General features: G+C 33.4%; 5 protein-coding genes across 6 annotated transcripts in view; 2 read left to right on the top strand and 3 right to left on the bottom strand.

The window, feature by feature from the left end:
* LOC130966830 (uncharacterized) overlaps positions 1-945 on the top strand; it is a 12,147-nt gene extending 11,202 nt beyond the window's left edge. Inside the window, exons 5-7 of the mRNA XM_057891653.1 lie at positions 139-291; positions 422-734; positions 777-945. Of these exons, the coding sequence (XP_057747636.1) occupies positions 139-291; positions 422-734; positions 777-945 (635 nt within the window). The remainder of the gene's footprint in view (positions 1-138; positions 292-421; positions 735-776) is intronic.
* Positions 946-22,997: 22,052 nt separating this feature from the next.
* On the top strand, positions 22,998-24,530 carry LOC130966829 (uncharacterized). Its single transcript, XM_057891652.1, has 3 exons — positions 22,998-23,557; positions 23,606-23,816; positions 24,216-24,530. The coding sequence occupies exons 1-3, from the start codon at positions 22,998-23,000 to the stop codon at positions 24,528-24,530; spliced, it is 1,086 nt and encodes a 361-aa protein (XP_057747635.1).
* Positions 24,531-37,389: 12,859 nt separating this feature from the next.
* LOC130966828 (cation/H(+) antiporter 15-like) lies at positions 37,390-40,181 on the bottom strand. The gene is made up of 3 exons (XM_057891651.1): positions 39,975-40,181; positions 38,854-39,849; positions 37,390-38,787 (listed from the first exon to the last, which is right to left on the bottom strand). Exons 1-3 carry the CDS (start codon positions 40,179-40,181, stop codon positions 37,435-37,437), a joined length of 2,556 nt encoding a protein of 851 aa, XP_057747634.1. The 3' UTR covers positions 37,390-37,434.
* A 2,496-nt stretch (positions 40,182-42,677) lies between these two features.
* On the bottom strand, positions 42,678-44,009 carry LOC130970387 (NAC domain-containing protein 104-like). The gene is made up of 3 exons (XM_057896460.1): positions 43,760-44,009; positions 43,352-43,635; positions 42,678-43,224 (listed from the first exon to the last, which is right to left on the bottom strand). Exons 1-3 carry the CDS (start codon positions 43,905-43,907, stop codon positions 43,036-43,038), a joined length of 621 nt encoding a protein of 206 aa, XP_057752443.1. The 5' UTR covers positions 43,908-44,009; the 3' UTR covers positions 42,678-43,035.
* A 4,524-nt stretch (positions 44,010-48,533) lies between these two features.
* LOC130966965 (histone deacetylase 14, chloroplastic) lies at positions 48,534-52,879 on the bottom strand. Of its 2 annotated transcripts, none has more exons than XM_057891785.1 (9): positions 52,643-52,879; positions 52,318-52,499; positions 52,130-52,204; positions 51,691-51,792; positions 51,276-51,347; positions 51,067-51,123; positions 50,355-50,606; positions 49,748-49,929; positions 48,534-49,256 (listed from the first exon to the last, which is right to left on the bottom strand). In XM_057891785.1, the coding sequence occupies exons 1-9, from the start codon at positions 52,677-52,679 to the stop codon at positions 48,956-48,958; spliced, it is 1,260 nt and encodes a 419-aa protein (XP_057747768.1). In that variant the 5' UTR covers positions 52,680-52,879; the 3' UTR covers positions 48,534-48,955. The 2 variants fall into 2 exon arrangements, with proteins under 2 accessions (XP_057747768.1, XP_057747770.1); XM_057891787.1 differs by having other exon boundaries at positions 48,535-49,256; positions 52,318-52,531; positions 52,643-52,833.
* Positions 52,880-72,089: the final 19,210 nt, after the last annotated feature.

Raw genomic sequence — 72,089 nt, 5'->3', positions numbered from 1 at the left:
AAAACATACTAAAAATAATGCCAAAAAGCGTACAAATTATCCGCTCATCACAAGGCACACCTCTCGCACATCTTATTTCATCTGCAAAATTAATTATATGGGACGAGGCACCTATGTTAAACAAATTTTGCTTTGAAGTGCTCGACAAGTGCCTTAAGGATGTTCTTCGTTTTGATCATGGATATAATCCTAATGCTCCATTTGGTGAAAAATTTGTTGTTCTGGGAGGTGATTTCTGTCAGATATTGCCTGTGATTCCTCGTGGTTCCCGGGAAGAGATTGTTCATGCGTGTATTAATGCTTCGTACTTGTGGTAATCTTGCCATGTGTTGCAATTGACCGAAAACATGAGACTGGGTCGTGGTCCGCAAGATATCCAATGTACAGTTAGAGGAATTTGCTGACTGGATGCTTCAAATAGGCGACGAGTTATTCGGAGACAGTACTGATGGCGAATCGGTGATTAGAATACAAGACAACTTGCTATTGGATATTGAGTCTCTGGGTCTCCACGATTTGGTGTTGTTTGTTTATCCTGACATTTTACTCCGTACCTCTAGTGTGGATTATTTTAAGGACATGAGTATATTGGCACCAACACTTGATGTTGTGACTGAAGTTAATAATCATGTGATGTCTTTGATCCCTGGCAATGAAAAGGTTTACCTGGGCTCTAACACACTGCTTAATGAAGATGGTCACTTAGAATCTGAATTATACACAATGAGCACAGAGTCGTTGAATGCGTTGAATTGTTCTGGAATTCCTTAATACAGGTTAGTTCTTAAAATTGATGTTCCTGTCATGCTTCTTCGCAATATTGACCAATCTAATGGACTATGCAACGATACGCGAATGCAAGTTAGGCGATTTGGTGATCATGTCATTGAGTGCGTCATATTAGCAGGTCGTAATATTGGTGAAGTTGCCTTTATCCCAGGATAAATATGGTCCCTAATAATGAAACATTACCGACCAGGTTTACCTGGAGACAGTTTTTGATTGCGCTTTGCTTTAAAATGAGCATAAACAAGTCCGAGGGACAAACACTAACTGTTGGTGTGTATCTTCCAAGACCTGTTTTCACTCATGGTCAGTTTTATGTTGCATTCTCTAGTGTCAACAGTTATTCTGGTTTGAAGATATTAGTTGTTGGCTCTAATGGCACAGTCTCAAATCATACTATTAATGTTGTCTACAAAGAGGTTTTTGTCAACTTACTACAATCTATTCCGCTTTGAATGGTACGTTTGTTGTTTGGCTCTTTGGTCATCTTTTCAGGGTGTTGTTTGTATTCTGTCTCCTTAAAACTATAGTTACTGTTTGCGAATATACTATTGTTGAATATTGCCACAACGGGATTCCGTTATTTATGCTTAGAAGCTATTGCTTTTATGTCCCCATACCTGATACGAGTCTTAAAACTAGTAAAGTTTAAACCTCAGTCTTAACAAAATGAAGCAAGAGCAGTTGACATGGAACCAATGAATATCCATCCATTCCTCTTTCATTTTAATAGAATAAAAAATAAAAAGAGATATTCCTTACCGATACATGAATAAATGTGAATCCTGGGAAAATAAAATAGCTCATCTGAAGGCAACACAGTGCTTTCCCAACTGAACATGTTGCATCAATATCTTCAACAAGTTTAAATGATTATTTGGGGGAGCCAATAATAGATTCAACATTTGAGTTTTCAATCCCTTCATTGAACAGAACAACACAATAGCTCCTTGGCATTCATGTCATTAAACAACCATGATATAAGTTAGCCTAAGAAGGGTTCAGACATAAAAATCCCAGCAAGACCACCTGCTCAAGTCAGACCCTTCAATTTCATTTTTTGCTGTACAGTTTCTGAGCTTGTTTTCTGGATCATCTGCGACTTATCTGTGGTTATCTCATACAAATTATCTCTATTGAAGTGGTGAGCTGCAGTTTCCATATATTTCATTATCGATGTCAAAATAGGTTGAAATTTTTCTAACAACACAAAATGTCAGAGAAGTGTTGCAAGGATTGCTCAAACAAAAGTAAGGAGGGAAAAGTTGATAAATCTAACAGTTGATATTGATGCCCCTATTAATGAATCACAGAGAAAAAAACATTAGCAAAGCTGCGCAACAATGGTCCCGGTCCTAATATTTCAAATTCATCAACGCCTTCATTCCTACATATTGCCATTTTCAAATCATACAAAGCAATGCACAAAAGCATTTGTCTACACAGCAAAACAAAACATGGTGGATTTTTTTTTACGGACATAGAAACGTATTTGAATCATAATAACTTGCAGCATTTTCATTTTAACATATAACCTATTAATTCTCTACTGTGATTTTTACTTTTCAAAAACCTTTTGTGAAAAATATGCATTGCCTTCAAAACCCCTATTCATTCACTATGCAAGGTAACCTGCCATGCCACCTGAACAAGAGTTTGAAAGACCCAATATCATTTTATTTCTTTTTCACATTAAAAAAAGTTATATGCAAACGGCCAAAAGGACCGAAAAATTGAGGCCACATAATGATACATCGTCACTCCTCTGTAAAAAGTAAAAACCATATCTCTTCCTATAATATACAGGGAAAAAGAAAATTAGATTGTCATAAATAAAAAGCTATAGTGCCGATAATTTTACAACAAAACGCTAGAAAGTCTTTGCCTTGTCATGTTCTTCATTCCCTCTAGCTCCTTCTCATCGCAGGAAACACGGAAAAAGAAAAGGCAAAAGAAATTAAATAATAAGCAAACATAAAAATAAAGAAATTATCCAAATCAGTTAGTTCCAAATATTTTAAAAGCAAATATTTTAATTTCTAAAAAAAATTAATACACAAATCAATTTCTAATATTTTTCTCTGTCATAACAGTTTTTTATTTATTTTTTAACTAATTCACTTACGAAAAATATAAATTTGACACATTTTTTTTTGTTAATATGGCTTTTGCACACATTATAAATTAAAGAAAAATAATATATATGTGCCACATGGATGTATATATTAAGTTGGTCTAATTATGAAGCAGAAATTCAATTAGTTTTTTGAGTTAATTGATAATTTAATGATCAAGTTGAGATTCAATTGAAAATAGAAAAATAACTTTAATTATACTTAATTCTTAACTATCATACAAGTTAACTTAAATTAAATACAAAAAATATTAAATAACTTCAATTTTAATTTTTTTATAAAATAATCTCTAATAATTTTATTGAACAATATTATTATTATTATTATTATTATTATTATTATTATTATTATTATTATTATTATTGAATAACATATAATATATATATATACTTTTTAATTTTATTTGTATATTAAATTTACTATTTATTTTATATTTCAATAACTCAATAATTGATTAATTTATATATATATATATATATATATATATATATATATATATATTATATTTTTAAGTATTTATTTAAAAATATTAATAAATATGATATAATTATGGACAGAAAAAACATATTAGGATTAATAAAATATTGTTTTTTTAATTTATATTATTCAATAAAATTTAATATTCATTTTAATAATTGCGTACAATTAAGAAAAATATTAATTTGAGAAAGTATATATAAAATTAAAAATAAAAACAAAATACATATAAAAAGTAATATTTTTTTATGTTAGAAAATAGACGGAACACTGTTATGTCTGACAAAAAAAATTAAAAATTAATTTGTATCTTAATTTTTTTTGTTAAAATGGCTTTTGCACACATTATAAATTAAAGAGAAATAATATATATGTCCCACATGGATGTATATATTAAGTTGGTCTAATTATGAAGCAGAAATTCAATTAGTTTTTTGAGTTAATTGATAATTTAGTGATCAAGTTGAGATTCAATTGAAAATAGAAAAATAACTTTAATTATACTTAATTCTTAACTATCATACAAGTTAACTTAAATTAAATACAAAAAATATTAAATAACTTCAATTTTATTTTTTTTATAAAATAATCTCTAATAATTTTATTGAACAATATTATTATTATTATTATTATTATTATTATTATTATTATTATTATTATTATTATTATTATTATTATTATTATTATTATTGAATAACATATAATATATATATATATATATATATATATATATATACTTTTTTAATTTTATTTGTATATTAAATTTACTATTTATTTTATATTTCAATAACTCAATAATTGATTAATTTATATATATATATATATATTATATTTTTTAAGTATTTATTTAAAAATATTAATAAATATGATATAATTATGGACAGAAAAAACATATTAGGATTAATAAAATATTGTTTTTTTAATTTATATTATTCAATAAAATTTAATATTCATTTTAATAATTGCGTACAATTAAGAAAAATATTAATTTGAGAAAGTATATATAAAATTAAAAATAAAAACAAATACATATAAAAAATAATATTTTTTATGTTAGAAAATAGACGGAACACTGTTTTTATGTCTGACAAAAAAAATTAAAAATTAATTTGTATTTTAATTTTTTTGGAACTAAAATATCTGCTTTTAAAATTTTTAGAGATTAATTTAAATAATTATTCTATCGAAAAATTAAACTAAAAAATGATTTGTCTGTCAAAATAAAATTTTAAAAATATTTTTGTATATTATTTTTCTTGAAAATTAAAATATCTACTTTTTAAATTTTTAGAAATTAATTTGGCTAACACACAAACACACACGAGAGACATGGGGTGTATGGTTCAAGAATTAATTTTTATGCCTAAGAATATCATTACTAGGAATATGATTCCTTGGAATAATATTACCAAGTATATAGTATTCTTATCTTTGGTTTATAAAAATAAAATCTATAAAATATTAATAATATGTCTAGGAATGTTTTAGTTTTTGTTTGGTTCATATTTAATATATTTGGGAATTGTGAATACTTTATCCAAAATGTCCTTATAATTTTTAATTAGAATATTAATGATTAAATTTAGTAAATATATATAATAAAATATAAATATAATAAAATAAAATATTTTTAATTAATTTTTTTTAGACTCTAATTTTTAAAATAAATATAAATATAATAAAATAATATTTTTATTTTATTTTTAAATTTATAAAATATCTCTAATATCAAATATTTTTAATTAAAATTATTATTGATTCTAATTTTTTTAAATTTATTAAAATATCCCTAATAACAAATATCTTTAATTAAATTATTTTTTACTCTAAATTTTTTTAAATTTATTAAAATACCCCTAATATCAAATATCTTTAATTAAAATTATTATTGATTCTAATTTTTTTTAATTTACTAAAATATTTCTAATAACAAATATCTTTAGTTAAATTATTTTTTACTCTAATTTTTTTAAATTTACTAAAATACTCCTAATATCAAATATCTTTAATTAAAATTATTATTGATTTTAAATTTTTTTAAATTTACTAAAATATCCCTAATAACAAATATCCTTAGTTAAATTATATTGACTCTAAATTTTTTTAAATTTACTAAGATATCCCTAATAAAAAATATCTTTAGTTAAATTATTATTGACTCTAAATTATTTAAATTTACTAAAATATCCCTAATAACAAAATCTTTAATTAAAATTATTATTGACTCTAATTTTTTTAAATTTATTAAAATAACCCTAGTATTAAATATGTTTAATTAAAATTGACACAAAATACGTATTTAAATTTTCAAAAATTCCATAATTCATAATTCATCTCATAATCAATAATTGAACTTATATAAAATAAATCTCAACAGTTCTAACCATATATGTATTAAAAAGCTTTACTCTTATCCAAATTAAAGTTACAAAGAAGTCTCAAAATTAAAATTTATATGCACAATTCTATTAAAAATTGATCAATGTTACAATAGACAACCTCATACATAGAAAAATCAAGCAGGCAATAACTCTCATCTTCTGTTTAGGATCCATTCTATTAAAAAAAGAACAAAACATTAAAATATTTAGCTAGAAGACATTCAAATTTTGTAAATCAATTCAAGTATGCAATACATATTATTAATCAAAACCAAGCTAGTAGATATAAACAATCAACCATATAAATAACATAGTATTTAATGATACTTATCAAAAGAAACAGAGTATCTAACGCACCTAAAACTTGAGATTCACCTTAATAATAACATGGTATGATTTCAATGAATGGGTGAATTCAATATTTTAAAGTAGATTCTTTTTGTGCTATATAAACAAATTAGGATAGAAAATTACGTTGAAGCTATGTGTATAATTGCTGTCCTTGTAGATTTGGAGAGATGAGATGCAACAGGTTTATCTGGGCAAAGCCGTCATTCTTGAAGTAGTGGACAGATAGATAATATACCAGAGGCACATAGCATTTGTCTTTGGCTCTTTCTCACTTGCTCCATAGAATGATTAAACCTGTTGCCCTTAGCCCACATTACCCATCCAGCAATCCAGCATAAGGTTTTAGGCTTTTGGCACGCACAAACTTAGGCCGAAGGCATTTTGGTTCGAAGAGTTTGGACCTGAGACAGAGTATATATGTATCCCACATGATGTCCTAGCTGCGCCATGGATCAAATCAATTTGGTGCTGTAAAAGTGCTTTTACTTTTGTTCATTTGGGGGCTAGAGTGGAAAGAGTGGGGTTGCCAATAATTGCAGGTGCATTGACCAGTGATGCTTATTGCAGATAGTAATATATGTGACATAACATACGCAGTTGAAAGAGGGGCATCCAGTCTCAAATTTTGATTTCAATTTGTTTATAGGGTGTTCTTTCATTGTTGGTGTATGACTATAAGAGGGCCTCAGTTTTGGCATTGTGAAGTACTGAAGTGTATCAAAATTGCTTAACAATATAACTAGATACCCCAATGAAACCTAAAATCACAACAAAACTTTGTTTTTCCTACTCAATCCTTCCCTTCAAATTCAAATTGGTTCTCATCTAATTCAATCCAATTAAAAATTGATTAAAATTATACTAATTTAGGTGCCCTATAAATTAAATTCCAAGTTATTTGGCCTTGGCCATAAAGATAGCAGTGCAGTGCAACAAGAACATTATGCCGGTGCTAATATCATAAGTTTCTAAGCTACAACTACTTCATTTCAACCAACATAAAATCGAACAAGATTCTTAATATGCAACAAGACAAGAAATGAAATTAAATGCTTTGCAAGTTATATAAGAAGCTTCTAAATGAGAAAAGAGGTGAACTCAATCCTCCATTGACATCAAAAGTAATAAATGCAAAATTCAGAACTTCAATATTTATATAACATAAAATGTAACAGATCAAGTTATATTATACACAAGAAAACAGATTAATATTTGTTATAGTTATAAAGAAAAACGAACCAGGAAAGATGAAGCCTTAAACAGAGGAGGCAGCAGAGCAGCAAACCCAGTGGAGATGAGGAAGATTGAGCAGTCTTTTCAAGCCAAATTAATCATGTAAAAATATGTTTTTGTCCGATTCAAACCAAATTAAGCATGTAAAAATATGTTATAAGCTAAACTCTTTATTGAGGCAAATCATCAAACACGTTGTTTGCATGCAACATAGTCACAGACAGTATATAAGAAATCAAGCAAAATAAAAAATAACTAATCAAATTAGCAGTCTATTTTAGAAAAATAGTGTAATATGATGTAGAAAGCATAAAAAATCCAAAAGAAGTATTAGCCCTAATCAACATGTCTTTTGCACTAGTCAATCACAAAAGAAGAAAGACTATAATCAATGAGGTCAGAGCTCTTGTTCTGTGTTTGTTATTCAAGGGACTTCACTTCAACTATATGGTTGGCAATTCAGTTAAGTTCATACAAACTCAGGAAAAAAAATCAATGATCACCATTTCATCTCAAAGACTATTATTGCATGATATCAATTTCTGATTTGGTTACTCTCATGCAAATCAGTCCGATTTCTACTTATCAGTAACTAATCATAGGACAACTAGAAAGCCATACAGTGCTAACAGTTTAAAATCCTTACCTAAAGAAGAAGATTCTGTGCTTGAAAAAGATGAACAAGGTTGCACAACTCGAACAGACGCGAGGAGGGAGATGACACGAACAGGAAGCACAACTCGAACAGACGCGGAGGCAGAGACGCGCGAGCAACGGATCTCAGACGGAGGAGAGAGGCCAGACGCGACCACACAATGCGAAGGATCCAAACAGAGTCGCGACGATGGCGGCAAAAATGCAGTAGCGGTGAACCGAGGTGAGCTGTGATGATGATACGAATGCAAACGATTTCCTTCTAGAATAAGGAGCGCGGTGGTCGTGCAAATCGAAATCGGCGGCGAGGCGGCACCGACGCCGGTGGAGCTCCGTGAATTTGAAGAAAAGCCTCGCTAGGGAGTGGTTTTCATGGAGGAGGGTTTCTAATAGGGTTTTGTTTTGTTTGAAATAAGTTGGGAAAATTTTGAAAAGAAGGGTTGGACTGAATTAACAAGGGTAATTTGGTTTTTTTACTTTATTATACACATTCCATTTTTATTGAAATTAAAGATAAGCAGGGAGAAGATGAGAATGAAATGGGTGGGATTTTGATTTCAGAAAATAAAACATATCCAGGAATAATTTTTTAAATCTTGAACCAAATATGAGAATAAGATATTCCTATCTCAAAATTTCTGACTTGTATTCCCTCCAACCACACACACTTAGGCTGTGTTTGTTTACAGAGACAGGACACTGAGACACAAAATCGTTTTTGACAGAGGAGACATGGACAAAGACAATGTGTCTAGAGACACTGAATTGTGTATTTTGTGTCCATCCTGACATGAAGGACACGGAAATACTAACAAGAGACACAACTTATTTTTTATTTTTTCTTTCATTATTCTTGTTAATTTTTCATAATTATAATTTTTATTGTTATATTTTTCATCTCAAATTTTTTGAATGAAAAAAAAATGAGAATAAATTGAATTTTCATAATTTGTTCTAGTTTGTCATCAAACAGAATACAAGAACACAAAATTTTGTGTCTCTGTCCATCAGTGTCTTGTCCTATCCTGTTCTCAGTGTGTTGTCCTATCCTATTCTTAGAAACAAACACAGCCCTAGAGTTTTCTTCCTCGGCTTGGAATGCGCGTATATTCCACAAAAGAAAACCAAAGGAAGTGTGATCAATATAATAAGCCCTTTATGTACTATACTATTGGTTTTTTTTTTTGGGTACCGAAACAGGCTAATGTCCGTCACTATTAGCGCTAAGTCAAAAGATTAGCGTCAAATTAACTTAAGCTCACTAATTGTTGTCTAGCGTGAAATATAAGCTGAATTTGATCCAAGAATTTGAACATTTTCAAAAAGACCTTCAAATTGTCATATCATTCGATATTGATTCAACTACTGGTTACAGTCATAACAAAAAAAATAGTTACTGTTAAACTAGCTGACCAGTTGTATTTTCATAGTTTAACTGGTTGTGTTTCCAAAAAAAACTAACTAACCGATTGTTTCTCGTTATTTTTTTGTCAAAACTCAGATCTTTCTTTTAGTCATAAACTATTGATGATCCGTACTCCTTTTTTTTTGGATTTTTTTATATTTAAACTAAATAAATATTCTGACAAAAAAACTAAATAAATATAATATTTACAAGAATACGTCAGCAGAATATTTATCGATATGCATAATATATTATATTTTAGATAGAATTTTAAAAATTACATTAAAGACATATTTCGAGACTGAATATTTGTATTCTAACAATAAAATTTAAACAACATTCTAGTTGCACTCGGGATAAAAATAAAAACAAAAAACGGGTACTAAGTATTCGAGATACACTCTCAGATAATTTTAGGCTCAATATCCGGGATATATGTATAGTCTCGATATTCGGAGATACATGTATTATTATAACGATTTAACTATAATATTACGTATTTATATTATTGTACTGGTTAATTAAAAAAGTTTGTTTTGAAAAAAAATCACAATTTAAATTTTTTAATTAAAAAATTAACAATTTAAAATTTTAAAATTATCCAAGATATGTGCAAAACATCTTCATACGTCGATATAATGTTTTAGACAATATTTTTTTTCAAAGAAAGTGATAATTCATTTATTTGAATAAATGGAATACATGTCTAAGGTAGATTAGGCACAGTAAAAGAAAGAGATAAACCCAAATATCTTAAACACAACATTAAGAGAAAGAAGAAATGAACTACACGGTGAGACGTCATTGAAACTCCTCTGTTATGGCCTTAGCTTCCGTCGCTACTTGATATGGTAAGATGATGATGTTCTCGAAGACCCTAGCATTTTTTGCTCTATCTCCAAATCTTCCATAGTAGTATTGATGCAAGTGCAACCTTTTTCTTCCAACTCACTTTCTTCTTCAATTCATTTAAGAGCCAAGACTACCATTTCCAAAATTGATTTGGGAGAATTGGTGAAATCCAGTTTCTGAAACTGATTTCAGACCAAGAAAGTTGAGCTGCAGAACATGATAAAAGACAATGAAAGGTAGATTTTCTTGGTTGTTGATAGTTAGGGCAATAGTCTTCAATGGACGGGAATCATTGCTTGAGTTTACTTCTGAGGTAGACCACTGTGGAGTACTTTTTAAAGGAATATTTTAACCTTTTTCGGGAATGGTATCTTCCATGTTGCCTCCCATATTTCTTTTTTGTTGCAGATTTCTGGGAGTTGATATAATTGGAATGGTAAAAGTGAAATACAATTCGGTACCCCGAAGAAACAAAATAGTGACCATTGTTCTCCAACTTTCAGGTAATTTTATGAGAATTTGTCTCTGATTAATTGCTCATTTCATTGTCTATTGCTAGCATATAATTGGTTAACCCAGAATAGATTTGAGTATGTGTTAGGCTAGTAGTGCACTGTAATAAGATTAACATTCTCCAACCACGGGTCTTCAAATATTCTCACTGAACTTCCCCTTCCCAGAGACCAAAACACCCCTTTCTCAAGAAACTTCCTCCTTCTAATAGACTTCTCCAAGCCCAGGAAGGATTATGACTGATGTCTGCCTTTAGAAAAGACAAGTACCCAAAATACTTGTCCTTATAAATTTTGTACACTAAAAAGTGTGTCTTTGTCATTAATCTCCAGCCCTGTTTTGCAAGCATCACAAAATTAAACACCTTTAAATCTTTGAATCCCATTCTTTCTTGCTCTTTGTGTCGACAAACAATGTCCCATCTAACCTAGTGTTGTCTCCTTTCATCATTTTTTTAGCCCCACCAAAATTACATGACTTTTTTCTAAATGACTTCTATTAGAAAATCTGAAAGTTTAAAGCAACTCAGCGTATAAATTGGAATGGTAATAGCCACTGCCTTAATGAGGAGCTCTCTTCCGCTCACTAATAATAAATTCCTTTTTCAAACCTGCAGTTTCTTCACAACCTTGTCCCGAATGTAGTTAAAAGACGCCTTCTTAGATCTCTGAATCACAGACGGTAGCCCTAAGTATTTGTCCTTCCTTCCCACATGAGGAACTTATAGGATGTGAGCTAGATAATTCCGGATCTGTTCTGCGGTGTTCCCACTGAAAAATACTACTGACTTGGACAAATTAACAACCTGATCGCTTAAGTTACCATAGGTCTGTAAGCTATGCATAAGGTGTTGGCATGCTGTATCTATTGTTTTATAAAACATAATAGAGTCATCTGCAAAAAATACTTGGCTAAGAGAAGGGTATCTACTATTAAGCTTTTGACCTGAAATCTCTTGTCTCTATTCTCCTCTATGGAGCGAATGGAATAGTCTCTCTGCACAAATTATAAAAAGATAGGGAGAGAGGATCACCTTGTCGTAACCTCCTACATGGTTTAAAGAAACCATGAGCTTGTCCTTCTATAGTAACAGAATAGAATACAATAGTCACACATTCTTTCATCCAATCAACCCATTTTTTATAAAAACCCAGTTGTTCCATAACTTCCCACACAAAACTCCATTCCACCCTATCATACGCCTTGCTCATATCAAACTTGAGGGCTAAATTATAATCACCAAATCTCTTATTCTTTAGGAAATGCATGTATTCATGGGCAATAAGAATGTTATCACTAATCAACCTTTCCTTAATAAATGCACTCTGATTATCACTAATTATCTTATTCATAATATTTTGCATGCGATATACTAGGACTTTAGAGATTACCTTATAGAAGACACTACTGAGACTTATTGGCCTTATCTGGGTCATCGTCTCTGCCATAGAAACTTTTGGAATGAGACAAATATGAGTATGATTTAGGACTCTCAGCATTTTGCCATGAATCCATATTTGCTAGGGGCCGAGAAAGGATTAATAGAAAAAAAAGCAGCCTTGATTTCACTTTTTGTTACTCTTATGAGAATCCGATTAGTTTTATCATCTACCTTCTTTCGAATAGAACAAATGTCATCCTTTGCTAACTGAGGGTTAGAGAATGAAAACAGCTCATGAAAGTAGTCTTGAGCAATTTGAGCTATGCCTTCTAGATCCCTTTTGAATGAACTGAAGTTGTCTTATAGTCTGTGGATCTTGTTTTTTCGATTTTATGCTGAAATTTAGAGTGAAAAAAGTTAGTATTCCGATCTCTCCACTTCAGCCACTGAATTCTTGATTTTTCTTTTCAATACCTCTCTTCCATCTCATATGCATCTGCCAAATCCTCCTCCAGAGTATGAATTACTTATCTATCTGCATTGTTGCCTTTAGCTTTCTCTGTCACCAGCTTCACCTTAAGATCAACAATAGTTTTTTTTGTGAGTTACTGGGACTGGTCTTTTGCCAATCAACAAGATAGTATCTGCATTGTTTTAGTTTGCTAAGTAGTTTGTACATTGGAGAACCTGAAACTCCATATCTCCACACATCTTTCACAATATCCAACACCTCTTTCTTCCCACACCATCACTCTAGAAAGCCGAATCTCCTTTTAGTCTTCTTTCCTTCCATGTCTGAGTTAAAAAAAAATAAGGCAGTGGTCCGAACCCATATCTTCTAAATACATAATGGAAGCTCTTGGATAATCATTTCTGAGTTCTTGAGAAACCAAACATTTGTCTAATCTTTCTTGAATAAAATTGCCCCCATACTGTTTGTTACACCAAGTGAATTTTATTTTCAAGTAGCCCAAATCCATCAAACTACTAGCATTAATGAATTCATTAAAGGCTGCTATTGACGTTGCAGACTTCATTCTCCCTCCTTTTATTTTGGGATAAGCTGCTATTGCATTAAAATCACCAATTACTGCATAATAACTCATGGCTTGGTTTAACAGTTCAAGGACTTTATCGTATTGTATCAACCTCTGATTTTTCTCACTATGTAAATGCACTGCAACCACTTCTAACTCCCTTTGCATCTGTTGATCTCTCTATTTAAAATGAATAAAATACACCTCTTCATTTCGAATATGTATATCTACATTATCTCTCCACATCAACGCCAAACCACCGGCTAGACCATTAGGATTAACACAATGAAGTTTGATAAACCTGCCTTACCACCCTGAGCCCGCACCATCGAGGTAATGTTTTTGGTTTCACATAAAAACATTACTTTAGGGGAATGGGGTTTACTAATCCCTTGCATGTTGTGAACTGTCAAGTGATTCCTCAGACCCCGACAGTTTCACATCACCATCTTCATGGATCTTTGGGTGCCATTTTTGGGTTGGCACCTTCCTCCCTCTCAGTAGGTTCCTATTGCATCTGACACTATTTCTTCTACATCAAATCACTATCTTCGACCATTACAGTTCTTTTCAACCCAGCAACATGATTACCTCCTCTTCTAGCTAAATTTTTTATCTTTATCTTTCTACCTCTAGACTGCTCTGATTTGCTACCTCCATCCCCAATTAAAAAAGGTCCAAATTCAAATTGTCCAATTTTTTTTAGAACAACAGAATCTAAAACTTCTTCATTATCTTGGCGAGAAGTTTTATTTTCTAATGTCTTCAATGGAATTTTTTTAACCCCCGATTTGACTCCCCCTTTCCTCTAAAGCCTCCAGTCTTCTAACTTGTGAATCATCAACTGATAAATTAGCAAAACTTTTTAAAAGACTAACCGGTGTTAGTTTTTTGGTGATCCTTAACCCTGCGCCTTCTCTAAGCATGCTGTTTGGAATTATGTTTTTTGTTTGGCTGTCCTCTCTTCTGTCCACTGCTTCTACTCGCAACCAATCACCCCAGCCCTCCTCTGTAACCTCCCCTTTCAACGAATCTTCTAGATAAGTATTGCAGCCCCTGACTTCATGACTAATCTGTCCACAATATTTGCAAAATTTCCCAATTTTTTTATATCAGAGTTGCACCTCCATCACTTTACCATTAGGGCCAGCAATCTTCAAAATCCTTCCTAGTTGTTTTGTAATATCTAGGAAGACCTGGAATTTAACAATTCTATTTTTCTTTCTTCTCATCTGAAAAATATCAACATATAAGACATCTCCAAATATACCTCCTAACTTTCTCCCCAATTATTTCGTTTTATAGTGCTCCGGCAATGTCTAAAATTGTATTCACAACGGGACATGTGAGAACATTGCCTCTTCAATTAGTTCCTCCTCCTTCCATAATTTCAAATTGAGAATAAAATTCTTGAAGAGCTAGGGAGCCCCCTTTCATTTTTGACAACCTCCTTTTCATCCTCAAAGAAAAATTCAAACATATTGCCTCTAAGGTCTAGCACATTAAAGCCAATCGGCTATCTCCATATAGAGATTAAAACTGACTCTACAGTCCCGGTAGAAAAGGCTCAATCAGCCAATAATTTTTCAATTAAACTACGTTCACACTTCTCAACTTCCTCTTTGATCACTTCTGCGTTGACAAAAATCACATGTTCCTCCTCATCCAACTGTTCTTTGGACCAGACATAGCCTATGTTGTATTGGATACCATGAAATTGACCACGGTCACACATTCAAATCGTTTGATCAAGTTGACTTTGAAAATATGAATTATTCTGGCAAAAATCCTAGCAGGGTACTTTAAACCCTAGTAGGCCACAATTATTTGCATTCTATTAGTTGTAAAAATACTTTGGACAGTGTTAGATTGGTTTGATTTTTATTTTTCCATTTCATTCCATTTTATTCAAATAATTTTAAATTTTAAATTTTAAAATTTAGATGATTATAATTTAAATTAATAATTTAATTCACTTTAATAAAAATAATATATTCGTATTATTGTGTTTGTATGGTTATTTATGAGTACTGCTAAATTAATTTTAATTTTTTTTAAATATAAGTACAAACATTAAATAAATAGTTGATAATTAAAAAAGTACTATATTTAATAAAATTATTGTCTCCTAGACATTATTTAATCATATGGATACTATCTTATCATATCAACATAGAATATGACATTATTAGATTAAGTCATGCCCGAGAGTGTAGCCAATTTATTTTTATACGCGCATGACTAATCTAATAATGTCATTTTTTAAATTAATTTGGCAGTACTTATAAATAACCAATACAATAATATAAATATATTTATTTTTATTAGATTAAATTAAATTAGATGAAATAAAAAATACAAATCAAACTAACACAATACTATCTAAAATATTATATATCCACGTATAAAGAGGTTTTGCACATATCTTAGAAATTTTAAAATTTTAAATTGTTAACTTTTTAATTAAAAATTTTAAATAGTTTTTATTTTCAAATGAATATTTTTAATTAACTATACGAATACAATAATATAAGTATGTAATATTATAGTTAAATTATTATAATAATACACGTATTTTCGAATACCGAAATTATACATATATCCCGGGTATTGAGTCCAAAAATTATCTGAGAGTGTATCTCGGATACTCAAATTTTTTTTGAAACAAATAAAATAAATATTTTATTTACCAAAATACATAATTTGTAGCATTATTACTAAAATACATCGTATCTCTTATCTCGTAAACGAAATAAGATTACACATCTCATATGTATACGTTTGAAAATGTGGTTTGTAACGGTCTTATCTCATTTACAATATAAATGAGATACGTGTAATCTTATTTCGTTTACACTATAAACGAAATAAGAGATACGGATGCCTATATTTATGTATTTTATCTACCCTGTTTATTTCTTATGACATTCATTTCTTCACCTTTTCTCATACTTTTATCCTTTTCTAATCAAAATTTTGAACTACTACAAGATTATAGCGTGCTTCAATGTACACAATGTAGACATCAACCAACTAAACGCGACATGACACATCATTGGGCAGTCGACTTTGAGGTTAATATTATTTTTTGTTTTATGTTTATGTTAAAGCATACATGTGTAGCTATACTTAGGTTACTTTTATAGAAGTAGTATACTTAGGTTACTTTTATATTGTGAGTAATGGTTAAAATAATATAGTATGATTTTAGGCATACTCTAAAATGGATTTGTTAGTTAAATATTTATTTAAGTTTATTTTTTTAAACTAAGTTATTAAGCATATGTTTATTAATTTAGTTATTAATTATTTAACTAAGGGTTAACCACCAAAAATGCTCTCGAATTATTCAAATGCTGACAAAAATGCACCCAAATTTTACTATCAGACAAAAATGTTTTTAAATAATTTAACAGTTTGACAAAAATGTCCTACATTAAATATATATTTTCAAAAAATTCCTTAAAATTGGATTTTGATGTGATTTTTTGCAAGTATAATTAAAAAATGAGATATTATTCTTAAAATTTGATAATTTTTTTCTAATTATATTTTTTGTAATTTTTTAAAAATATTATTAGTTGTTAACAAAAAATTACAAAAACGTATATACTTAAAGAAAAATCACCAAATTTTAAGAATAATAATATCTCATTTTTTTAATCATACTTGCAAAAAATGGTATCAAAATTCAATCTGTAATGTATTTTTTGAGAAATACGTATTTAATGTTAGATAATCTTGCAAAAAAATTAACATTAAATATGTATTTCTCAAAAAATACATTAGAGATTGGATTTTCATGTGATTTTTTGCAAACATGATTAGAAAAATAAGATATTATTATTCTTAAAATTTGGTATTTTTTGTTAAGTATATATTATTTTGTGATTTTTTTTAAAAGTATTATTGATTGTTAACAAAAAATTATATAAAAATTACAAACAAAATATATACTTAGCGAAAAATCACCAAATTTTAAGTATAATAATATCTTATTTTTATAATCATGCTTACAAAAAATTGTATCAAAATTCTATCTCTAAGATATTTTTGAAAATATATATTTACTGTTAGGTATTTTGTTGCGTTTTTAAATTATTTGAAGACATTTTTGTCGATAGTAAAATCGACTGTATTTTTGTCAGCGTTTAAATAATTCAGGAACATTTTGTTGGTTAACCCTTTAACTAAATATTTGTTAGTTAACTTAATTAACTAATTAAGTAACAAGATGTTTATGTTTCTACATGTTTAAGTAAATATTTGTTGGTTAACCCTTTAACTAAATATTTGTTGGTTAACCCTTTTACTTGATGTAAGTTATGAAGGAGATGGAAAATAAATGTTGTTATTAGTTATTTAACTAAATTTTTTAGTTTAAATTAAATTATATAAATATTTATTAATTTAGTTATTAATTATTTATATAAATGTTTCTATTTAAATTAATTTATAAGGTAACTGTAGTTATTTGTTAAAATAATTTATTTATAATTTAAATTAATTTATTATGTAAACATTTTTTTGTGAGATTTTTTTTACTGTGAATTTTTTTATAGCTTTACAGGTTTACACATTCTTAATTCGAATTTTTTATTATTTACTAGGTGCCTCATTTATTTTTTTCAGGAAAGTGAATCATACATTCTCACCACCGGACGCTATTGTTTCTTATCTGAGGGAGATTGGCTTCAGTGACGCAATACCACTCAAGAATTTCGTGTTCAACAACTCTCTAATCACGATATTTGTAGAGTGTTAGCGTCTTGAGATCCACACTTTTCACTAGCCGTGGGGTGTGTATCATCACCCTGCAAGACATCGTGCACCACCCAGGCTACGCGCTAATGGAAAGCCAGTAGGTTAGTGCTTCTGTGATTTGCATATATGGTATGGGACCGAACTTTGGGAGTTGGTGGAGCGGCTACTCGGTAAATAGCATGTACCGTTAAGCACAACATTCATGCACTTGGAGAGGTTCGTCGTCATGTGCCCAAACCGATGACCGACGTCGCAGTGTTATAGTCAGATCTTTTTGTTGAACCTACTAACCCAGTCTACAATCTCCCGCAACAAACCCCTCAATGCATCTATGTACCACTTGTATCCAGCCTGGCTTAGATTGTAAGCAACATGTATGAGGTACCGCTTTTTCTTAGTATACTTGAAATGAGACATAAAGTTCGCTGCCATGTGTCAGACACAATAAGCACGAAATATTCTAAGAGGCTGCCAACCACTATCGTCAGCAGTGACGGACCCAGAAAATTTTAGGAGTGGGGGCAAAAATATGTATATTAAAATAAATTTTGTTAAATATTATTAATTATATAAAAATATAAAAATTAAAAAAAGTTAGTGAACACTTTTATTTTTAAAATACTATAAAAAAATATTTTTTTATTTTTAAAATTTGAACTTAAAATATTTTAATTAAATTATAGATAATTTATTATCCTAACTAATTTTTTTATACACATTTAATAATAAAAAACTAAATCAATTGGCACATTAGCGCCTAATGATACACTAGTATTTATAATTTAAAACTAAAATTATATATAAATACTTGAAAAATTAGATATGTATGTATATGAAAAGTATATTTATATAAAATAATAGAAACATAATTTATAATTTTTTCTTTCTTTTTTTTAAATAATTAAATTTGTTATATATTTTTTAATTTAATGTTGATATAATGTTAGATAAAGATTTTATGTATCTGTTTAATTATGTATTGTAATTAAAATATTTTTTATTATTATTTGTAAAAATAAAAAATATATTTTAAATTAGTAAATTAATCGATTCATTTTAAAATTTTATATGCAACATAGGTACATATAATAGAACAAAAGATAAAAAAACAAGTAATAAAGATGAATAAATCGAGAATAAAATATATAAAGTCATGAAAAAAATGAAATATTAGATTAATACTTAAATTATAATTGTTTGAATTAAAATTTGCAATTGAAAATATCAAAAAGAGAACCAATGAAATTGGAAGATACATAGTGTCATGGAGAACTATATAAAAAATGAAGAATTTAAAATTTATCTTTTGATGAAAATAAGATGACCACTAGACAAGAAATAGAAAAAGAAGGTTGAAAATATAAAAATAAGAAGAGGATTTAATGGAATAAAGGAGTGATGGCATAAGAACTAAATTTGATTAGGTTAAATAATAGTCAAAATGATAGAAAAATAAAAAATTAAATTTGGAACTTTAGCTAATTGAATTTAGTTATTTGTAGTGGGGTCATTTAAAATTTGAAGTGGAGGCACATTATATATAACTATATTTGAAAAAAAAACACTGAAAACATAATGGGGTCAAATGCCCCCTCATTATCATTACTAGGTCCGTCCCTGATCGTCAGCTCTCAGTGCAGCCTTGATCATTTGGGATCTATCAAAAATAATCAACAGACCTTCTTGTGGGGTCATGTGTCGCCTCAGATTGGTAAGGAAGAAAGATCAGGACTCAGTGGTCTCAGACTTAACAATTGCAAAGACCATATGAAGGATATTGTTTTTACCATCTTGTGTCATTGAAATAAGCAAAACACCACTATATTTGCCATAAACATGCGTGCCGTCGACAAATACGAACGACTTACAATTCTTGAAAGCCTTCACATAGGCAAGGAAGGTCCAAAATATCTTATCAAACATGTTGCAATCACACTCATAAGGTGCCCATCATAGTATGGTACAACACTAATCTCACATATCATTCCGAGACAACAACTTTACTCGCTTGTAGCAACCTCGACACCTTATTGTATGACTCCTCCCAATCACCGTATATATTGGCAATTGCCTTTTGCTTCTCTATCTAGACCTTTTCATACGAGGGTTTGAAGTGATAGATTTGCCTAACTGCACCTTGTAAGACAGAGATGCTAACAGATAGGCTGGATTCTATCAATGGCAAGATGACACGGCAGATAAGACTGTTTTCCAACTAGTGGTGATCCTGCGACATGGTCGGTGCTAAACACATGTGCGCTCCTCCCACCCTACGCACCTCCTAACAAAATAGAACAACCGTGGTTGACATGTACAGCAAGCATAACAATGATAAATGAGAATATAGAACACAGTTAAACTTGAACTTACTAATATCTGAAATTCTGTCAGGGAACAACACGAAGACTTCAAGGACAACATGCTTTATATTGTTGGCAATGCACATGGTACTTTAATCAATTCGACTCCATGACTTGGTACTCAGTACTTCTATGAATGCTGTAATTCTTCACACCATACATTACTACATCTTTGCTTTTGAAAATTTGTAGCCAACCCGAAACTTCAAACCACTGTCTAAGTTGTAATCGTCTTCACCCGTGTTGGAAAATAGATTTTTCTCTTGCATGGCGTTCAGATCCAATGTATGATAGTGACTAGTATAGATGACAACGTCGGAATTGGGTGCGGGACAGGCAGAAGATACCAACATGATGGTTCGACCAGAGTTTCTGGTACAAACTCCTCCTCATGATCATCTTTAGAAGAACCGCTCTCGTTGCTATTCTCAACATACTCCTCGTTAGAGTCCCCACCGTCAACATCGTGTCTTCCACTAGACTGGCAACATGTAACAGTGGTGGTGCGAGAGGTGAGTCATCCTGCACAAAGTCTGACTGGCCAGATTCACCGCCATCGACATTACCAACATCCGCAGAAAGCTCCATCATTTGTTCCGTCATGATTCTTCCATGGATGTTAAACATCAAGCGCACATGCTCATCGCCATGGAGGTGAAACAGATGAAATCGAAGTTTTTCATCTGTGCTAACAACCTATATCCCATTCTTCTGATCTCTTTTCTCCTACTACTACTGACGCTACTCAATATTAGACTCTTTAACTCCGACAAAGAACTTACTCGCCGGATACGCGACAGAATGAGATTCTCACACTCAAATATCACCTTAGTATCACTATTTCTCTTATGGCAATTGGGATACACACTTACAACAAAATATCCATTATAAATAATTATTTTATGATTTATATTGTGTTTAATTGAGTGGTTTTATCAAGTATTTCACCCACTTATTCATATGATTAGCATGATATTACAAGTCCTTCCCAAAATTGTTCTATGATTGAAAACTTTCTTCCTAAAGATCTTTTAATTGTATATTTTTATTCTCCTTTGTGCCATTCGATGCCGTGATCTGTGTGTTAAGTGTTTCAGGCTTCATAGGACAGGAATGACTTAGAGAATGGAGAGGAAGCTTCCAAAAATGGAAGGAACACAAGAAATTGAGGAGGTGACCAGCGAGAAGTGACGCGGGAGCATGGCTCATGCGACCGCGCAAAATGGAGGAAATCGCAGTGACGCGCTCGCGTGCCTGATGCGAATGCGTGGGTTGGAAGCTACACGAGTGACGCGAATGCGTGGTCGACGCGCACGCGTGGCACGGAAAACACTGGATGACGCGAACGCGTGGACGACACGGTCGCATGACGTGCGCGATCTACAGAATTTGTAGAAATCACTGGCGTAGATTCTGGGACGCATTTTAACACAGCTTTCGGCCCAGAAATGCAGATTAGAGCGAGGGAACATACAGAGACAAAAGACAATTCTCATTCCGCATAATTTCGAGTTTTGAGTTTTTGGATTTAGAGAGAGAATTCTACTTCTTCCTGTAGGTTTTTCTTTACATTCATAGTTTATGATTTGAAGATTTTGCTTTGGTTATTGAGAAGAGTCTACCTCCGAAATTGGTCATTCTAGTTTGTTTACTTACCTTTCACTTACTCTTTCATATCCTTAATTTGTCCAGACTTACAATTGGATTATTTTTAGAGCTCATTAATACAAGACTATTTTTATTTTAATTGATCTCTTTGATTATGGTTTATCATGTCTCTTTTTATTTCCCCTTTTAATTTTGTGAAGTCTACATTTATGATAATGGAGTAGTTTCCCAACTTGATTAGGAGTTGATTAAAAGGAGAACCTTGAGTTGGAATACTCAAGAGTTCAATTGTAATTGGTTCGTTGTTGGTTGGCTTGTTAGTAACTAACTCTAATTCTTCCCAAAGGAGAGGATTAGGACTTGTGAATAGAAGTTGACTTTTAACTTGACTTTCCTTCACTCGTTGAGGGTTAACTAAGTAGAAACAACTACTAATTATTAATTGATCTTGAGAAAATTCCAACACGGATAGAACTTCCAATTAATCTTCTCCCGGTCAAGATTTTTATTTAAATTACATAAATTCTCTGAATTAATTTCCTGTTTATCAAACTCAAAACCATTTTGGAAAACCTTTGATTAATAAAATAGCACATCTTTCTGCAACTCGTTGGGAGACGACCTGGGATTCATACTCCCAGTATTTTAATTCTAATTTCGTGACAACTCTTTTCTAAATTGACAAGTAGATTTTTGCTGGTTAAGAGTTGTACTTGCAATGCTATTTTTCTTAATAATTCTTAATCTGCCAATTTCTGCCGCACCAATTTTTGGCGCCGTTGCCGGGGAGTTGCAATAGAGTGCTAACTTATTGATTGGAATTTATTTATTTGCATTTTATTTTATTTTGCTACTATGAGCTGCATGTTTCTTTCATTGAATGATGCGTTCACTACCTGATCCAAGCTTGTAAGTATTTGATCCTGAGATTGAAAGAACTATTTCACGTATAAGGCAAGCTCGGCGTCAGTTAGTCTTCTCCGAGGGCGAATCTGAAACGTCACTTAAGGAAGAAACAAGCTCCCTTTCTACTGATTCGGTTGATTTATGTCAAGGTGACATGGCAGCACTTAGGAGAGTTACTATCCAGGAAGCTGGAGCCCCTGATTTTACACTGCAACCGTATCAAGCACATCACCCAGGGGTAGCTGCAGATTTTGAACTAAAGACTGCACTACTCAACTTGATGCCTAAGTTTCATGGTTTACCTGCTCAAGAGCCTATCAAGCACCTTAGGGATTTTCAAGCAGTCTGTTCTACTGTCAGGCATGATGGTGCAGATGAAACTTTTATTCTGTTAAAAGCCTTCCCGTTCTCTCTTGAGGGAAAGGCAAGAGAGTGGTACTACGCCCAACCTAGAGTGACTGTTGCTAACTGGAATACGCTTAGAAGGGAATTTTTGGAAAAAATCTTTCCAACTGAAGTTACTGATAGATTGAGGAAGGAAATTTCCATGATTGTTCAAGGCGAATCCGAGACTCTCCACGAATATTGGGAGCGCTTCAACAATCTTCTAGAAGCATGTCCCCACCACATGATTGAGAAGTTAGTGTTGCTTGGCTACTTCACACAGGGCATGAAGCCTCAAGACAAGACAACATTGGAAGGTGCTAGCAATGGGTCTATGAAAAAGTATAAGACCACTGATGAAGCATGGCAATTGATCAGCGACTTAGCTGAATCCACTAGGAATCACAGGCAGAGGCAAGGCCACTCAAAAGCTATTACAGAGGTATCCTCTAGTAAAGAGACTACTGCTCTAACTCAGAGTATATGTGAAATGACCAACTTACTGAAGCAGATACAGTTGAGTCAACAACAAGCTCAGCAAGCTCAGCCTTTTCTACCACAGCAAAACCAACAGTTGATTCCACAAAGAGTATGCAGGATCTGTGCTAATTATAGTCATTATACTAATGAATGTCCGCAGCTTCAGCAAGAAGACAACACTGTGGCAGCCACTCATAACTTCTATGACTGCCCCAATCAAGGGTACAATCAAGGTGGCGGCTACAACCATGGATGGCAGGACAATTCCAACCAAGGTTGGAGAGATCATTCTAACCGTAGTTGGAAGGACAATCATAATAGAGGAGGCAGAGATAACAATGGAAACCAGAGGTGGAATAACAATAACAACATCAGACAGCAGAATCAGAATCAGGCCTACAGAGCACCTCATCTAAGGCAGCCTCAAGCATCTTAGCAGACCCCTCAGATCACTTATCCCTCTTCATCTTCTAATGATGAGTTATTACAATCTATTGATCGGAGACAGCAGATCATGGAAAACAACCTTACTTCTACTCTAAATGGTCTGAACTCTACCTTGCAAGCTCTTGTCTCACAAATTGGATCACTAAATAACTCCAACAACCAGCCTTTGAGCCCCAGTGGAATCCCCTCTCAACCATTACCCAACTCCAAAGGTGGCATCAATGCCATTACCTTGAGGTCTGGAACCACACTACAAGGGAGGAATCCTGAGGAGCCAAGCCCGCTAGAACACGCCCCAGCCGATGACATGGTTGAGGTAGAGGATGTTGAAGAAGAAGATGAAGCACAAGGCATGGCTGAAGCAGAAGCAGCCTAACCAAGGAATGCGGAACCCTAGCAAGCTGAAGCTGTAAGAGACGCCATTCCTATACCATTTCCACACCTTGCTAGGAAAGCCAGAAAGCAGACAAAACTTGATCCCAAAATGATAAAAATCTTCAAAAAGGTTGAGGTAATTATGCCCCTTTTGATGTTATTCAGCAAGTACCTAAATACGTAAAGTTTCTAAAAGAATTGTGCATATATAAAGATAAAATTAATGAATTAGAAACTATTCCTTTAGGTAGTTCTATATCTGCTTTAATGGGAAATATACCTGAAAAATGTAGTGACCCAGGCCCATGTATGGTTAACTGTACCATTAGAGGTGTGATATTTTCTGACTGTATGTGTGATTTAGGAGTGTGCGTGAGTATTATGCCCTTGTCTATATATAATGCTTTAAGGCTGCCTCCCTTAAAAAGGTTGGTAGCTCGTTTTGTGTTAGCAGATAAAAGCATTATTACTGTGGTTGGAATTGCCGAAGATGTGTTAGTGAGCATTAAGGGGCTCACGTTTTCCATTGATTTCTATATCTTGGAGATGCCCCAAAATGACTCGGGAAAGCCTTCGTCAATCTTGCTTGGAAGACCATTTTTGAAGACTTCGAAGTTCAAGCTAGATGTCTTTTCGGGAACCTATTCTTTTGAGGTAGATGGCAGAACAGTGAGCTTCAATCTGGATGAAGCTATAAAGCATCCCCTAGAAGATCATTCTATATTCCAATGCGACATCATTGATGAAATTATAGCTGCAACTCACCAGGAAGAAATGGAAGAGAGTTACACATGGAGCAAGATCCAAGTATGGGGATACCCTCTGAACACACTGAAGATTCGTTACCATTTTCACCAGCCCCAGATGATCCAGAGCCAAGCCATGAGCAGAAAATGGAATTAAAGCCCCTTCCTCCACACCTCAAGTATGCTTACCTTGAGGACAAGCAGAAGTTTCCAGTTATCATTGCGAGGGAACTCACTTCCCAACAAGAAGAACAACTGCTTAGTGTATTGAGGACGCATAAGAAAGCAATTGGATGGAGCTTGGCGGATATAGTAGGCATCAGCCCTCAAGTTTGTGAACATAGAATATTCTTAGAAGAAAGAACAAAGCCTGTCCGTCAACCTCAGAGAAGATTGAATCTAACCATCTTAGAAGTTGTCAAGAAGGAAGTAACCAGACTACTTGAAGCAGATATTATTTATCCCATTTCAGATAGTGAATGGGTCAACCCAGTGCAAGTGGTGCCCAAGAAGTCTGGAATCACAACAATAAGAAATGAGCAGGGAGAACTTCTGACAACCAGAGTGCAAAACTCATGGAGAATTTGCATTGACTACAGGCGTCTCAACCAAGCCACTCGCAAGGATCATTATCCCTTGCCATTCATTGATCAGATGCTTGATCGCCTGTCAGGTAAATCTCATTACTGGTTTTTAGATGGTTATACAGGTTATTTTCAAATCCATATAGCTTTTGAAGATCAGGAAAAGACTACTTTTACATGTCCTTTTGGGACTTATGCTTATAAGAGAATGTCCTTTGGCTTATGCAATGCACCAGCTACTTTCCAAAGGTGTATGATGAGTCTTTTCTCTGATCTCATTGAGACCTGTATAGAAGTTTTTATGGATGACTTTAGCGTATATGGTGATTCATTTAGCCTTTGTTTGGATAGTTTATCTAGAGTATTGGACAGATGTGTTAGTTCAAACATTGTTTTAAATTTTGAAAAGTGTCATTTTATGGTGAAACAAGGAATTGTTCTAGGACATGTTATTTCTGATACTGGTATCTCTGTAGACCCAGCAAAGGTGGATGTTATTTCTAGTTTACCTTACCCCTCCTCTGTGAGGGAAGTCTGTTCGTTCCTTGGCCATGCAGGTTTTTACAGGAGATTCATTAAGGACTTCAGTAAGGTAGCACTACCCTTATCCAGATTACTGCAGAAAGATATTGAGTTCAAGTTCAGTAAGGATTGCAAACAAGCGTTTGATAAGCTAAAGACCGCCCTGACTCAAGTTACTATAAGGGGACCAGACTAGAGTCAACCATTTAAAATCATGTGTGATGCTTCCAATTGTGCAGTAGGAGCAGCACTAGCTCAGCATGAAGGTAACGACCCTTTTGCAATTGCCTATGCATCTAAGACTTTAGATGCTGCTCAATCTAATTACACTACTACTGAAAAAGAGCTTCTAGCTATTGTTTTTGCTCTGGATAAATTTCGAGCCTATTTACTTGGTACTAAGGTAGTAGTGTACTCAGACCATGCAGCTCTAAAATATTTATTAGCTAAAAAGGAATCTAAGCCAAGGCTAATACGTTGGATGCTACTACTGCAAGAATTTGATTTGGAAATTAAAGATAGGAGTGGTAACCAAAATTTAGTGGCAGACCACTTGAGTCACCTTGAGCACATTAAAGATGACTCCATCCCTATCAATGATACTTTCCCATTTGATAGCTTACAGGCAGTATCTGAGGTAGTTCCTTGGTATGCACCTGTAGCTAATTATCTAGTTAGCCACACTTTTTCTCCGATTTTACTAAGCATCAGAGAGACAAGCTGAAAAGCGAGTCCAAATATTATGTATGGGATGATCCATATCTATGGAGGTGTGGTGTTGACCAGGTAATTAGACGGTGTGTACCTCAATCAGAATTCCAGTCCATTTTAGAGGCCTGCCACTCATCTCAGAGTGGAGGACATTTTGGCCCTCAACGAACAGCTAGAAAAGTTTTAGACTGTGAATTTTGATGGCCTACTCTTTTTAAAGATGCTGCTGACCTTTGTAAATCTTGTTCTTCTTGCCAAAGATTTGGTAATATATCCAAGAGGGATGAAATGCCTCAACAAATTATGCTTTTCTGTGAAATTTTTTATGTTTGGGGTATTGACTTCATGGGTCCATTTCCAAATTCTAATGGTCACCTTTATATATTGTTAGCTGTAGATTATGTTTCTAAATGAGTGGAAGTAATTCCAACCCGTACTGATGATGCTAACACTATTGTTTCCTTTGTTAGAAACCATATTATTTGTCACTTTAGATCACCACGAGCAATCGTGAGCGATCAAGGCACTCACTTTTATAACAGGAGACTAACAGGATTACTGAAGAGGCATGTGATAATTCATAAAGTATCAACAGCCTATCACCCCCAGACTAATGGGCAAGCAGCAGTGTCTAACAGAGAGATAAAGCGCATACTGCAAAAGATAGTCAAGCCTCATAGAATGGACTGGAGCACCAAACTCCAAGATGCTCTTTGGGCATATCGGACAGCATACAAGACACCAATCAGGATGAGTCCTTTCCGCTTAGTTTATGGAAAGGCCTGTCATCTCCCAGTTGAGTTAAAACACAAAGCCTTCTGGGCGGTAAAATAATGCAACACGGACTTTGAGAAAGCCGGTGCTGAACAGAAGTTGCAACTGCAAGAATTGGAGAACCTTCGCCTAGAAGCTTATGAGAACTACAGGCTGTATAAAGAGAAGGTGAAAGCTGTGCATGATAAGAACATCAAGAGAAGAGAGTTCCAACCTGGGGACTTAGTCCTCCTTTACAACTCCAGAATGCAGCTCATGCCAGGCAAGTTGAGATCCAGATGGGACGGTCCCTATTGAGTAGAGAGGGCGGAGCCATACGAAGTCTTTTACTTGAGCCATCCTTCAAGCTCTGAACTTATAAAGGTCAATGGACATTGCTTGAAGTTATTTCATGGCGAAAAGATGGCAAAAAATATGGAGCTAGAGATCTTCCTCTTGGAAGATCCAACCACAGCAGAAGACTGAGCTAGTGGAGCGTCCAACTTAAGGACATTAAAGCAAAGTGCTGGGTGGGAGACAACCCACCATGGTATGATCGTTCTTTTCCCTCTCCTTAATTCCCTTTTTCAATAACTCTTCTCAGTACTAGTGCCTATAGTTTGCATCTACATTTGCATATTGCATATAAAAAAATGCACGCGACGCGACAGCGTCGCCGACACGTCCGCGTCATATGTGCGTTGGGAAGAAAATAAGATTGAACAGAGAGTCACGCCAAAGTGTGGCTGGAGGCGTGCCTTTGGCACAAACTCACCCACGCGACTGCGTCACTAACGCGTTCGCATCGTTGGCGACGTAGCCTCCCCACGCGTCCGCGTCACTCACACGAACGCGTGGCCCTGTAAAATCGACATAAATGGGTGTATGGCAGCAAGTTGACCTGGAGTTGGGCTGAACTCGTGCTAGGAGCACAAGCCCTACCACACGAACGCGTGCTCCACGCGTCTGCGTCAGTTTCAAAATATGGCCATTCACGCGATCGCGTCAACCACGTGAACGCGTCACCCTAAAAATTTGACAAAATGAGTTTTCACACAGAGAGTTGTGCGGACGCGAGGCTACCCTCGCGTCACTAGCACAAATCATGTCACGCGCCCGCGTGACCGACGCGTCCTCGTTAATTCATCTAAGCGCTATTCGCGTGACCCACGCGTCCGCGTCGCATGCGCCGCACAACTTATCCAAAGCTGCCAAAATATCTTATCTTTTTCTTCCCCAAAATCTACTTTTTCTTTTCCCTTCTTATTTCTTTCTCCCCCCCTTCTTCCTTCTTTCTCACTTTCTACTTCCTCTTTCTCACCACCATTATCAAGGTTTTTCTTTTCCTCTTCCCCTCTTACTTTTGTATTCTTACTCTTATTTTTCTGTTTTCTTCTTCTTTTTCTTTTTGCTTTCATTATCTATGTTTTCTTTTTCTTTTTTTTAAACCTTTTTTATTGATGTTGGAAATTTATTTGGATCATTATTTCTTATATTTTGCTTGTGGATTGTTAAGGAATTGTTTGACAATTATATATTAATTTGTATAGGGTGCTTGCATGTTCAATTTAATACTTTCAATACTTTATTTACCATGCATGCTATGTGTTTGTGAAAATGTACGTATGGTATTGTGCACTATTTTTCGATCTCTTTTAATTTACTACTCTAAATGCTTGCTTTTCACAAAATCCTTCTTATATTTTATTAATTAAATATAATTGTTGTTACAAACATATTGTTAGTTTGACAGACTTGGTAATCTAACTTGGACATTGAATGCTTGATCTATGCTACTCATGCCTTTGCCGGCATGCCAATAAATACCTTGCATTTAACTGTCATCACATGCACTTGCTATATTTTTATTGATGACTTTTCACATGTAGTCATGACCATGTGTTAATGTCATTCTTCTTTACTATGCATTGATTACCACCCTTCCCGTTCTCTTCCTTGCTCTAACCCTTGAAGTTTTAACATCCTTACTCTTTCCCTTTCAGGATGGCCACCAAGAAAGGAAAAGAGAAAGCTACTCCTAAACCACCAGCAAGGAGAGGAACAAAAAGAGCATTAGTGGCAGAGCCATCTTCAACTGCAGTTAAGCCCTCAACAAAAAGAATTAAGAGGATTATAAAGGTCGATGAAAAAGAGAAAGCCTTCCCAGCAAAGAATACTGCGCGATTTCCCAACCGCTATTGTGAGTAGATGTTCCCCATCCTGGCAGAAAGGAGTTACAACAACGAATACCTTCTTATCCTCCCGACCCGTATTGCTGAATTTGTTGAGCCGCGAATTGAGCGACGACAATGGGGATTCCTACATAGACAGCCACGGTAGGTTAATCTTTCATGGGTAGTTGAATTCTACTCCAATTTCCACTTGCCAACCCTGCAGTCTGTCTATGTCCGTCAGAAGCAAGTCTCCATTACAGAAGAAGCCATTCAACGAGCTTAGATCTTTCCCCTGCTCCAGAAGGATTGGACGCATTCCAAGAAGCCTCACTCAAGCGCCAGACATACCAATTCGACTGGGACGCTGTTCTTAGCGTTATCACACAACCTATCAGCAGATGGATTTATGGATACCATCGTTCCTGACCTAAGGGAATATCGGCTTCCGCACTTACCTTGGAGGCTCGCGTATGGGCACAGATTATGTCTCATTACGTCTTTTCGAGCACTCATGAGTCCTCCTTCATTGCAGACATGGCCGTTCTACTATGGTGCATCCTTACAGACCAGCCTCTGAACCTACCAAGACACATCCGAAATGCCATGGGACACGTACAAATTGCGGGCAACTTACCTTTTCCCGCTTTGGTCTCAGATCTTGTCTCAGCAGTCGGAGTCTCCTACCGAGCTGGGGACACCAAAGCCATGCTTCCACGGGATGATCAGTACGTCCCTAACGGGAAGTATCTCAGGCCACCAACAGCCACTACCAGCCAGTCCGCAGAACAAGCTGCAAACATTCCTCCTTCAACACCACAGGCACCTTCTACAAGTTAGCTACTCCATCAAATACTGGAGAGGTTGGATCGGCAAGAACAGAAAGAGAAGCTACGAGAGCGCCGCAACCAGTGCCAATTCAAATACCTCACGGAGCTACTCACATGCAACCACAGACCTAACAAAGACCCAGACACTCTGGACTCCACTTCCTTCACTAGCACAGGGAGCCATGATGGTCCCGACTATGGAGATATTGCTACCAGCCCACCTTTGTTCCTGACAGATAGTACTGAGGACGGTGTAAAGCCTTAAGTGTGGGGAGGTCGGTCAGTACCTGATTTCCGGAGGTAATTTCACTTCCCTAACATCAATAAAGTAGGATATTTAGTTAGTTTTTCTTTTTTTTTTTTTAGAATAGGATATATTACATAGTAATAGGTTAATTGCATGCATGTTCTACTTGATTGAAAAGATAATAAGTTTCTTCTAAGACCTAAATTTTCCACTAATTTAAGTCAAAACCTTTATGTCAGATTTGTTTGAAGTTGTAATTAGAACATGATTTTTGAGCTAAAGAACACACAACCTGTGAGACTTTGAGCCTAAAATACATGGTTACATTATTTAACCATAAATATTTTATTCTTGTGTGTTTACTTCTCTATGATTGTAATTTGAATTTTGTTTTATCCTATATGTCCAATGTTAATGTGTTATTTGTATGCATATGATTGAGGCCATTATTTGTTTAGCTCACTTATCCCAAATAAGCATACCCTTTAAATTACCTTTGTTAGCCACTTTGAGCCGTTTTAATCCCATTTGTTCTACATTTCACCACATTACTAGCCTTAAGCAGAAAAATAATTAAATATCCCAATTGAATCTTTCGTTAGCTTAAGGTAGGAATTGTGTGTTAATTGAGTGTGGGAAAACTGTGGGAACAAAGGTTAATAAAGGAATGTGTCATGATAAAATAATTGGAATTTGGGTACCTACTCATGTGAAACTATAAAAGAAAATTAAAAATTTAGGTGCATTGATAAGCTATGTTTATTCTCATGTTCAAATAAATAAATAAATAAATTTAGTAAATAAGGGGACAAAATTACCCCAATGATAAGTTAAAGTTCAACAATCAATGCACATGTGATAAAATTAAAATAAAGGTTGATGCATGAGTATGGAATGTGAAAAGGAAATTCTGGGTAGCTAGGTATGAAATTTGAAGTTATATAGAATATACATATATGATTAGGTGAAAGCTTGGGTTAATTAAAGATTCAATTTATAAGCTCACTTAGCCATATATACCCTTACCCTTACCTTAGCCCCATTACAACCTTGAAAATACTTCATGATATTTGCATTGGTACATTAAATGTTGTTTATTGGTTAGGTGAGGAACAAAAATTAGAAAGCATGATTAGAGAAGGATAGAGTGATTACCTATACACTAGAGAGATTAGAGTGCACACACACCATCAGTGAGGGTTCAATGCTTGATTCTATGTCCCCCGCTTTCACGAGCTGTCTTCTTACAAATCTACTTGCTTTTACTGTATGATTTAAACTAGTGGAATCTGTTCTATGTTTTGTCTTAGAGAACTTATTTATTTTTTATCAAACAGATAAAATCATATAGTTGCATTCATATATATAGGTTGCATTGCATTGCATGAGTCTTACATGTCCCTATTCATTCATATTTATCTCCTTCAACTAAGCATGAGGACATGCTAATGTTTAAGTGTGGGGAGGTTGATAAACCATTATTTTATGATTTATATTGTGTTTAATTGAGCGGTTTTATCAAGTCTTTCACCCACTTATTCATATGATTAGCATGATATTACAAGTCCTTCCCAAAATTGTTCTATAATTGAAAACTTGCTTCCTAAAAATCTTTTAATTGTATATTTTTATTCTCCTTTGTACCATTTGATGCCGTGATCTGTATGTTAAGTGTTTCAGGCTTCATAGGGCAGGAATGGCTTAGAGAATGGAGAGGAAGCTTGCAAAAAAGAAAGGAACACAAGAAATTGAGGAGGTGACTAGCGAGAAGTGACGCGGGTGCATGGCTCACAAGACCGCGCGAAATGGAGGAAATCGCAGTGACGCGCTCGCGTGCCTGACGCGCTCGCGTGCCTGACGCGAATGCGTGGATTAGAAGCTGCACGAGTGACGCGAATGCGTGGTCGACGCACACGCGTGGCACGAAAAACGCTGGATGACGCGAACGCGTGGACGATGCGGTCGCGTGACGTGCGCGATCTGCAAAATTTGCAGAAATCGCTGGCATAGATTCTGGGACGCATTTTAACCCAGCTTTCAGCCCAGAAACGCATATTAGAGCGAGGGAACATGCAGAGACAAAAGACAATTCTCATTCCGCATAATTTCGAGTTTTGAGTTTTTGGATCTAGAGAGAAAATTCTAGCTCTTCCTCTAGGTTTTTCTTTACATTCATAGTTTAGGATTTGAAGATTTTGCTTTGGTTATTGAGAAGAGTCTACCTCCGGAACTGGTCATTCTAGTTTATTTACTTACCTTTCACTTACTCTTTCATATCCTTAATTTGTCCAAAGTTACAATTGGATTATTTTTAGAACTCATTAATACAAGACTATTTTTATTTTTAATTGATCTCTTTGATTATTGTTTATCATGTCTCTTTTTATTTCTCCTTTTAATTTTGTAAAGTCTACATTTATGATAATGGAGTAGTTTTCCAACTTGATTGGGAATTGATTAAAAGGAGAATCTTGAGTTGGAATACTCAAGAGTTCAATTGTAATTGGTTCGTTGTTGGTTGGCTTGTTAGTAACTAACTCTAATTCTTCCCAAGGGAGAGGATTAGGACTTGTGAATAGAAGTTGACTTTTAACTTGACTTTCCTTCACTCGTTGAGGGTTAACTAAGTAGAAACAACTACTAATTATTAATTAATCTTGAGAAAATTCCAACAAAGATAGAACTTCCAATTAATTTTCTCCCGGTCAAGATTTTTATTTAAATTACATAATTTCTCTAAATTAATTTCCTGTTTATCAAACTCAAAACCATTTTGGAAAACTTCTGATTAATAAAATGGCACATCTTTCTGCAACTCGTTGGGAGACGACCTGGAATTCATACTCCCAGTATTTTAATTCTAATTTTGTGACAACTCTTTTCTAAATTGACAAGTGGATTTTTGTTGGTTAAGAGCTGTACTTGCAACGCTATTTTTCTTAATAATTCTTAATCTGCCAATTTTCGCCGCACCAATCCACTACTACTAGACATTTTGGCTGATTTTTCGGAAGAAAAAGATAGACAAGAAGAAGTGAAATATTTGTGAAGAATATAAAGGATTACACATCCTTTTATAATTGTTGAAAATTTGTCGTTATGTGTTATTACATTGTAAACGTCATAAATATTCACATATCTCGTTTACTCTATAAACAAAATATACACATCTTCCATTTCTTGTCTTATCTTATTTACCGTGTAAACAAGATATATGTAATTTTATTTCATTTATACTGTAAAGATACGTTGCATTTTAATAAAAATACTGTAAATTATATATTTTGATAAATAAAATATTTATTTTATTTAAAAAAATCCTGAATACTCAATGCCCTTTCTTGTTTTTGTTTTTATCCCAAGTACAACTGGGATGTTGTTTAAATTTTTTTTTTTGAGTTCGAATACTCATTATTTAAGACGTACTTTTAATGTAATTTTTGACATTGTACCCAAATATAATATATTCAGCATATCCATAAATATTTTACTATTTATGCTTTGTAAATATTTTGTGTATTTCATATATTTGAGATAGATTATATAATTTTTTTTAATATATAAATTTTGATTTTGAGCATATAATTTTGTTTAGGTTAATAAATATATGTATTTTAATTTTAAGTATATATATTTTAGCAAAATGTGATAATGTAAGAAAAAGGTTTTAGAATACAAAAGAATAAGAGAGATTTTGAGAAGACTTAAAGGAGAGAGATAATTTTATTGACAAAATATTTAAAAAGAAAAGATACCATTACTAATTTTTTGTTTGTCAATTATATTTCTATTAAAATTAGTAGTATCAAAAATATTTCAAATTTAATATTATCAAGAAAAAAATAAAAAAAAATTATATAAGGACTAATTTTGATTATTTTTTAAAATTTTAGGGATGAAAATTATTTACGTCTAAACTTTTAAAGACTATTTTGATAAAAAACATTTTTACGTGTCACTGACCTGACACGTCAACCAATCATGTCGTGACACGTGGCATCACCCACCACGTCATCATGTGCTACGTGGCACTTAACATGACACGTCATCAGCCAACTGACGCAAGGACTAACATGACCAAGTCCTGTATCTTTCGAGGACGATTTTAATTAACTTTATCTTTCGATGACCAAAATGAAAATCGGAGTATCTTTCAGGGACAATTTTGAGTATTAACTCAATTTTTAACATTGTACCTAGGGGTGGAAACAGGTCAGGCCAGGCTTTACTCTTAACAGGTTAGGCCTGTAATAGAGTATATTGGCCTTAGCCTGGCCTGTAGCCTGGTATAGGCTTTTTAATGAGTATTGAGCCTGGTCTGTTGTTAAATCTTGCCTGACCTGAAGCCTGTCAATAGGCCTGTTTTTTTTAATAATAATTAAATTTAAGATATAATTTAATTTTTAAAATTATAAATATAAAATAATAAATTTATGAATAATATTGATACAAAATACACATATATAATTAAAGAGACAAATTGTTGAGTGGATAAAGGTATTATTATAAGATAGAAGACCCAAATTCAAATCTTTCTAATAGTATTTTTACTAGTATAATAAAATTCTCTATATATATTTGCAGGCTCAGGCCAGCCTGACAGGCTCAACAGACTATTTCAAAAGTCTAGGCCTGACCTTTTTTAATAGCCTGAGTTTGGGCCTAAAACCTTGGCAGGTCGCCTGGCCTATTTTCACCCCTAATTGTACCCAAATATAACATATTCTGCATATCCATAAATATTCTACTATTTATGGTTCGTAAATATTATATTTATTTAATTTAAATATAAAAAAATCTCCCTTTGTTTTTCCTTCCATTCTTTTGGGCTTTTCTTATGATTTCGTCGTTAATTTCCCGCCAATGTACGGCAACCCACACCTTTACCACCAAGGTCGTGGTGGAAACCGCCGACAGCCGGAGCGCAGCAGCCTCCTGAAAGGACTCCAAAGCCCTAGTGCGTTTCCCCTGTACGATTCCCACCTTCCGAGCACAAACGGGGCTCCCACATGGCCGTTGCAGAACGCGCTTGGCTTCAAGGAATATTCAGAAGTTATTGAGCAGGTACATTTTGGGGATTATTTTGTACAGTTTGTTTCGAAATATATTTGAGGATGAATGATAACACCTAAGTAATTGTCAATACCAGTTATTGGTATTAATTTGTTTATCATATAACTCAAATGTACTTCCATCAGTTCCGTGAAAGTCAGGTACCAGAGTAAGCCCAACAATTTAATCTCCCACTTGAATCAAATGGAAGAAACTGATTCTATGCTCATGTTCATGTAAGATAACAGCAATATTGGAAAGGCCGAAGCATATATCAGGGAACTTCAAGATGGTTAGTGTGTTTCAAAATTCTCTCATATATATATATATATATATATATATATATATATATATATATATATATATATATATATATATTTGCAATAGTTTAATTTGATTTCTAGTTAAAACTTGTCACTGGTTATCAAACTTGAGTAAGAATATTGAATCTATAGAAATGGTATTAAGGAGCAGAAAATTTGACATTATAGTTGCTAATTTTTAGGAAAAATATTATATGATAAAATATTATTTTCGTCCTCAATGTTCGGGTCAAATCTTTGATTTGACCTCTAACATTTGAAACGGTTTATTTTTGTTCCAAAAAAATTTATATATGTTTAAATCGTGTTATATCTTTTTTCATGTGTTAAAAAAATATAACCAAAATCTTTTTATAACACTTATTTTCTTTAATTTCCTTTTTTAACAAAATTCAAAATCCTAAAAATTAATCGTCAACGCTTCAAAATTAAAGAAAAAAACTTTTATATTAGTGATGGTTGGTAAATCGATTTCACTTATATACTGAAATTAAATGATATTGACTTTTCAATATACAAGTTGTTTGTGTCAAATTTAATGGTGGGACACTCAATTAAAACTTTTTTTGATATTGAAATAGGACATTTAAAAGTTTTTGGGATTGAAGTAAGACATTTGAAATGTTAGAGACCAAATTAGAATTCGCCTCAAACGTTGAAGATCAAAATAATATTTTACCTAATATTATATATATTATCTTAGAGGGAGAAAAAAAGTAAAAACAGAAAATATGATTTATTATTTTTACTGTTTTTTTTTTCAGAAATTTTTGAAAATAAAAAATAAAAAATGAAAATATAAATGAAACAGACCCTGTCAAATTCTCTCTCATGTTGAAAGGTGTAAAATTTTGCTTGTATGAAAAATATACAAAATTGTGCTTTTCTGTATGTACAAATTAAAATTAAAGGGGGAAAAAAAAACTAGACCAGTAAGCATAATACAGATATGGATAATACTAGTTATCATCTCAGTTGTCGTTCTGTGTCATTGAACATATGAACGGTATGTCCAGTTGGTGGTGCTACTGAATGATGTGTTCTCTGATTAATATATTCTTCATTTGTGTTAACTACATTATCTGTTGTTACCAACGAATTATCTACCTCTGAACCTTGGCCAACATATTGTTGAACTACCAAGACTGATGCAGATGTTGCAAAATCTGGTGATGCTAACAAATCCCCAATAGCTCCTAACTCGGGGCACTCACTCCAGTCAGTGAGTCCTGCTGTGAGTGGCGATATCATTCCTTGTCCTCTCCCAACTATGATAAGATCATGGATGTCCTCCATTGATCTTATAGCGGCCACGGTCTCTTCGCCATTGTTCACCACTTTCTCAATGTACACAATGGATTCATTGTTCACACGGTTCATCCTGAACAATTGTATAAGCCTCTCATCCAATTGTTTTTCTGTGTCCTTCTCAGTATCTACCGTTAGTATCCTAGGTTCCTCTTGAATATTGTTTGTATTGTGGTTGTGGCTAGGAGGCTGCTTTGTGTCCGTTGTGCTTCCAACTTCTGTTCCAGGAACGAAGCGCATTAGAGTAAGACATACACCTTCATGTTCCGACATCCTCCATCCATAGCTCAATCCTTCTCTGTCATCTGGACCTCCAAAGAACAACACTGCCACGTAATGAGACACTACAACATCATCAACCAAGCGGTTCGACCAATTCAAGCCTCTGTCTACTAAAATTCCAACCGAGCAAGGCGCATTTGCAAGCACATTGCGGTTTACAGTGCGAAATGGCGCGTTTATTGGTTCCATTCCACCATCAATTGTATGTAGTTTGTGGAATGGGAGGATTATTAAGGCGACGCGCTTGTCCTCGGCCAAATTGCATACGTCTTCATGCATTGTGGAGTAAGGGGACATTGCTGTCAAGGGCTGCACAGTGACACAAGAAGCCTGTTGCTCGTAGTTGGCAAAGGCATTGATTATGTGATCAGATTGAGCTTGAGTTGCGTTAAGTGCAGGCTGATCCGATTTTCTAGAGTTGTGGACAATGAGCAATGCAGATGTACGGCCCGTGAGTTCTACCAAATGGAGCACATAGATGCATATTGGTGACTTCTTTGTTGGATTTGAGGCATCAAGAAGGTTTATTATGGATGGCACGTTCCGAGGTGTATGGATACAAACTAGGACCTTCAGCTCTTCATCTTTTCTTGACATCTGAATTGTTCTTCTTTTGTATGATATGACCCTCTTTGTTGGGTTGTAGATAGCTGATAATCCAGGTACAATTATTCCAGTCATTAGCACAGTTATGGTGACCATTATTGCAAATGATCTCTCATCCAAAACCTGCAACCAATTGTGATGGTTCATCAACCATTATGAAATAAACAAAATTGGCCAATAAATAAGTACCTTTTGGTCCCTGCCAACATTAAGCACAATCATCTCAACAAGGCCTTTTGAGTTCATGAGTAAGCCTAGAGCTGCTCCTTCATCAAGTGTCATTTGATAAGAAACTGCAACAAATATGGTTCCAGCAATTTTGCCAATGCAAGATAGCAAAACAAGGGTGACTATAGTTAACCACGGGAATACACCTTTGATGAGACCCAAATTAGTCTTCAACCCACTAATTGCAAAGAATAAGGGAAGCAAAAGCCCTGAGACGAAGTCCTCAATTTTCTCCACAAGAGTTAAACTAAGTGGTCCAGTTGGGATTGTCAATCCAAAAACAAATGCTCCAAAAACAGAATGTGTCCCCATAGCATCAGTTATGAAACCTGAAACCATGACACCGGCTAGTATTAGACAAACATAGAAATCGCTGAACGATTCACCTTCCGGCGTCTTCCTTATAATCCAGCCGATGATGGGCCGCACTGCGAAGACATAAAAGAGCACAAAGGCCACACTAGAGATCAGAATCATGAAGGAAGACAACACAAGCCTTTCACTCTGTGCCATAGTGATGGCCACGGCCAAAAGTATCCAAGAAAAGGCATCATTAATGAGTGCAGAGGAGAGTGCAACCCTTCCCATCTCAGTGTTGATGAGTTTGAGCTCAGCAAGGATTCTAGCAAGAACAGGGAATGCAGTTACAGAGAGAACAACGCCGAGCAACAAGATGTAAGCACCTTTGTTAACCGGCCTGTCACCACTGGTGATAACAAAGGAGAAGATTGCTCCAATGACAAAGGGCAACACCATCCCTCCAGCTGCTATGAAAACTGCTTTTCTGCCAATGCGCTTCAGCGATGAAACATCCATTCCCACTCCAACCAAGAACAGGAAGTACAGCAGACCAAGGTTTGCCATTGTTTCAATCACCATAACACTTCTCAGAGGAAAAACTGCCTCTGCAAATGTTTTGCTTTGTCCAAGCACCGAAGGACCCAATATTACACCTCCCTTTACATGTAATATAACATATTACACAGTTAGCACAAATTACTTTAACTTTTAATTTCATTCTTAGATATTTTTAATTATTAACCACATTGTTGTGGTGGTAGGGAAATTAATAATAAACTAACCAAGATTTCAGCAATAACGCGAGGCTGGCGAATGGGCTTGAGGATGAAGACAAAGATGCGGGTGGCAATGACAACTAACATAACTTGCAATATGAAGAGAGGCAACGCATAATTCAATGGGTTATCTCCTTGCCATATCCCGTTTGTTGTTATCATCTGTGGTGCATAGCACACTATGTCTTCCCTTTTCTTTAATGGATCTTCCATTGACCTTTAATAAAATATTAATAATCCTCCTCTCTTTAATTCATGTGTGTGGAGGCCTTTTTCATCATTCATGTGTCAATATAAATATATATCTATGCATTACCATGCTTATATATTATGTATGTGTTTAGCATGCATGCTTGTAACATCATCAATATATGAGCGAAAATTGAATCCGGAAGAGAATAATGTATGAGAATTCAAAGTGAATAACGGAGAAGATATAGATAGATAGATGAAAAGCAAAGGAAAAAAAAGCTAATGTTAGAAATATGATGACGGGGAATTGAAGAGCTAAAGAAGTGACGTTTTTGTTTTTGTTTTGTTGTGTGGTTGTCCACTCTAAGTGGGGCGTACTAGTCAATTTAATGGCCTATGTTGTGCACAGGGGGCTCTTTATTTTAGGAACAATGATTAATGATTAAATGCTACGAACCCTAGTGAGGGGCTCACACATGAAGTGCATCTCTTTCCCACATGTGGTCCGAATCACCTACTCTCTCATTGTCGGTTATGTTTTATGTTTTATTTTTTAAAATGGAGTAGGCAAATTTGCAATGAATTTAGAATTTTGTTTTTTTTTATACAGAATTTTGTTTTTTTTTTTTATGAAAGATCATAATTTTATAAGCTTTTGTTGTACATTGGTCATTAAAACTTCTAATCAGAAAACTTAAAATTTAAATTTCGTATATATATAATATGAACTTTCCACCATGTACTATAATTATTGGCTAGCAAAACTAAATTTATATATAGCTATTTAATACAGAGAAATATTTTAATATGAGAGTTCTTTTGATAATTTTAAAAATAATTTTTTTAATTTTTGACTTATGAAAAATAGTAATATTAATGTTTGGTGTAATTTTTAAAATTAAATTACAGTTTTTTAAAAAGTTATTTAAGAATTTATAGAGAAATTTAAAAAAATAATTTTTTATAATAAAAATATTTTATCACATTTAAAATAAATACTTTTAGAATTAAAAATTTAAATACAAAATAATTTATTTATAAATTATTTTTAATATAAATATATTTATTAAGTTATTTTTTTTTAAAAAACTTAACTAAATTATTTATCTAAATTGAGTTGAATATTTTTCATATGTAAAGAGGATGATATCATGGTAATAATAAAACTTTATAGTAACGCAGCCAAATAACAATACTAATATTAAAAATTTAGTCAACGAGTTTCAGCCGCACGTTTTCATTTTTATTATTTTTCAAGTTTTGTCCTTGTAAAAAATGGTAGTGTGGTACTAAAGCTATCTATAAAATGTAGTGGCAGAAAATGAAAAAGATGCAGATAACGTGTTGTATTAAGATAGCTGATTCTGTCTCCTATATTTTTGTAGGGGGACTTCATCAGTACGTGTCAGGAAATGGAGATTAAAACTCTGAAACTCCGACTTTGAGTCTTTGAGGATTAGCTTTATGAATTACTTTGTAATATGTGTGATGTTTTTATTTTAGAATGCTAATTAATTAAGTTCATGTTTTCATTAGAAGCATTAAGAACTGTATATGTGAAGTGATAAAGTGTGAGGATTAATTCAAAATCTAAATCTGCACCACTACTATAATATGAAGTATTAGCCCTAACCTAAACCTAAGATGAGATAGTCAACCCTATAGTTCATATATAGATAGATATGCATAATTATGCGTTGACATGTGCCTTCATATATTCCCATTAATTAATTTGATCATCGGAAATAGACAGGTGGTTGCAGATTTATAAAAGAAAAAGGTTCCAATGGCACACCGGCACTCCCTGATATAGCCTATATATGCTGAATCTAATAAGTTAAGCCAAGGATTCAAGACACCTGTATAATGTCTAGGTGATGGAACATTAATCATAGCCCTCGCTCATTCTCCATTAATAAAGCTTCATAAATGAAATTCCACTTTCTCTTTGTATATCCATCAAAATTCTTATATATGTATTCTATATATTTCAATGGATTAACATTTTACATCATGACATGCAAGGAAAATCTAATGGTAGGTCAGGAATGTTGAAGAATGAAGATCACCTGCTAGTGCCCTAATAAATAATTAAATCGGCTGGCTATTGTATCTATAATTAATTAATTATTAGATTAATTTGAAAATATATAGCTCAGAATTCCAATTATATGAAACAAGGTAAATTATTAAACATAATGAACATAACCTTGTTCTTGAATAATCAGAAATAATTCATGTATACGGAACAATGGAACATTCACCGTACCCGTGATATGACATTTTTTTTTTCTCCTTGAAAATTGGAAGATAGAAGAACAATAGGGAGTGGTAGTGGTGAGACCCACTCTCTGTCAGATCTTCTCTCCGTTGGCTCAAAGCAACGGATTCCATTGGAGCTTTTTTAAATATATGCATAGATGTAGCTAGATTATCACCATAATTTCAAGGAATTTAATTTCGGTGCAACTCACTGACAAGAAAGCATTCTATTTTATATCAAAAAGTAGAGACGAATTAAAGTGGTGAACAAACTTTAACTTCACTAGGAAAAGACACAACCACTGTCTACATACATACATGAGCTGCATCAATATATATATAATCTACTGGAAGCAAAAATATATATATTATTCTCTCTCTCTATATATATATATATGTATATGGTGTATGTATAAGGACAATAAAACTTTGAACCTAATTAATTACTTTGGGGTCCTGCATGTGTATATGTAACTAATATAGTAGTGTTATGTCCCTAATAGATCTGCTATACTCAAGATACATGTGTAACATTATCAGGAATTCTAGCACGCTAGATCATGTAACATTATCTTATAATAATATACACTATTATTAAATTGCATCACTCTAATTAATTAGGGGGGCTTATGACTTCAAGATCATCATCAAGTGACAGATAAACCTCATCTAGATATGAAAGTTCTGATCCACAATCATCCTCGTCGCTATAGTAGGAGTTTGCAGTTGCACCTTGTTGTGATTGTGACTTGTTCTTCTCATACACTCTGCACAAAACCCATTTATTGTTCTGATTTTGATCCTGTAATATTATAAATATAATCATTAATAAATTGCACAATTACACAATAACAAACAAATTAATAGAGAGGTTATTATTGAAATAATATCTAGGGCTATATGGTAGGGAAATTAAAACCACAGCTTACAGGTTTTAATAATCTTCGATGAGCAGTTCCATTTGTATAACATGAAATAGGGTTGTGGAACATAGATGAGGAAATATGGTATTCCTGCATGACCCAATTGGTTTCTGTGCCTTCATTAAGATTGAAGACAAAATACTTCTTGATTCCCAATTTCTTGTTTGCATCAGCTGAGATTATAGGTTCGCTCAAACCTATTTCCTTCCAATACCCATTTTCTGTGCTTCTGTTTTCCTTCACTTTATTGGTGAAGAAATAGTGTTGATTCCCACTTGAAAACGCCTTACCTGTGTTTGTGTATATATATATAAGTACATATAAAAAATATATTTAATTAAATTTCAAACTCCATGTTATATATGTATGTGGAATTGGATGCATGCATGCATAGATTATTATGTATGTATGTACCATTTAATTGACATGGATGAAGTTGAGAGGGATCAAGGTCCGGTATGATGCTGGGATGGAATGGTAGAGAAATTCTGGAATAAAGAAAGTGAAGGATGAGTTCTTCATCTGTTGGAGAGAAGCAAAACCCAGGAGGAAGGTTCGTCATTGAATTAATTTCTTCTTTCCTTTTTGGACTTTGGCACTTTATTAATTTGGGTCAAGTTTGTCATGCTATATATATATATATACACAGAGAGAGACTGAGAGAGAGAGAGAGAGATTTATGGTTGGATTGATTAGGATTCAAAAAAAGCGTTGAGCTGTTTGAAGAAAGACGGCTGTACGTGGAATTCCATCATAAGGAATTAAGTAGGGCCAAACAACAAAGCTTGGTAGCTAGATAGACGGCCATTGAAGCTAACAATACAAGTTAGCTGCTATATATGTAATGTAATTGATCATTTAAGCTAAGGTCAAATTATTGTGCGTTGCTTCACTACTGTTTAAGTAACCTAGCTATAACTACCTTCATGCCTTGGATAACGTTTAATTTATTAGGATAAGGTTATACTCATGTCTTGCTTTCATACCTTTTTAAGTTCTTAATTCTTATTTATTCTGCCTGGCATGAATTAATGCATCACATCCAAATTGATCATCTCATCTTGGAGATTCACGCGGGGAACGCCGTTTATGTTTGTTGCATATGTAATTTCCACCAATATATTATTTTATAGATTAAACTGATAAAACAACTTTTTGAAACATATTAAATTAGTAATTAAATTTAGGAAAATAATACTTATTATATTATGGAAATTAATTATATATAAATTAAAGGCCTGATGACGAATTAATGAGATCTCTATGACTCTATCACAACTTTTCATCTCACATTTTGTTTACATATATTCAATATGTATGAATTCCGAACTTAACATTAATAGTAATGTGAAATATATCTATTTCGTTATTACATTTAGGGGTAAAAAACAATTACGCCATGCAGTGAAAAGCATAATTCTTAAATTTAACAGTTAACACGATGGAAAATTATATTTATATTATTTTTTGTTTATAATTTTGTGTATTTTTTATGATATATATATATATATATATATATATATAAGACAATTTTTTAATTTTATCTTACTTTTTTATTAATTATTTTTAATACTAAGAATAAAAAATATACGGACATATAACTAACATTCTCCGAAAATTATTATCTACACCCCGCAAAAGAGGATATTGTTCCTTGCTGTATATACAAGATCTTAATTATTGTTTGAGCATTCTTTTTATTGTTCACTTTACTATTTGGATGTATCACCAACATGAATTGACCATTGTTTGATTTGTTATAATCTGCCTGCTGTGACTTGGTCCCAAAAAAAAAAATCTTTTAAAAAAATGTGCAGGTTTCTGGATGAATCTTAATGATGGGCCTCAAGCATGACAAAAGGTTTGATCTTTCACCTTTTGGAATAAAATGATTTACAAGTGTTCCTGTTTATCTTCGCCATATGTTTCCATCCATTAATCATTTTAACCGCACCTTATCGGCAAGGTGTACAACCTACGAGGGTGTTGAATGTTGATAGTGCCCCTAAATTAGCCTGACTTTTTTTTTTCCAAACAAATTAACATTAAAATTTATTTATTATTTCCAAAATCAAATTAAAGAAATAAAGGTATATATGTGCTTTCTCATATCAACAAATTAAATAGGCCAGGGCTCAACGTGGAATCTCTCTTCTAGGGTTGTAATGTTAGGAAATGTCAACACAAAATTATCTTATTTAATTTAATATTTATAATTTTTATATATATAATATTTATAATTATATATTTATTATATTTAAAATAATTTATTTATTTTAATAATAATTAAAAAATATAAAATAAAAAAATGAATTATTTGAGACTAATTTTTATTGTCTCTTAAATATTTTTTAAATTAAGAAGGTATAATAATATCCCCTCTTATTTTCAGCTTCTTAATAATTACTTGAAGATTAAAGAAGCACTACTGGTATATAAGAATGTGCCAGCTAGCTATGCACACCAATTAAATTATGAGTCCTATTCTTCCACCAACTTCATGCCTATTATCTTAATTCGTCTATTTATAGAAGTGATGATATTTTGGAATTAACGTTATTCCTAGTCCGAATCGGCCAAATAGAGAAAACACAAGATAGCATCCGAGGACTATATGGCTTTGCATTACGTAAAACAATTAACCAATTATAGTGGGCATGACTTTATGTCATGACTTAGTATACCTGTTTCATAAGCAATGATTACGCTTCACTAAGGGATAAAAGAGGTTTATGTATGTGCTTCTTCTTCATGTAGTTGTTGGTAGGTCACCCCTTTATGCAACACAAGTTAATCCATGGACAAGTGTTATAGCTTATGTGTGCTTTTTATCATTATGGCACCTTTGAAAACCTTATCTCCCTCCTAGCCATGGTCCCTTTAATTTCAAAGTCCACCAAAGGACAAACATGAATCATGGCCAAACAGTAACTTTGTTTCTCCATATTTATATTATTTAAACATATCTTTTTAAAAATGAGTTCAACTAAGAAAACCAACTTCCTTTTAATTAATACAATATTAGTCCAATTTTTTTTAAATTATTTTTTTATCCAAAATTCTAAATTCTAAATCTTGACTACCATAAATTTTAAACTCTCCAAAAAGTTAGGATTAAAAATTAATTAATTTTCCATACTTCATTTTTTTAAATATCTAAATATTTATTTGTTAAATACCTTTTTTACAAAACTATACTTTTTCTAATAACAAATGAATAAAATGTATGTGAACTTAGCTTAAAAGTGTTTGAAAATTATATTCAAATAATATTCATATTTCTTTTCAAAATACCTCTTCATCAATGTGAAAATGCATATGTAGCTATCATTAATAATCTTCTTCCACCGTGTCGTTTTCTAACATGAAAGAGCTCTATTACTTTTTAAAGGAGAAACCATATTTGATATTTCTACGACTATAAGAAAATTGTTCACACCGACCAGACCATTTTAATTTGATAATTTGTATAAATAATATATAATGTAGTTTTAAAATGGGTCACGTTTTAAAAAGTAAAAGAAAGATGAAAGTTTTTTAAAGTAGCTTTGTTTCGAGGAACTAAAATTAAAATTGAAAGACTATCGAACTCAGTACTGTGTTAGTAAAGATGTTTTTGTAATTTTATTTATTTTAATTTTATTTATATCTTAAACTAATAAAGATAGTAAAACAGAATTCTTGTACACTTTACATTAAATACAGTAGATTTAATTTAATTTTTGTCTTCTATTCTTTGTCTTTCAATCACAGTTATCGAAATTTTCCAAGAGATTAGCCCAAAAAAAAGATAAAACTTAAAAAATACAAATAATAAAAAAATACAGTAATTTATTAATCAATAATAAATTCTCAAATAAAGTTTAAATTTATAAAAAATATTGAGTTGGAGAATATTATGAAAAATAAAAAATACTAAAATCAATTAATATTAATTAATTATTTTAAAATTATTTTTTATCTTAAATTTTAATTTTTAAATCATAAATCTTAAATTAAAAAATAATTTCAAAATAAATAAAAATATCTAATATTAATTAATTAGAAATTAATTTTCTATAGTCGTAATAAAAATTACTACTAATAATTTGGGCCTTTGATGTATTGAAAATTTGAAATAGCACAATGTAACCAAACTTTATTCCAAAGAAAGATTTCAAGCTCACATTCTTTTCTGAGTTTGTTATCACCAACCCCACCAAATTAAATGGGGTTACTTAGAGGGCTTCCCTTTTAATCATTCCATAACCCTGTCATTTGGGAATCTGACTACGTCTACAGTGTGTTTGATTATTATTTAGTTAAAAATCTTGAGATTAAAAATTCATCGCTATTAATCATTAGATTTTCTCATTGGTTACGATATTGTAGTTTTCCATATTGGTCAATTGTTTTTAATGTATTTTATCGTAATGCTATTAGTTTAGTTAAGGTGATTTTTTACCGTAGATTGTGTAAATATATCGAAATGATATCATCTGTACCACTCATAATCTCTTGTTTTTCTTTTCCGTTTAGTTTAGTTTATTCCCCTCTTGATCTCCCCTTTTTTCCTTCTGTGTGTACGTGTGTCTCCAACGCATCTAACAGATGCATACACATATCATATCGACAATCATATAACATAACTCATTTTAGAAACCCAAACTTTATTAAAGCGTTAGGTTTTGCCAGACCCATGCATATGTAAGGTATAGATCAAGCTTAGGTCATAGCTTCGGATTACAGGGTAACATGTGTTAACCAACTAAGAAAAGTTACAACATGTGATAAGTAGGACTGTAAATTCATATCACAAAGTTATAGAACATCCAATTCTAACTTTATTTATAAGAAACCAACTTGGATTAATCTAGTGGTTAGTTCACTAGTCTACTTAAGTAAATGTCAAGAGTTAAAATCTCGTCTTATGCATGTAGCAACCCATTAGACATTAATAAATCTTTAAATAGAACTCCAACCAGCAATGTATTAGTCTTTGATTTGTCTAATTGAAGAATATAGTGGACAACACAAAATATATATATATATATATATATATATATATATATATATATATATATATATATTTTTTAAGGGGATAATGATTCCTAATTTCATGACGAGGCAGGCAGACAACACATTTCATGCAAGCTTTTGTTTCCTTCAATTCATTCTTGTCTTAACAAACTAACATGAGAATGCGTATTATTTGGTAGAATTAAGCACCGATGGAATATTTTATCGTTTGGCGTCAGAAAGGAGCGCCAGCTCATAGCAAAGACTGGGAGTCTGGGAACTTACTACAGTGCGAAAATATCAAAATAGTAAGTCTTTCTTAGTAGCAGTAAATATGATTTTTGTTGAAATAGCTGAGTAGAGGAATACTTTAAAAGGATACCTAGTTAGAACTGTTATATTAAAAGGGATGCATAGCAGCTCATAAAGCAATGCCGTTGTTTCACCAAAAGGGGCAATAATCTGATACAGTGGCTTAGCTCCACGTAATGTGATAAGTATAATGTTGTTTAGATATAAAGTTTTTATGTATGGAACCCACAGAAAATGAAGAATTAAATACAAACAAGATGTCATGTCAGGTTTCAAATTTTCAACATCATTCATTCACGGTCACAGAGAATGAATGGATTTAATCCTCTGAATAGCTTGCTTAACCTTTGTTGATGGCTCTTCATATAAAATATTGGGGTCATCAAACTCAGATGCCAAGCTTGGGTCACCGAGAAGAGCACGGAATGTGTCTGCCACTGAGTATGAAAGAGACTTTAGGTTGTATCCTCCTTCTAAGAAGAACACGCACCTGCCTCCACATAACTCTTTTGATAGTTGTTTAATGTTGGAAGCAAGCGTGTAATATGTTCCAGTTGTGTATTGAAGGTTGGCTAGTGGATCCAATACGTGCCCGTCATATCTGACAAATGAAAATCACGTAAAATTTTAAGTGTGAAAGCAAGATTTGCAACAAGTTTGGTGAAGGAACCTTTCTTCCATGGTTCATCAAATTGGTCAATTCAACTGGATTAACTAAAAATCATCAAACCGATAAATTAGTTTGGGTTTTTATTGAAAAAATTGGTAAAAAAATTAATTTAATGAAATCATTATCTATATATATAATATAATATAAAAATATATTATTTTATTATATCCAATTTAACTTTGAGGATCTTGATTAAATTTTTAGACCTTTGAACATCTAGTTTTGTCTGTTAAATGACTTGGTCCGACTTTCACAACCTTGCTTTTTCCATCCCATTGAGATTTAGAAAGCAGCCAAAAACTGAATAGTTCACTAGCCATGCTAGATTGCAAATTGCAACTTATTAGAGAATTTCGTTAAGTGTTTGTCCTGTCTCAATCTCTAATTTAATTTGGTAGAATGATTGGTAAGAAAAGACTCACCCAGCAGAAACAAGGATTATATCTGGCTTAAATCTTTGAGCACAAGGTACAATGACTTCATCAAACACTGTTCTCACAGTAGTATCACCTGATCCTCCAGGAAGAGGCAAATTTAGAGTGGTTCCTTCACCAGCTCCGCTGCCAACTTCGTCAAATTTACCAGTACCTGGGTAGCTTCCATCCTGAGCCACAGAATGTTATGAACTATAGCAATAAGATTTTAATTAAGTACATATTGAAATTCTAAGGGACAAAAGCTATTGAAATTGCCATGAAATCTTGGTTTGAGAAAATCTATGAAATCTAACGGAGATTTGAGTAACAAAAGAAGTGGGGAGTTGCAGAAATACAGAAATTTAATCTTAGCTTATATATAGAGAAATACAACTGCAATAACTAGGATTGTTAATTTGATATATTGCACAAAATTTCAAGAATCTTAACAAATTCAAACCAAATATGATTCCCACTAACGTGGGACTCACAATAAACTAACATTGTAGCAAGAGAAGAGACTAAGAGAGTCCACAGATAACCAATGGCATTGTAGAATTAATGGAGAGAAAAATAAAAGAATAATCAGAGCCATAGACCAGACTGAGCTTACTTGATGAATTGAAAGGAAAAATATATCTGGATCATCATAGAAAGCATCATTTGTTCCATTTCCATGGTGAACATCAAAGTCAATTATGAAGACACGCTTTAGTCCATGAACACGCTGAGCATAACGAGCTGCAATGGCCACATTTCCAAAAACACAGAAGCCCATTGGTCCTTGTGGAACAGCATGGTGTCCCGGTGGTCTTATCAAAGCAAAACCAGTAGGTGGATCTCTACTTATCTTTGAAGCTGCAACCTGAATATAAAGTGAATAATAGAAATTTACATCCATCATAATACATACAATAGCTAGCTCCCTACAATTCTTGAAACATTTTCTATGAAGATCAACTATATTAGGTAGAAGCCAAGAGTGTATTTTATATCTCCTACAACTCAGAATGTACTGAACACTGGAAGGAAAAAAGAAACAATCAGGAACACCAAGAACTAAGTTCCCAAACTCGTTATATTTGTGACTCCCCACCCATGCAAAAACTGAAGGAAATCATAAAGGTACATGCATGCAATTGTCAGTCAATATCTGGCTCTACTAAAGCATAACCGAAATTTCCAACAAAGAATGAAGTCATTTCCATTATGTACATCAAAAGAAGAAACAGATATGCATGTATCCATATCCACCCACTTACCCCTCCCCAAAAAACATAAACAGATTATCACCAAGAGATTGACATGCCAGGTTGAGAGATCACCACTGAGTCAACTAAGGCTAATCCAGCACCAGCAGCAACAATTGACTCCCGGTAGGTCTGCATCATTATTATCATCATAAGAAAGCAAAAAATTAATTAACTAAAAGGACAACCATCGTGATTTTCTTCCGTATAAATGTCAAGTACCGAGCATAGAATGATTTTCAGCAAGCACCATTAAGTACGAATGAATGAAAGGAAGATCTTACAGTAGCAGTAGCATAGGTTGGTCCAGAACTATCAATGAAAATTAGACCCTTCTCGGATGCTTGATCCATAGCCTGTGAAAGTAAATTTAAAATAATGCCAACCTTCAGAACTGAAATTTTCTGTGCCATGAAAATTTGGATTAAAAACAAAATATGAACTGCTTATGGATCACAGAAAAAATCTATGCCCTGACTAATGGGAAAAGACTGTTGCTGTATGAAATGCTTAATGTTCAGAGAATCAGGGCCAAGGTATAGATGTATATCATGTATAGTCATGGTGAAATTTTGAAGTAATAACCAAGAATAGGAGAGAATGGAGTAGTCAGAAGACACAAGTGAGACATCTATTAGACGTAAATATCCATCAATGGAATAATCGAAGCACTGGAAAACTTTCAACACAAGGGGTTACCTTCTCAAGGCCAGAAACATAAGCTCTTGCATGCACACTTGCAATGTCATCTACTGAAGCTGGCTCAAAAGTTTGAAGTTCAATTACCTCAGAGCCACGAAACTGAATCAATCATAACATAAAATAAATGTGGAAATTAAAATTCTTTATAATTTGATTAGACTACACAAGTATGGCTAATCATAATACGGTCCTATGATATCATCCATTCAAGTCAATATTATCCTTAAACCATCTCTATATTGATGACTGATGTTCACAAATGTATAGCCACAAAAAAATGCAATGGCCTGGGGATCAGAAGTTGATTTGTCCTTCAATCAAATGGAAAACATTGCAAATTCTCAGTTAGGCAAAAACCTTATCCTTTTGACCAAATTTCGAAGTGAGATTCGTTATCAGAATAAATAGTAAATATACATAGTCTTGAGTAGAGTACCTTTGAAGTGAGGTGCATTTCTTGTAGGGCATCGACAATTGCAGGAACTCTAAAATGTGATTCTGGATGAGACTCCTGTTATTAGAATTGGTATAATAATCGGAATTTTCAATTACATGTGGAGAGTCAAAGATAGTGTGGCAAGTGGCAAGTGGCAAGTGGTAACTCAAAGTAAAAGGAGAATGGACCTGGTTATGGCCCATGGATGAAGCAACAGAATAAATGAGGCGTGCATCGCTTAATTGATTAATGGAAGGAAGAAAATCATCATTCCTAGCGCCAGCCGAACACGATATAGATCCCGCTCCCGAACACTTATTTCCATTCTTGCGGAATAATCTATTTCCAGAAACTCTGATTCTCAGAATACCTAAATCAGAGGCATATATTACTAGTTTTCAGCTTGAAAACCAGAATTAGATACATAAATGAGAATATTGATTGAATTAGCAAGTTGATGGAAGTGGAACATTAATTAAACAATTGGATGAAAAAGAAGAAGGATAGGAGTACCAGAAGAGCGAGGAAGATTGTGGATGCTTATGGACATGGTTATGGTTACTACTGAAAGTAGTAGATGACACTCTGTTGCTGCAGTCTCGTTTGTAAGTTATTCGTCACAATTATCTATCACAAAAGATGGCCACTCATTTTCCTTTTTTTTTTCTTTTTCCCTCTAGTCTGTCTGAGTACACTGTGGAATACAAAGGAAATATACTCGGAAAATTCTACGGTGTGGTTTGGTTAAGACATCCACACATATGGATATTAGGTGTTTGTCCTACTGTGCGACGCGTGGAGGAAAAGATACTAGTGGTTAGCTCGGTTCATGCATTTAGAACCGCAGAAGGTTATCAGAAGCAGCGCTTTTCATGTAAGGATAATTAGTTAATTACATTGCTAATCAAATATGTTCAATGAAGGGGTGTTTTTAAACTATTTTTTGGCCAATAGACTTAACGGATCAAGTGGTGAGTTTGTAATTGGAATAATTTTGTTTTAAGGATGGGTTAGTTATTTGAAGTATATTATTGGATTATTTTTTTATTGATATTTGGCAATAAATATACTAAATTATTGACGCAATTAAAAGTGTTCAAGATCCATCTTATTCGAAATTCGGTCCCGACACATATTTTGTTGGTTTTAAATTTCTATTTTTTTTATTTGGTAATATTTTTGGGTCGAGTTCAAATTTTGCTTTGAATTGTCCAGTATATCTCAAATTTATTTTTTACAATAAAAAATATATATATTTGAGATAATTAATAATATTATATTATATTTTTATAATTTAATTAATATTTTTTATATTATACGATATTATTTTTTTTTGGAATAATTTATTTTAATATAAATATGATATAACATTTATTAAATTTATTTTTTAAAAATAAAATTTTATTATTTTAATATATAAAATTTATATATTTGTATATATTAATGTTTTATCATATCAATCTGAGTTAACCCGATCTTTTTTGGTCTATTTAAACTCGATCTATGAACACTTATAGACGCAATAATAATAATAATAATAATAATAATAATAATAATAATAATAATAATAATAGAAATTATGTGATTTTTTAGTGTATATGATTTTAGACAAAGAATATAAAAATCGTAGAGTAAACAGATATTTATTGTTATAGGATCGTAATTTATTTAACAATAACCCAAGAGTTATTAGTAAAATAATTGATTTAATAATATCCAAAAGAATTATGATTATAATAATGTTTATTGTAATATTAACGTCTTATTGTTATTAGTAGTTTTGTTTGTTATTGTTTAGGGGTTTAAAGAAATTGCCAACTATATTGTAATAGTGTACCGTTTGCCATTTTATTTTGAATAGTTTAGTGCACTTTTAAACTGATTTTACAGTAAATTGTTTTTTGATGTTGATATTAATATGAATGAAAACTTATTTAATTTGGTCTTATCCGAGAGTTTTTTTAAGAGTAAAGTGATAAATAAATTTTAAAAAATTTATATTTTAAATAAATTAGTCTTTTAAAAAAAATACTGATAAAATTTTTTAAGATAATAGGTAAACACATTATTTTTAAATTAGTCTATATAATTAAGATAAAAGATTTTAATTTAAATTAATTTATCCACATTTATTATTTTAAAAAAATGTATTGGTACTTTTTTTTAAAGACTAATCTGTTTGAAATATAATTCTTTAAGAATTTATTTGTGATTTTATTCTATTTTTTTGGGTACAAATTTTGTAAAATTTTATTTTTTATATTGTCAATTTTTGTTACATTAGGTGAAAAATATTAAGTTGTTGGGTTATTATTTTTTCAAGGGGTATTTCTTATAGTAAAATTCAGAAAATAAGATATTTTTTCTTTTGTTTTACTCATAAACATAAAAAATTTATCTAAATTATTACCATTTGTTTTTTCTACAATTCTGACATAAAAATTTTTATCAAATGTGTTATTTGCAAAATAATTTTAACATTTAAAAAAAATAAATTACTTTAAACTATTATATAAAGTAGTTCACAATCTACACCATAATAATAATATTATACCAAAAATAATCTATCGACTCTTAAAGATCATCGATTAAAAAACTTTAAATATGTTCTAACATTAAATAGATGTCATTAACAGTGTAATCTTTTTTACATGACACAATTGCTTCTTAAAAAGCACTGTTGTTGTAAAAAATTCGCCTATAACATTTGGGCTTGCCAAAATTCGTCTTGCCTCACGTGTTTCATAACTAAGCCATTCACCTAAGATTCATATCTACGAACAATTTATTTAATCCACACCGGAGACGTCCTCAACATACTCAAATCATACACTTCATTCATTTTTTTGTCACTACACTTTGCTACGGATCCGACTTTCGGCCTTAATAGCCCAACTATAACCTGATAAGGAGCTCTCAACCCTTATCGTCCCAAGGCCCAAAGTCTTTTGCTATCATCTGATTCAGCACAACTCTAACATATTTTTGAATTCAAAAGTCCTTGATCTCCTAACAACCCATGAGATTGATAAATGGCAAAACCTATAATATCATGTCTCAAAAGGAGAGTAACTTTCTCTCATCGCAAGAGTAACTTTCTCTAGAACACGAGGTTCTTCTCCAGTAGAGAGTCTTCCATCAACATTTTAGCATATACTCAAAGATCTACAGTGTCACCTGGATGCATATAAGCACAAGGTAACAAGCTATCAACAAGCTGTAAAATGGAATCCATTGAAGGTAAGGTTATCAAGCTTAATAATACAGAAGCTCTTAGATATAAGAAAGATTATTTGAACATGGTAGGGAAGATAATCAGCGACAAGGAGATCAGCTTTAAAACATGCAAAAATGCACTACTAGAAATGTGGGAAATTCCACAAGGAGTTGTTGTTACTGATGTTGATGTTGGCCTAAAGAAGATTTTATTCAGTTTCAGAGACAGGAAGAAAGGGCTACATATTCTTCAGAATGAACCTTGGAATGTTAGAGAAAATCTAATTAATCTCAGGCTATGGATGGGAGGAGAATCAGTTTTTGAAGTGGATCATGACTATATAGAATTCTGGATACAGATTCATAGTATACTATTTAAGCATATGAACAAAGAAACAGGAAGGTTGATAAGAGAAATGCTAGGAGTGCTGGCTGAAGCTGAAGATCCTTCAGTGGAGGGGATACTTAGAAGAACATTCTTAAGAGTCAGAGTTGGAATTAACATAAAGAAGCCTTTACCTATGGGCTTCTTTATGGATAGGGAGAATCAGCCACCGTTCTAGATTTTTTTCAAGTGTGAAAGGATGCCTGAATGTTATTGCTTTAATTGCAGAATAATAGGACATGAGAGAAAGACTTGCAAGAATCCAACGGCTATGGCTTTCTAGGATCAGACTAAACCAAAGTATTCAGCGGGTTTAGGGGGTAAACCAAGTTCGATCATTATCAGCCATGGAGATAGGAAGCTCAGGTCAGAGAAGCAAGAAAAATGGGGATGAAGAAGAACAAGCGCGTGCAAATCAAAATATAGACAGAGAGAGTGAATAAGAACAAGAAACAGAAGAAAGTGTGATCAGAGCTAGGGGTGGCAAGCGGGGAAGCCCGCCCCGCCTAGTGAGGCGTTCCTAAAATCCTAGCCCGCCCCGCCTAACTGCGGGCTGGCGGGCTAAGCCCGCCAAAGCTCCTCTTTTTTTTTTTTTTACTATTAACTACTAAGTAATATATATAATTTCACAACCATATTAATAAATTTATAATTTCTAATGGCATAAAAAATTATATTTTTTATATTCACAAATATTAAAGTCTTTGTAATTATAAATATCTAATAAATATAATTATAAACCAAATTTTCATTCAAAATATAAGTATAAATATTCTCTCCAAAGCAAAATAAATATAATCCAAAACATAATTATAAATATTGTCTCCAAAATAACATAAACATAATTCAAAACACTCAATTTTTATCTTCATACTCTTGTAAGTTAGGTTGGGAGAAGTTAGGTATTGGTAAAAAATTACAAAAATACCCCCTCACTAATAAAAACCTTAGCCCGGCGGGAAAGCCCGCCCCGCCCCGCCAAAGCCCGCCAAAACCCGCGGTTTAAGCGGTGCGGGTTAGGCGGGCTTTTGCTATTTGGCGGTCCCGATTTTCCAGCCCAGCCCGCCTTTTTTGGCGGGTTACGCGGGCCGGCCCGGCGAGTTTAGGCCCGTTTGCCACTCCTAATAAGAGCTGATCTAAACAGGCATCAAGAATTAAGGGAGGAAAGTTTCTTGGAAAACCAAATATGGAGAGAGAACGAGAAGAATGAGGCAGTGAAGCAGGTAAAGACTCTGCAGAAAATTCCTGATTTTTAGGGATTTGAGGCTGCACATAATGAAATAAAGGATATAATCTGGTTAAATACGCCAAAGGAGGAGGTGGGGAAGGAAAGTGGATATTGGTCCTTCTCTAAACAGGCCCAAAAGATTGCAAATAAGGAAGAAAGGCTGAAAAGGAACTCTGGGCTTATTAGGAATATATGGTCAACTAATACAGTGGATCCAGTTCAATTAATGGATGGTATGAGAAATAAATCAACACAAGATAGAAGAGTCAAACAAACTAGTTAGCAAGCAAAAGGAGATGGGCTTAAGCTTCAACAAGTAGAGCAAGAAGTTAATAGCTATAAAGTGTTGGAAAAGGGAGACAAGGTTGCAGGAGGCACGGAACAAAGAACGATCAGAAAAATACTAAAAAACTTTGCTAAGGGAGAAGAGGATAAGATTGGCAAAGGAGGCACAAATATAGGTAAAGGGAAGGGTACAGGAGGATGAACAACTGTAAAGGACATTAGGAAAGTGGATGTACAGGGAACCGATCATCAATGAGGTAAGCATGAAAGAGAAAGATCCTAAATCTTAGATATTTGAGGAAGGAATGGATTACTTTGTTGAATTGGCAAGTGAAGAAGAATGGGGTAATGGAAAACAAGGGACAAAATTTGAAGCAACAGGGTGGGAGATACAACTAGTACAAAAAATGGAGATCGGTTTAAACCTAAAAATGAAAAGAGATGAAGATGAGATATTAATGCTGACTAATTCTGAATTGTCAGAGGATAAGCACATTTAAGAGGCAGTTAATATAAAGAAGCAAAGAAAGAAAAAAGGCAAGGGTGGCGACAGGAAGGAGAATGTTGGAGGAGCGGATAGGAACAGGGTTATGAAAAGTAAACAAATCCATGGCCGAGAAGGCGGGTCTTATCAAGCCCCACCCTCAACCATTAGCATCATTAGCTAGAACTGTTGAGGGATGGCGGTTCCCGTGACAGTTTCGGAACTTTGGCATCTGTGTAAACAGATAAAACCCGCCATTGTATTTCTCATGGAGACTAAAGCTAAGGATAGTAGTGTAAGTAAAATCAAGAGAATGCTTCATTTTGATAAATACTTTTGTGTAAAACCCCGGAGTATGTTCAGAGGTCTATGTTTGCTATGGAATGATAATATTAATGTTGATGTTTACTCTTGGTCTAATTATTATATTAAAGCTCATATTAAAGATAGAAAAAGAAATGATTGGAAAACAGTTTTCATGTACGGTAACCCAAAACCAGGTAAGAGGAGGGAGGAATGGGAGGAGCTCACAACAAGCAATCTTAACATGAATGAACTTAAATTCTTCATAGGAGATTTCAATGCTGTTTTAGCTCAAGAGGAGAAGGAAGGCATGCATGAGCAGCCGAGAAAACAGATTGTAGATTTCAAGAATCTTTTGGATTCTAATGTTCTCATGGACATAGATTTAAAAATAGGTAAATTCACTTGGTTTAGCAATCCTCGAAATGGGTTAATAATTAAGGAAAGAATAGATAGGGCTCTTGTTAACTGAAAATGGAGGCACAAGTTTCCGAATGCAAGTTTGATAGCTATGCCAGCAATGAGCTTAAACCATACGCCCATTGTTTTAAGGTTACAACCTAAGTATAAGATGGATAGGTCATTCAAATTTCAAGTATTTTGGAATGACCATAAAGAATGTGAGGATATTATTAAAATGAGTTGGAAAAAGATGAGCATAGTAACAACAAATGGGGTAGGTTGCTGAAGAAGATGAGAAACTACAAGAAAAATTTAAGGAATTAGAGTAGAAACATTTTTGCTAGAGATGATATAGAGATTAACAAGTTGAAGGCTGAGCTATAGAAGCTTCAAGAGGCAGATTTAAATGAAGAACAACAAGCACGAAGATGTCAAATCAAGGAAAGGATAAGCCAGTTATGGAGGCAAGAAGAGAAATACTGGAGAATGAGAACCAGGCTAAAGTGGGGAGACAAAAATTTCACATTCTTTCATGCGACAACAATTCAAAGGAGAAATAAGAATAAAGTAAAAAGATTAAAAGATAAGGAGGGCCAATGGATCTCAGGAGATGATAGAATCTTGAAGATAGTAGAAGAGCACTTTACAAAGTTGTTTACATCCTCAACCAAATCTGATTTTAGATATTGTATAAATTGGATTCCAAAAAAAGTTACTCAAGAAATGAATGAACAACTCATGAAAAAAATTTCAGAAAAGGAGACTAAGGAAGCTATTTTTAGCATGGGCAGCCTCAAAGCCCTTGAACCAGATGTATTAAATGGTATTTTTTATCAGTCACCGGAACACAATAAAAAAGAAAATTTGTACTGTGGTTAAAAGCTTTTTTGATGAGGGTATTATACCAGAAGAGGTAAGTGAAACTATTGTTGTTCTTGTTCCTAAAGTGAAACAACCGAAAAATCTTAATCAACTTAGGTCTATTAGTTGTTGTAATTATATATACAAAATTATAACTAGGATTATAGTATTAAGACTTAGAAGGTTCATGGATAAGGTTATTTTGCCAATCTAGAGTGCCTTTTTAAGGGGAGGTTGATCCATAATAATATTATCATAGTTCAAGAAATTTTTCATAGTATTAATAAAAAAGGTAGGAATGGATTGAAAAGCCTAGGTATTAAGATAGATATGAATAAGGCTTATGATAGATTAGAGTAGCATTTTTTGGAAGCTACATTGATAGCTTTTGGTTTTGACCAGAGGTGGATTTCCTTAATAATGAAGTGTATTAGAAGTGCTACATATAATGTTAGAATGAATGGGAGGCTCACTAGTAAAATTATACCTGAAAGAGAGATGAGACAGGGCGATCCTATATCCCCATATCTTTTTATAATTGCGGCTGAAGTGTTCACTATTCTCATAGAGGAAGTAAGAGAAAGAAAGGAAATTTTAGTTCAAAATTGCACCAACAGCCCCTCCAATGACTCACCTTCTGTTTGCGGATGATTGTATTATTTTTACAGAAGTAAAAGAGGAGGAAATTTACAATCTCATTTTGATTCTTAATAAGTATACAGAGGTATCAGGTCAAATGATCAATTTGGATAAATTGGGGATTATTTTTGGTAGTCAAGTACCCATACAAACCAGAGTTAACATAGAGGAAATCCTAGAAATAAAGTATTAGGATAATCTAGGGATGTATTTAGGACTGTCAGGGATTTGGGGCAGGTCAAAAATTAAAGTTCTGAATTGGATAGAGGAGAAGGTGATGAAAAAATTCGAAAGATAGAAAGAAAAGCTCCTAAACCAAGCCAGAAAGGAAGCCCTTATTAAAGCTGTTATACAAGCTATTCCTAGCTATGCTATGATAGTTATTGAATTTTCAAAAGTATTCTGTCAGAGATTAAATGCTAGGATTGCAAGGTTTTGGTAGGCCAATTCTGGAAAAGAAAGAGGCATACATTGAAAATGTTGGGACAAGGTTTGTGTAAGTAAAAGAAATGAAGTGCTAGGCTTCAAGGATCTTCATGGTCAAAATTTAGCTCTTTTAGTAACACAAGCTTGGAGAATCATAGAAAATTCTAATTCAATATGGGTACGTATTTTGAAGGTAGTTTATTTTTCCGATAAAAATTTTTGGAATGCGAAATGCTAAAGTAATGCATCTTGGGCTTGAAAATGTATAATTAAAGGAAGAGATTTTCTTCGCAGAAATGGGAGATGGAGTGTGGGTGACGGGTCAAGAATTAATGTTTGGGATGATAACCGGGTAGTGGGCAAAGAAAAAATTCAAAGACAAGAAGGAATAGAGTTTAATTATGTTAGTGAACTTTTGAAGGAAGGGGAAGGGTGGGATGTGAGGAAGATTGAAGAGCTTTTTACTGATATTGTCAAAGAAAAAATTCTTAAGACTCCTACAAGCATTTTGAAAAGAGAAGATAGACTTATCTAGCCATATAGAAAGGATGGAAGCTACAGTGTCAGATTTGGATATCTGGTGCATGAAATTGTGATACGTACTCTTTATTGTTGTATGGAATTAATTCCCCGATAATGGCTCCAAAAACTTGGTGCTCAATATCATGGTGTCTAAAATTTAATTCACAACTTCGCACAACTAACCAGCAAGTGCACTAGGTCGTCCAAGTAATACCTTACGTGAGTAAGGGTCGATCCCACGGAGATTGTTGGTATGAAGCAAGCTATGGTCATCTTGTAAATCTCAGTCAGGCGGATAATAATTGGTTATGGGAAATATAAAGAGATACTTGTTTAAATAATAAAGGATAGAAATACTTATGTAAATTAATGGTGGGAATTTCAGATAAGCGTATGGAGGTGCTTGTCCTTGTTGAATCTCTGCTTTCCTACTGCTTTCATCCAATCCTTCTTACTCCTTTCCATGGCAAGCTGTATGTAGGGCATCACCATTGTCAATGACTACATCCCATCCTCTCAATGAAAATGGTCCAAATGCTCTGTCACAGCACGGCTAATCATCTGTCGGTTCTCAATCAGGTTGGAATAGAATCCCGTGATTCTTTTGCGTCTGTCACTAACGCCCAGCCTTCAGGAGTTTGAAGCTCGTCACAGTCATTCAATCCCGGAATCCTACTCAGAATACCACAGACAAGGTTAGACTTTCCGGATTCCCATGAATGCCGCCATCAATTCTAGCTTATACCACGAAGATTCTGATTAAGGAATCCAAGAGATATGCGCCCGATCTAAGGTAGAACGGAAGTGGTTGTCAGTCATGCGCGTTCATAGGTGAGAATGATGATGAGTGTCACGGATCATCACATTCATCAAGTTGAAGTGCAACGAATATCTTAGAACAGGGATAAATCGAATTGGATAGAAAATAATAGTAATTGCATTGAAACTTGAGGTACACCAGAGCTCCACACCCTTAATCTATAGTGTGTAGAAACTCCACCGTTGAAAATAGATAAGTGATAGGTCCAGACATGGCCGAATGGCCAGCCCCCATGATCTGAGAACTAAACATCCCAAGATTGAATAATACAATCCCCAGATATCTAATAAACTAGTAAAAAGTTCTATTTATATTAAACTAGTTACTAGGGTTTACAGAGGTAAGTAATTGATGTATAGATTCACTTCCAGGGCCCACTTGGTGTATGTTTGGGCTGAGCTTGATCTATCCACAAGTTGAGGCTTCTCTTGGAGTTGAACGCCAAGTTGTAACGTGTTTTGGGCGTTCAACTCCGGTTCGTGACGTGTTTCTGGCGTTTGACTCCAGACAGCAACATGGAACTGGCGTTGAGCGCCAGTTTACGTCATCTAATCACGAATAAAGTATGGACTATTATATATTGATGGAAAGCTCTGGATGTCTACTTTTCAACGCCATCGAGAGCGCGCCATTTGGAGTTTTGTAGCTCCAGAAAATCCATTTCGAGTGCAGGAAGGTCAGATTCCAACAACATCAGCAGTCCTTTGTCAGCCTCCTATTAGAGTTTTGCTCAGGTCCCTCAATTTCAGCCAGAAAATACCTGAAATCACAGAAAAACACACAAACTCATAGTAAAGTCCAGAAATGTGAATTTAGCATAAAAACTAATGAAAACATCCCTAAAAGTAACTAGATCATATTAAAAACTACCTAAAAATAATGCCAAAAAGCGTATAAATTATCCGCTCATCAATATCACATTGCTAAGAAGGAAAGCCAAGGTAACAAAATGGAAGAAGCTTCATCGAGTATGAATTTGGAAGAATTATGGAAGGAGATATGGAATGTCTAAACTCCCCAAAAGATTAAAAGTTTTATTTGGAGAGCAGCGCATAATATAGTACCGGTTAATGAAAGGTTATTTAAAAGGAATATAGTCAACTCCCCTATGTGTCATATTTGTTTCATGGAGCCTGAGACTATCGAACATACATTGTTACTATGTTCATGGACAAGGGCAGCTTGGTTTGATAGCCAATGCCAATATTGTCCCTCTCTGGATCACATCACAAGCTTTGGAGAATGGCTTTTACAAAAAATTAGAAGAATTAAATAGGAAGGGAGAACTGACAAAGAGAAAAGGATAGGAAAGATGATTTTTTTTTTTAATATGGGAGATATGGAAAACCAGGAACCAAGCCATATTCAACACTAAGGAGTCAATCCTAAAGGATATTATCAAGGCTAGAATAGTAGAAAAATAGTACAGAGCAACTATTGATCAAGCAGTTTAGAAACAAATAGAGAATAGAAGAATTAAAGTAGGGCGCGTTACCTGGAAACCCCCACCAAGAAATTGGTTGAGACTGAACATTGATGCAGCCTTCCAGGAAGCTTCTAGTGATGGAGTAATAGCAATAGCTGCAAGGGACAGCTTTGGAAGATTTCTTGTGGGAAACACAGATAGAATCAGAGTTGTATCTAGTATTGCATCAGAAGCATAAGCAACAAGGAATGCTTTAATTTTGGCAAAAAATCTACAGCTAGATATGATACTAATTGAATCTGATTGTTTACCTTTGGTGCAGGCAATTAAATCAAAAAGTAGCTTTCAAGAGATTGATCTGATTTTGCAAGATATCTTTGAACTGCAGGGAAGTTTCAATAAATGTGGATTCACCTAGATTCCAAGAGAAGCTAACCAATTAGTACATACCATAGCAAATTTAGCAATTACAAATTAATTGGGTCAAAGGTGGTTCACTGATCTACCACGCACCGTTGCATGCATTCTTCGGAGAGAAGCACCAAAATCATCATCTGGGTGGCCAAGCCTGGCGTCAGCCTAGAGGAGGAATCCTTACCTCGGCGGTGAAGCTTTATACCGAAGTGAAGCTAGCAGAGTGACCTGATTCAGACCTCATCAACCGATTCACAACTTAATTTTTAGATCTTGGCTCACTTTGAAAGTGGATAACATAGTCTACTCATGGAGGCCATGGATTGGAGTTCACTTCTCAGCCATAACATAACTCCCGTGAGGGAGATGATGAACTTGGAATTGGGTGGGCAGGTTGTTTTGGGATTTGGGTAGGGTCTTTGGGCTTAGCCCATGACAAAAAAATGGCCAAACCTATATAATGAGGAGTTAATAGCTCCTCCAGATACGATCCATCGAAACTCTCTCAAACCCTGCATCTTAGACACTTCCTAATTTGATTATCAAAGTGTCTTTACAGATCACCCCCACTAGGGATGTCAAAAATCCCCAGGAAGCGGGGATCCCCGATGACGGGGAATTTTCCCTGCGGGGACGGGGATGGGGGACAAAATTCCCCCGAAGCAAATGCGGGGACCCGAGCGGGGATCCCCGTCCCCGTCCCCGTATTCCCCACAATCCCCGAATATATTAAATTACTTAAATATCCTTATGAATTTAATTTTTATTTTGGTTTTTAAGTAATTTCACTTTGCATATATATATAGAAAAGTTAACCCTAAATCCCTTACTCCTCTTCTCAGTTCCCAATTTCCACTTCCAACAGAGAGCGCCGCAACCTCCTACCTCCGAGTTCCCAATTAACCCTAACTCTCCTTCGTCTCTGCATTCTCTCCGTCGTCCCAGGCTCCCGGCCAGCAACTTCCAACCACCATCGTCACAGCCTCGTCACTGTCCGTCTCAGCCGGCCCAGACTGCATCATCACCGCACCGTCCCGTGCGCCCTGTTCCGTTTGCTCTCTTCCCGTCGTTCGCCGCTCTTCTCGTCACCAGCGTTTCTGACCTCTTCAACCATTTCTCTCTTATCCCTGGTAAGATTCACTACTCTCTCCTTTTCTTGTATTTTGGGATTTCAGTTTAGGTTTTTACTTTTTTCATGAATTTGATGGTGATTTTGATTTTTTGAAGTTGGTGGCTGTTGTTTTTATTAATGGATGTTTTGTTCTATGAATTCCTGATAATTGGTGGCTGTTTTTTCATTTTTTTCATACTTTAATTTTTTTATATTCCATTAATTCTGAATTCTGATTTTAGTAGCTGTTGCATGTTGATGAATTTATGCTATGATATTCTGTATTAATAATTTATATTTTGTAGAATAAAAAATTCTGATTTGCTGCACCATTTATATATTAAATTATAACCCAAAACGGTGATACATGAATTAAATGTGTTTCAGGCCTCAAGTTTCAGGTTCTCTGTTTGTTGTAGTAAGTGTTAGTTATGAGTTTTGATTGCAATTAGGATTCACTATAGTATTAGTTTTAAACTTAAGTTTTCACCTATTTTGTGCTGTAATTTCTGACTTTAATATGTGTGTACACGGATTTGAGAAAACTCCCCTTGCAGTGCAAAATGTGATTGATTGCATGTGGTTGGAAGAAAGTAATACACAGGTTTCAATCCTTGAGAGTGATGTAATTAGTAATTTGAAATTTTGTTTTAATCCAAGTTAGAACACAGATCTTTTTTTTGGGCATTTTGTCTTTAATTATTTTTTCTATAGGTTTTTTTTTCTTGTAATTCTGAAATTGGAATATATTGTTCCCAGTGGTTCCTCCAAATTAAGCTATCTTGGCATTTGGATATTAGCTGAAGTTGGAAATGGTTAAAAGATTAGCTTGCCAAAATGAGATGATAAAAAACAAAAAATACCAAGTGAGATCCTTAGAATATTGATTACTTAAGGGATGTAAAATAAGCAATCTGACTTTACCTTTGGCACCTCTTGGTTGATGGATTGTGTGCCTACACTCTGGTGATCCCCTTGTGGCTTGGCTTGCCTGCTTATTGTTTCTTGCTTTGGTACTTTTTGGTTTGTGTTTGCTTTGTTTGAGGGCTGCCACTTGTGTGGTGGTTTGCCTAGTATGCCTAGTATGCTGTTACTGCATGTGTATGTAATCCATAACATCACATGTTTGATATTTTTCTGTTATAGAAATCATTAAAGATCATACTATTTTTCTGAAGTTTTTTTTTTTGAGCCATAAATTAGTAGTATGCTGTTTCCTGGTGCGGGATTAATTATATTGAATTAGAAAAGTACAATAACGAAAAAAGCACTTAATAATTTGTTTCCTTATGAAAAGAAGTTAACGAAAAAGGCACTTAATAATATTTGATTTCGTGTTTATGTATTGAATTTTAATTTAGTGTTTCTGTATTAAATTTTACTGTATAGGATGGATAGTCCAATTTTAATTTAGTCCAATTTCATTAGGTAATCCATCACACCACTTTTTATTTTCTTGTTTTCTATCCGCGAAAATAGGCTTTTCTAATTAAAAGAGCTGAAACAAAAGAGGCTTTTAAGCTGATCTGAAACCTGGGATGGTACTCTCCTCATGGCATTATATAAAGAAAATATTTTCCATTTATCGGATCTTACTCAGAAAGGATTTTAATTAAGGAGCTCCATATATACATATAGAATTTCTTTCTCCCCTACTAACACAGAAACTTCCCAACAAGCTGTGACATAATTAGAAGCAAGGTATTATTATACTATTGAAGAACTTTTTATGAATTGATTCCTTATTTGTATAAAAAGGTAATTAAAAGTTCTAAACTCTAAATTATCTCTTTACCAAAACACTAGAATTCTTGACCAGTTAATGATTTTGTTAATTTATTTTGACTATGCCACCTGTTTAGTTATCATTTCATCATTATCATCACAAGCTTCATTCTATTATGCCACTTGTTTAATTATTATTTTATCAGTTTTTTTATTAGATTCTATCTATCAGTCTTTAGCTATGTTGTACAAATTATTATTATGTATAAATTTTTAATTTGATACTGTTTTGCTAGTTTTGATTTTCTAGTCATTTAACTTGAGTCTTGTCTTCTTCTATTGTTCTTTTGCTATTTCTGTTTTTTATATATCTTTGTTTCTTATTAATTTATTTCTAATTTTATAATTTAATTTATTAATAATTCTGAATTGATTTTGAGCTGTTGGGTTTAATTTTTTTGGCTTGTTTTAATTTATTGTTTATGTATTCATTTTTAATTTAGTATTTCTGTATAAAAAATTACTGTATAGGATGGATAGCTTTAGCTCAACTCCTATTGAAAATAATAATGAGATAGAACCAACTCAAGATGATGAGGGTCAAGCAATTGAAGCACATATTCAAGAAACACAAGAGGAAGGACAAGAAGAAACACAAGAGGGAGGACAAGAAGTTAGCCAAGAAGTGCAAAACAGTCCTAACAAAAAAGGATTAACTTCTGAGGCTTGGAAACATTTTAGGAGGGAGAGAATAGATGGAAAGTGGAGTTCTAATTGTCAAAACAAAGGTTATATGGCGATTACAGCTCACTTTATTGATGATGATTGGAACTTGCAAAATCGGCTTGTAAGGTATTATTTATACTTTTAGCATCTTTTAAATATTTGAATTTTTAATGTCATGATTGTTTATTATATTTACATTATTCTAGGTTTGCATATGTGCCTGCACCCCATACTGCTAAAGTTCTTAGTGATGTTTTGGTGAATTCCTTGTATGATTGGAATATAGATAGAAAATTGTCAACTTTAACGGTTGATAATTGTAGTACAAATGATGCTATGATTCATCTTGTGCTTGATAAGATTTCACCGTCTAACTTTGTTAAGAGAGGAGAATTTTTTCACATGCGTTGTTGTGCTCACATTGTGAATTTGATTGTGAAAGATGGCATGAATGCAATATATGGTTCTATTGAAAAAATCAGAGATAGTGTTTCTTTTTGGGTTGCAACACCGAAGAGGGAAGAAAAATTTGAAGAGACTTGTAGGCAATTGAATATTAATTATAGGAGAAAGCTTGCACTTGATTGTAGAACTAGATGGAATTCAACTTATCTAATGCTTACTTCTGCTTTGCCATATAGAGAAGTTTTTGAGCGTTTAAGACATCGTGAATCTCTGTATAAAGTTGTACCATCTGATGATGAGTGGGAAATGGCAAATGAACTTGTGGATAAATTAGAAGTCTTTTATAGTGTGACTGAATTATTCTCTGGCACTTTATATCCAACGACAAATTTATACTTTCCCAAGGTGTGTGAAATGAGATTGAACTTGAACGAGTGGTTGCTTAGTCCCAATGAGATGATTCATAGAATGGCAACAAATATGATTAGTAAGTTTGAAAAGTATTGGGATCAAATTAATGAAGTCATGGCTGTGGGAGCTATCTTAGACCCTAGGTATAAGATGAAGTTATTGAAATTTTTTTCCCTAAAATATATGGATCTCAAAGTGAGAATCATCTGAGCAAGGTAAAGAAAATGATGGAAGAATTAGTATGTGAATATCAACTTAAGGCTAGGGTTAAAAGAAGAGCAACAAATGATGATAGTTCAGCTTTTACTTTGAATGTTGGACATGATGAAGGATCTTCAAAGAAAAAATTTAACTCTATCTACTTGCAATTTGTGGAAGATACATCTGAAGACTGTGTTGTAAAAACTGAGTTGGATTTCTATTTGGAAGAGAGTGTTATGGTAGATAAAGCAAATTTGGAAAAATTTGACATTTTGGGCTACTGAAAAAATATTGGAGTGAAATATCCAACTTTACAAAAGATTGCAAGAGATTTTTTAGCCATTCCCATTTCTACTGTTGCCTCAGAGTCTGCTTTTAGCACTGGTGGTCGAGTTATACATCCACATCGCAATAAATTGGATTGTGAACTTGTTGAGGCGTTAATTTGCACTCAGCATTGGATACACTCTTCAGGTAAAAGTACTAATAACTCAAATTTTATCTCCTATTAAAGTTCAATTTCATGTTAAATTTAACTCTTGTGAATTGTTGGTTTTGATATAATGTAGGTAAATCAGGGTCGAAAATTCCAATCCCTTGGGACTATGTGATGGATATGGAGATTTAGGAGTTTAGGTAATTATTTTTTTATTATGTCAAATTCTTATTAAATATATGGTATTGTTTATAATGTATGTTAACATATTCATGTTTGTGTCGTATTTTAACAGAGAACATGGAGTTGTTTGTTGGAAGCTGAAGACTTTATTTTATGGCTTTTTTTAACAATGGAAGTTGTATTTTAAAATTTCATTTTATGGACTATGATAACTTGATTTTATATTTCTTTACTTGTAAGTTGTAATCTTGAATTTTGTGTTGTAATTTTCATTTTGTGGACTATGTTAAACTTGATTTTGTGTTGTAATTTTCATTTTGTGGTTTTTTCTATGTTTTTTTTATTTTTTATGGTAATTTTCATATAAATGTTCAATATAAGCAGATGGGGAATGGGGACCCGCGGAGAACACGGGGAACGTGGGGAATGGGGATGGGGGCAATTATCCCCCCATGATGGGGAATGGGGCGGGGACGGGGACAATATTTGAGGGCGGGGACGGGGAGCAGGGAGGCATCCCCCGCCCCCGCTCCGCCCCATTGACATCCCTAACCCCCACCATTTATACATTAGAGCCTAAAAGCCAGAAGAAATCATGCGGGGATCGCCTTTAAGGAGCCTCATGGCCTCGAAACAACCGCACGCTCAAAACGCACCAGAAGAGAACAAGAAGAACAACTCCTCTGAACACCATCAAATATTGAATGGAGGGAGAATTCCAAGCGTAGCTTGTAATGGCTCAAATTTTTGAAAATTAAATAATGAACTAATTATGATTTATTATCTTTGTTTAAGATTTTATTTTTAGAAAATTATTTCAGTAAGAACAAGTAAAACAAAAATTTAATCAGTACTTTTATATATAATTTTTATAATAGTTGAATATTTTCTTATTTAAAAATTTCAAATTTTAAGAGTTGAAAAATAATGAGAATTTAATAATTTAATTTGAATAATTAAAATTTTAGTTTAATTTTTATGAATTAAAAAATTAATTGAATTATCTCTAAACTGAAATTAGAGTAGTTATTTGAAACAATTTAGTAAGTTAATAAATAATATTCAAAAAATAATTATATTAGAATATATTTGGTTTTTATTTACTACTGTACTCTTTAATTTTATCAAAATTTCTATACTACCCTTATTTTTTTACTAAACCCTAACCTTAACTCCCAAATTAACCCACTACACTCTTTCTCACACACCCTCACGCAGAACAAAAGAGACAAAGAGGATTGAGAAGGGAGTAGAAGAGAGAAGAGGAGGAGAAGGGAAGACAACACCGGTGGAGGAAAAACCGGCAAGTTGTCGTCGCCATCGAGCTAGAGAGAGAGTGTAACACCCTAAATTTTTAAAAATTAAATAATTAGTTATTTATGAGTTATTATATTATAATTATTTATGAATCATTATATTTGTTCAGATTTTATTTATTAGAAACTATTTTGATATGTAAAAATTTAAATTAATTTTTATAATTGTTAATATTATTACTATTATTATTACTATATTATTATTACTATATTATTAATTATTTTTCGAAAATAAAAAGAAACAAAACTCAAGCCTAAGTATATATATATATATATATATATATATATATATATATATATATATATATATACATAGAATCAAAGGTAAAGAAAAGGGAAAACGTGCCTTTAATGTAGGTATGTAAAATAAGAACTTGATAGCTCATGAAGTCTTAATTACCACCAATTATTCTCTTTGTTTAACTTTTCATTTCATTCACTAAGCCTCAGGAAAAAAAGAAAAGAGAGAGACCGAAGCTTCATGAGAGAACCGTGAAATCCATCTAACCTTTTGGTTTCGATTTCTTGCGATCCGTAACTCCAATTAAAAATCTAATCTGGTAAAAATATTATATCTTCCTTCTTTACACATTGGCGTTACTTTTGTTCAGTAGAAGTTGACGGTGACATAGCTCCTCTTCCCCTTGAGTTCGGCCAATTAGAGTTCTAGGAGGCACATATGATTTCTGACGTTTTCTTCTTCAGCAGCTCAGTGATGGCCACGGGAATTGCGTCGGAAGAGAATTTTTCAATAAAGTTGCGTTACAAGTATAGTTCTACCAACAACAATCCTCGAGGATCAAATTTAGAAAGGAGTTGGTTGTCACAAGTTCAACCCCAATAAAGTAACCAAAGTATTCAAATCTCGGGTCATCTTACAAGGAATGGGCAAACATGTGCTTCAACATTGGTTAGAAATCCGAGGTTGTAAGTCATGAGCAAGAAAGTAAAATAGGAATCTTAGCAAACAAGTCATCTAAAGTGCAAGAAATTAATTCAAATAACTAAGTAAGATGTGAGCAATTTCAAACTAAGAAGACAACATTCAATTTAATTATACTCTCAACTAAACAAGACCTATAACTAAGGCAAGACAATTAAGAATTCGGTTTTCCAAATAAGAATGATAAAAACAATTCTTGGCTAGACATAGGAATTGGGGTCACTATCCTTGTCTAATAACCATATCTTGACAATTATGAGGAGCCAAACTCATTAAATCTACTTCTATACTTGAAGTAAGTTAAATGGCTTGGTCAACATCTACCCATAAGGTCTAACCTCACTACTAATTAACCTAGTAGTAGGCTAGTGTCAATGGCTATCAAATTGACCTCTAAGGGTTCCCAAATCATCAAATCCATTAGACTCAATGACTCAAGTTTACCCAATTTCCTTGGCCTAAGCCAAGAGTAAAAAGAACTACTCCATAATCAAGGCAAACAATTCATCAAACACTTGGTGAGCATTAACAAAAGACATGTTCAAATTGTAATTGGATTGAAATTAACAAATACCCACTAACAAATATCAACTTACAATTACTCAAACAACACAATTAAGCATAGAAATCATCAATGTGACATCAACAAGTCAAGATTCACAACATTCATGCAATGGGTATAAAGTGACAATTGACAAGAATCCATAAACTAACACAAGATCTAAGCAAAATTATACTAAAGAATTCAAATTAAACAATCAAAACTAGTAATTACAAAATCTAATTCAGATTCAATAAGGAAAAATCAAATTAAAGCTAGATCTAGAGAAGAACAAGGGTTTCTCTCTCTAGAAGAACAAAGAACCCAAAAAACTAGAAAATGTGTCTTAGTGTCAAAATGATTGATCCCCCCTTCTCCCTAGCATCATTGGGTCTTTTTCCATGCAGAAACAGCTTGAAATTGGGTCTCATGAGCCTCAGAAATTATAAGGCACGATTTTCTTTAATGAGGTCAAGTGCAGCATCCCGCACGTGCGCGCCATGCGTGCGTGCGTGCCAATTGCCTTTGTGATCCACGCGTGCGTGTCGGTT

The sequence above is a fragment of the Arachis stenosperma genome, chromosome 3, assembly GCF_014773155.1.
Source record: "Arachis stenosperma cultivar V10309 chromosome 3, arast.V10309.gnm1.PFL2, whole genome shotgun sequence".
Taxonomy (NCBI): Eukaryota; Viridiplantae; Streptophyta; class Magnoliopsida; order Fabales; family Fabaceae; genus Arachis; species Arachis stenosperma.
Note: the sequence above shows the minus strand (reverse complement) of the source record. Positions and strands in the feature narration are given on the sequence as shown.

Bases quoted from the DNA above. Each gene is read 5' to 3' on its own strand.
- LOC130966829 (XM_057891652.1), top strand. From the start codon at position 22,998: ATGGCAGCACTTAGGAGAGTTACTATCCAGGAAGCTGGAGCCCCTGAT. The intron at 23,558-23,605 runs GTCTATGAAAAA...GCAATTGATCAG, and splicing joins TTGGAAGGTGCTAGCAATGG to CGACTTAGCTGAATCCACTA. The intron at 23,817-24,215 runs GTATGCAGGATC...GATCGGAGACAG, and splicing joins AACAGTTGATTCCACAAAGA to CAGATCATGGAAAACAACCT.
- LOC130970387 (XM_057896460.1), bottom strand. From the start codon at position 43,907: ATGACGAACCTTCCTCCTGGGTTTTGCTTCTCTCCAACAGATGAAGAA. The intron at 43,636-43,759 runs GTACATACATAC...ACACAAACACAG, and splicing joins TCATCCATGTCAATTAAATG to GTAAGGCGTTTTCAAGTGGG. The intron at 43,225-43,351 runs GTAAGCTGTGGT...ATAATATTACAG, and splicing joins ATCGAAGATTATTAAAACCT to GATCAAAATCAGAACAATAA.
- LOC130966828 (XM_057891651.1), bottom strand. From the start codon at position 40,181: ATGGAAGATCCATTAAAGAAAAGGGAAGACATAGTGTGCTATGCACCA. The intron at 39,850-39,974 runs GTTAGTTTATTA...TTACATGTAAAG, and splicing joins GCGTTATTGCTGAAATCTTG to GGAGGTGTAATATTGGGTCC. The intron at 38,788-38,853 runs GTACTTATTTAT...AATTGGTTGCAG, and splicing joins ATGTTGGCAGGGACCAAAAG to GTTTTGGATGAGAGATCATT.
- LOC130966965 (XM_057891785.1), bottom strand. From the start codon at position 52,679: ATGTCCATAAGCATCCACAATCTTCCTCGCTCTTCTG. The intron at 52,500-52,642 runs GTACTCCTATCC...CCTCTGATTTAG, and splicing joins CAATCTTCCTCGCTCTTCTG to GTATTCTGAGAATCAGAGTT. The intron at 52,205-52,317 runs GTCCATTCTCCT...TTCTAATAACAG, and splicing joins CATCCATGGGCCATAACCAG to GAGTCTCATCCAGAATCACA.